Genomic DNA, 72,089 nt, shown 5'->3' on the forward strand with positions numbered 1-72,089 from the left:
ATAAATGATCCGGATCAACACATCACTGTAGAGAGAAATATTATTTTATACATCTAATAGCAACAAATCCGAACCATTGAATCAAGGTATGGATGGTCTAGATTTTATACGGTACTTATTGTACAGTTGTAGTAGTAACATCATTTGATCTCATTCCCGTTGCATATCATTTGTTGGGTCAGTGGTACGATAGATGTCACAACAATTACTCCTAGAGTGTTGGTGCGGCCCTTGTCATCTGCTCATGGACTCCCAGTGCCTCCATTTCCTAATTAATGGAACCACATATTGCACGCAATAATGAATTCTCATCACTATTCATATTGTTGCTTGACTGCTGCCCCCTGCACTCATGGGCAATTGAGCATGCTTCTATTAATATGTAGTGTAGGTGCTTTTGCATTTATGTGCTGCACTGCAACAGCTCACAGCATACTGAATAATACACTCCTTTTTAAGTAACCATGACCACTGTCAACCACACTACATCCCTCTAAAGATTCATGTAAATTTTTGGAGCCATTGAGGATTATATTATTCATACATAACCATACCGTCCAACACAAAGACGCAATTAATTACCAGTAGGATTTGCTACAATAGTCTAGGTTTGAAAAGCCAACCCCTACAAGATTAATAGGCAGTCCAAAAAGTTATCATCATCGTCAATCCTCACCTCAAGTATTCACTTCTACCATCCTCATCTCTAAGGTCCGACGATTAATATCCATCTACGGCAAACCAGAGGTCCAGGTCATCTCCAATCCCCTTTCCCCATCTCGTTGGCTACTAGCTGATGACCATTTTGCACTCATCCCTCACCAAAGGAAGTATTATAAATACCATCGTGTAAAAAAACTCCCACCATGAACTATTTATCAATATAATATATAATATTTATGTGATAATTTAATTTTATAAAAACTCCCACCAAAGTTTCTCGTTTTATGTGTAAAAACATCCGGTTATTAGCACAGTCACATCTTATAGTCCATCTCCGGGTGATATAGTATTAAGATTATTTAGTATAGAAATATTTTTTAATTTTACAAATAGAATATTATATTTTGCAAAAAAAAGGGTTTATCCTTAATTAAGATTTCCCTTTTGGCAGTATTGCTAAATGACGGTGGAGAGTATTCTTATAGAATTTCAATTAAGAAAGTTTTCCATAAAAAGATAAACCCTTTTCATATAATATTATAGACTTTCTATAAAAATGAAGATATACATTTTCTAATAATTTAGTTCATATAATTAAGCACTATCCGTATTTGCAAATATTTAATCCGGAGGCAGGTTGAGGCTAGCTAGACTGCTAGAGTCCATGACAGAGTTTGGACACTGGATCGTGGGAGCAGCAGCCTGGACGCGACATATCACACGAGCAGAAGTTTTACGCTGGAGTCTAGTCGGGCAAATCGAGCAGCAGCTTGTCGGTAGATCAGACGACAGCTTCTAGGTACAAGTTGTTTTTTTATTTCTTTTCACTTCTAAGGCCTTATTTAATTTTCAAAATTTTTGAAAAAAACATCACATCAAATTTTTGGACATCTAAATAAAACATTAAACGTACATAAACCAAAAAACTAATTGCACAGTTATGAAAAAAATCTTGAGACGAATCTTTTGAGCCTAATTAGCCCATGATTAGCCATAAGTGCTACAGTAACCAGCTTATACTAATGACGGATTAATTAGGCTCAAAAGATTTGTCTCGTGGTTTCTAGGCTAGCCGTGAAATTCGTTTTTTCGTTCGTGTCTGAAAACCCCTTCTGACATCCAGTCAAACATTTGACGTGACACTTCTCCCGAAACTTTTCTCAATCTAAACACCACCTAAGTAAAAATAGGCATTTCATTAGTCAACAGTACCATTACTTATATGAAAATAATTTTAGTGAGTGTGACTTATTTTACTATCAGTTGTTTCCTGATTTAAGATAATTCATTTAACCAGGATAAATAGATTATTGAATGGTATGACATCTTATGCACGATATGTCTACACAAATCTTGATTACAATGAGCTGTTTAATGAAACACCTCAAAGCCAATTCAGTCAAGGATAATTTAGTAGATACCTCTCCATCACTCTCTCCGCACAACCAGCTCCCAATCTTACCCCACAACAAGCTTCTTGCTCAAACCCTGGCTCTAAGTTATACTCCGTACTAACTAGAAATAGGTTGTCTTTTCTATATAAAAATAATTTTGACAAATAATATATTAAAATAATATACCATCAGTCATATTCTAACACCGTAGTATGGCCTTCCATATAAACCTTGCAATTTGGTAACCAAAAAGGAGATAGAGGTTGTTTTGTTTCATTACAGTAGCATCTAAAGCCTTATTTCTCCATGCATTGGACTAGCCAGCCATCAGATTCAGTGAGGTATTCCTAGTAAAACACTCGCGATTCTGGACTAGCCAGACATCAGAAGGTGGTTTGTAAATCCAAGTGTAATTAACGAGATCCATCGCAATACAAATCCTTCTCCCTTTCACAGTTCGAGGAGTTCTACGGAAGTCACAAGGCAATCAGGAACTACCAGCAGAGATGCAGCATGGACCAGTTGAAGGATTTACAATCTGCATGTTTGTCTCCATTGCTATTAGCCTGTTATGGAGAGTTTAGGCATCAAAACTGGCTAAACTCCTTCGCTGTACACTCTGAATTTATCCGGACAGTACAGGCACCTGACGAAACTGAGGAACAGAACAGAATAGCAGATGGAGAGAGGCTTTGCTGCAAGCCTGCAACCCAGGACTCCGAACCCAGGTTGTTAACTGAACTGAATTGTGTGCGAGGGCTTCTTCGGATCACAGGAATTTTATGTAAGATCATACCCATGATCTATATTTTGTGATGAACAATTGGCTTGTAAATTGATAGATTTAGTTGATAAACAGTTATTGTGTTGGTGTGAGTGTGTGTGACTAATGCGGGTCAGGTTGCGATATCTATGCCCAGAAACGGTTTGTTTGTCTCTGTGTGTGCAGGTGACTTAAGGTCAACTGTGGTCAATGGCTGGTAAGGACCATGACTAGGTTCAGGGAAGAACTGAGGTCTGGATGGTCGGGATGCGGACCATGACTAAGTTCAGGGAGGAACCGAGGTCTGGATGGTCGGAATGCCATGTGACATGGTTGGAGTAGAGTCGTGATTCTCGGAGGTCAATACCGGTCACCGGCGGTGGGATCGTGACTAAGCTCAGGGAGGAGCTGAGGTCCGGACGATCAAGGATGCCGGGTGACAGTGTTGAATACGAGATGGCACATGGTGGAGGAACACTGTGTGGGATAGAGTCGTAACGGGCTTCACATGTTGCATGTGTAAGCATCGGAAAAATCGCGAATTAAATCGGATCAAGATCGGATGAGAAAAAGCGAAAAGGAGTTGGTCGGGTTACTGTAGCCGTGCGGGTTACTGTACCGAACCCGGATTACTGTAGCAGAGTCGGACTACTGTAGCGACCGCGTACTGTTCATGTTCGGGCACTGTAGCGCGTGGGTACTGTAGCACCGAGGTTTGGTTTGGATTCTAATTAGAGATAATTTTGGAGATGAGTCCTACTAGGATAAGGAGTCTGATTCCTAGTCAGAGATAGATTTTGTTGATATAAATAGGTACCGAGGGGTATGTCCTCGGTACGCTTTTTGAAGATTTAGAATTAGAAAATTAGAGTTGAATAGTTGTTGATTCTAGATCAACAATTTTGAGAGGAGTGCTGTTGTTGCACTTTGAAAATACTAGTTGAAGCAATAAAGTTGAGAGCATTCAATCTACAGATTCTGCTTTCATCTAACGGTATTTCTCTGGATCTCGCCGATCTGATTGACGGCACAGGAGCAACGCGATCAAGTTAATTTCAGGAGCGGCGTAACCAGATTGGCGGCATAGGACGGTGTTACCAGAGGTAATCGCAGGAGCGGCTAACCAGAGGTAATCTTTTATTCCGCGAAAGATTTTTGGGTTTTGGTTTTCTCTACCATTCACCCCCCTCTGGTAGGTCTGTTTAACTCTGTTTTGATCCTACATTTTACAGGAATTTCAGAGCAAACAGTTTAATTCTTCTAAAATTCCTCCAAACTTCCTCCAAACCGAAGAGGGCCTAAAAACGCGACAACCCGAGAACGCAGCCAAACACCAAACTGGCAACTAAGGCGTAACGAAAAAAATAAACAGAAAACTATCTACCATTACGGTTGTGTTATTTTTGTCAGATTATTGCGCATGCTTGCTAAACTACTAAACAGTGTATTTTTTGCAAAAAGTTTCTATATAGAAATTTATCGTTTCAAATTGCTACATTAGATTTTTCAACTTTATAGTATTTAACTCTATCATTTATACCATTAAATAACTATTAAAAATCATCTCATTTTTCATCTTTTATCTGCGGAAAGAACACAACCGTGCACGTCTACCACTTAGACTTTGCTGTGAATACAGCATGCAAAATAGAGAATAAAAAAATAGTACATCCCTTTCCTAATGGCCACTACTTCATCTCACATGTAAATTTAGCTATTGTGATCATGCCCCTTCTCTCAGCTGCTTATATTTTGAGAAACATCAGCCTCAGTGTTGTCTCGGATGCTCAATTACATTGCATGTACATGTCTGGATGTCCTGATATCTCATTGGAGTTGGGCTTTTACTTTCCTTTCATCCAGTCCTTTTCATTGAGTTGTTCATAATTGATTTGGTTATTTGGGACACTTCCGCACACGGTCATCGGTCGACGAAACCGATTTAGTAGATGTGTTAAAATATGAAATTTATCAAGGAGGTCGAAACTGTAACAATATTAAACGAAATGGTATTGCGTCGCATAATCTTGTTGAACAAGATCTTGATGTCTTTTACCTCATGATTTGCAAATGCATCTCTCATGTACCACGCAGGCAGCTACTAGCCAATAGCCATACCTCTGTGTTTTAGCATGATAATATGCAGAAACAAGAGAATAAACAGCCTGTGCAATATGCATTTTAGACATGGGAGGCGCATGTTTATACTCCCTTCACTCCTTTAATCCCTTGTGATTCTGAAACTAGAAGCATCAGCTAGAACAATACGTGGTCACGGCTTCCATCATTGATTATGGCACATATCTGGTTGAACTAGTGACTTATGCTGTAGGAAGTACAAAAAATCCATTCACATAAAAGTGGTTGACAATTCCCTCTACCTCCCTTTCCCAGCTGCTCTCTGATTTCGTTTGATGAACTGTGAGTTTGATCATTATTTAGCTTGGTTTTTCCGCTAAAATTCTTAAGAACACGATGCACAATGACTTTGGTTATAGGCTCTCCAGTAGAGTGGACAGGGACATGCCTTTATTCAGGAAGAGGTGGGTAGAAAAAACGAAACAGAAAAACCAAACCAAACTAACTGTAATCAAAACCAAACTAACCAAAACCGAACTAACCGAAACCAAATTAAACGAAGACGAATTGATCAAACCTGGCTCTTTTCCAAACTAATTTCAATCTTAACTATCTGTTAACTGAACTAACCGAGTGACACCCCTATATTTAGGTGCTTTGTCCAATAAGACCACCGACTATTTGCGAATGGTAGGTTGCTTGCAGACAATCAGTATCACTAGCATCAATACATGCACTACAGTGAGTATACCTAAGTACTGAAATGCAAGAATTCCATAGAAATGCATAGCAAGAAAGGGTTTGATTTACATTAAGATATAGCCATATAGGAAAATTATGGTCTAATTTTCTAGATTTATACAAACTGACATACTCAAGGTTGATAAAAAAATGTAGTCTATTTAATTCGTAAGAGATTTTGAGAAAAATAGCACATATTTATTAGTGTATTCTGGCGATTGGTAAATGAGACTAGGAGAGCTTATACAACACCATGATGAAGATAGTTTGTTTAAGACCGTACGGGTTGGATGTCAAGGATGGAGAGGTACAAGGAGACAATCAGCATCGGGTTGCGTACCCACGCAGGCGGACGAGAGATGCATGTCACCTCTTACAACTTTGTTAATTATAAATTACCATTCAAGTCCTAGCCCCTATGCAACCTCCATTAAGCCTTACCAAAATGAAAGGCAGCATGTGTCACGTTGTTGGATAAAAGTCAAGCCCCCTTCTTTCTTCTGTTGTTGGTAATAAAATCTAGGAAATCCAATATATATGCTCTCTCAAGAAAATTACAAACATCCCCCCTTCGCTTCCAAATGTCTAGATCTATTACACAATATCCTTTTGTAATTTAACTTGCTTTGATTTGAGCATCTTTCTGTATGCTATACATGATGTGACTCGTTTCTTGTTTGTTGTGGTCTCGAACCTCACATTAGGCAGGCCCAATGACATAGCCATAACACTTGTGCTGTTTATGCCCAACACGCCATCAACTAATAATTGTGATGGGTCTCTATTCTTGGACATCGTGATCTCAGAAGATGAACAATTGTGCAAGTCCAATGGGGTTTGGTGAGGTATGGTTTCTTCCATAGATCAATGCCTAAAAACAATTCAGGATGAACATGGGCCTGGGGCCACTGGTGTGGTGGGATAGGGGCAAATTAATTAGGTATTGCGTTCCAACCAAGCCAAATGATGCGAGATTAGATCCACGGTATTTGATAGGTTTGATTTTGCGATGTGAAGACATTCACAGCTTGTGGCTTCCGATCAACCGGTCGTCACCTCACAACCACTGCACATATTCGTCTAGTCGATCTCTATCAATCACACTCTCATGTAATGGACCTCATCATTAAAGTTTTGCTCATGAAGGAAGATGAATTAATTCACATGAACAAGTAACATGCAATATGAATTGCTGATGAATGATTAAGCTTGCGAGCACCCTAACAGATTATGGATGCCCCCATGTTTTGATGGTTCCTTATTACTCACAAGGAATTCTGAGATAAGCCTAAATCCGGTGGAAAGGTGGTCTCATTAGATTTTCCATACGTAGGTACAACATCAAAAACAAAGTTTGTATGCAGCCTTAGTGACCGATTTAGTAGGAGATGCTCATGGCTCTCAAGGTGGACCTGAACTTGAGGATTTCTTATTTAGTAGGAGATAACTTGAGCCTCCACCATGACTTGCATACCTGTGTTGGAGGATTTCTTATTTAACAGGGCATCATGACATGCTCCCTTTCTATGTTCGGCAGAGGGAGTGCGAGGGAAGCCACGGGCTACAGACTTTGTTGTGTAGTTATGAGGGTGAAAGAGGATGGGAGGAGAGTGAGGAGAAGAATGCATGGAAGGAATCCCAAAGCAAGACAACTATACATGTTTGGGCCATGCAGAGGCACAATACGCTACTCCTGTGGTGTTTGTATGACTATTGGTGCAATACTAGTGTCTCCTTCTCTCGGGCATGACCCTTTTTTGGTTTGGGTGCCTACAAGGTGTTCTCCTTTTATAGTTTTCATGGAGTACCAGAGTGCCTGGTCGGAGGGGAAAACTATAATAGTTCTAATTAATGTGAGCAGATAATCTTCTTGATGGGATTGATAGGACTAGACAAGGGTGTCCAATTCACCGCATGGTAAAAAGTGTGTCAGGCATGATGAGATTGAACATGGATGACATGTTGTCTTCATGCATGGCATGGGAAATAGGTGTGTCAAACACCATATATGCCTGACATATTAAATGTGCGTCATGAATGTAGTAGGTGCAACATTAATTTCGATAGGTGGAGGATGTTAGGGTATTAGAGATCCATCAAAAATTTCTCACCTATTGGGACCTAGGAGCCATCTCACGCTACCTGCATTGGGCTATGGCATGCTCGACCCCTCCAAGGTAGAACGACCTCCCAACTGTGCTGGCAGGCGTCGGCCATCAAGTTGCCATTTAGGGGGCTGGGTGCCCAACCCCCTGGGGATTGTGTACTCATCCACATAGGATTGTGGTTCTGTAAGACCTTCCGAGAGGACCATCCCCTTCTAGGACCCATGGTCCCCGAAAGAGGGGTTAGGTGGCCGACCCCTCTAAGGGAGGAGAGTATCGGTCACCATGCACCACGCCCCACGTGTATGTTCTTCCCATAACACAAAAAACACGTACCAGTCCTATCCTCTACCTATCGTCCCTCCATGTACTTCATGGTCTTCTCATGATTTCTAATCATAATCAAATCATTAGGTAGAATATCAAAATCACTTAAAAAATTACCTTAGAACGAGCTCACCTATAAATTCTAGTAATGAGACCTTGTATCACAACTTATGGTACATGAGAGTTGTGTATATCCAAAGGAGTTATGTCCTCATCATCCTTGTCCTCTTGAATTGGATTCATCATCGACACACTCTCATTATCGTCACCCAGATAAGATTTCAAATTAGCTACATTGAAAACATCACTAACACTATAAGCTTTTGGCAACTCAATCTTGTATGCATTCTAAAAGGTCCCATAGCTTGAGACATCAATTTTGATGTGCACAAATCTAGGTAACATACTTTTGTCAAAACTAACCAACCAACATCTTCTAGTTGAAAATTGAGTTTATTCTTGCCTTGACTGCCTACAATTCTATACTTTTCATTTTACACTTAATGCTTAATTTAGTGGTTTCGTATAACTTAAGTAGAAATTCAGCATGTGTTTTAGCGTCAAAATTAACTTTTTCAAAAGATGTGAAAGACAGTAAATTAATAGGAGCACGGAATTTAAAACCATATATCACCTTGAATGGACTCATCTTCACAGCGGAATGTAGCGAACAGTTGTAAGCAAATGCCACATGAGGTAGATACTATTTTGGCATCTTCAAATTACTCTTGAAAGCCGACGTCGGCATGGTAAACAGTGTGCGCTTCCCCTCTGTTTGTCCATCAGTTTGGGATGTCATGTTGTAGAAAAGAGCAGCTTCACCCCCAATTTTCTCCACAAAATCATCCAAAAATGACTCAAAGATTTGTATCATGATCTGAAAGTTTATGTTTGCACTCCATGTAGATGAATAATTTCCCCAAAAACTAGGTCAACAACTATTGTGGCATCCCTACTCTTATGACAGGGAATACAATTTGTCATCTTTGAAAATCTATCCACAACAACAAAAAGTGTTATCCCTCCCACTCTTTGTCGTAGGCATTACTAAAACAATCTCCATAGTCATATAAAGACCATGTGGATTTAGAGGGGACTTAGCTTTGTTGCAAGTATTGCATCATGCAACATATCACTCTACATCACAACACATCTTCTGTTTTTCTTCAAATGTCTTATCAAACCACCTCCATGTGCCTCCAGCAAAAACAAAGGACAAACAGAGTTTGAGAGAACACATAGCTTATTAGCACAGCATTTATATTCCAACACATATTTATTCTAGGCACATCCCTCTCAACATTGTTAACAAGATTATTTAAAGTCCAACTCAGTAGCATATAATTCCTAATCAACAATAACATTGTATTCACCTTTTTTATGCTTAATGTTATAAGAAAAAGATTTAATAAATTCTTCCCATTTAGCATGGTGTTTATTCAGCTTGGCTCCTAGTATGCTTCAAATACTCATGATCAGAATGAATGATAAACTGTTTCGGCCAAAAAATAATGTTGTCAAGTCTTTAATGTTTGAACCAAGGCATATAGTTCTTTATTATAAGTAGAACATTTTTCAAACTAGGTCCTAACAACTTCTCACTAAGATATGTGGCCGGTTTACTTTCTTGCATGAGAACACTTCCAATTCCAATTCCGCTTGTATCATACTCAAGTTCAACAACCTTACTAATAAAATCTAGGAGTTAGAGTAGTGGTGCATGTGTCAACTTCTCTTTATAAAATTAAAGGCATCTTCTTGTGCTTGTCCCAATAGAAAGGAACACCTTTCTTCATCAACTCATTCATTGGCTGGCAATGACGCTGGAATTCATCCAAAATGCCGATAGAATCCAACCAGAGCCCAAAAAAAGCTTATACCTGCATAACCAACTTAGGAGTCGGCCAACTCTTGATCCTTTTAATATTAGTCTCATCAACTTCAATCCCTTATGAAGTAACAATTATAACCAAGAATAACAACTCATTTTGTGCAAAATATGCACTTCGCGAGGTTACCAAACAAACATGCATCTCTTAGAGCATAAAAAATAACATGTAAATGTTCCTTATGCTTATCAATAGACTTATTATTAATAAGTATATTATTAAAGTAAATCACCACAAATCTTCCCATAAAATACAATTAAACTTCATTCATAAGTCATACAAATATATCAGGTGCATTACTTGAACCAAAAGACACTATGAACCACACTCATACAAGCCAACTTTAGTTTTAAATATTCTCTTCCACTAATCACCCAATTCCATTCTAATTTAGTAGAGTACACACAAGAATCACTTATTTCATCAAGCACACAAGAGTCACTTAATTCATCAAGCATACAAGAGTCACTTAATTCATCAAGCATATCAAATAGTAATATTATTAATGGCTATAAAATCAACACACATACGCCATCGTCCATCTTTCTTAGGTACCTAGAATCCAGCCCAACTAGGCCATGTAGCCAGCCGGCCAAGGAGGTAGAGAGGAGAAAATCAGGGAACAAGAGAGAAGGCGGGGGCAGCTCACCGGTGGCAATGAATGACGTCGTCTAGGCAGTGCCTGAGGAGAGAGAGGGAGGTAGCGGCGGGGTGAGGAGGGAAAGGGGATGTGAGCCCCTTTTTATAGGTCGAGGCATGGGCGACGCGTGCGCATGGCATAGCTTGGTCGAAGGTGACAGTGATGCTAGTGGAACACGGCGCGGCGTGGCAGCACATCGCGAGATGCAACTGTGACATCGACTGGCGCACGGTGCACGGGGTGTGAGGCATGCACACGGGGCTCAGGGAGTGACGGCAACGCATGGCTTGGCCAGGGCACGGCGACGGTGAAGGGATGCGTGGCGTAGGGAGAATGGGCACGACAAGTAGCATGGGGGAGGGCAGCAACGACATTGTGCGGTGACGCGAATCGCGCTGGTGCACGGCGTGAAGGGAGAGTGCAAGGCTCGTGGCGAGCGTGGGTGCGGTGCGGTAGGTGCACATGGGCGGTGCGGGTGGCATGACACATCGGGAGCTAACCGAGTCTCAGCCAGAGGGAGAGAGGGAGAGAGAGAGAAATCAAGTTTCACAAGAAATGTTAGCAGCGTTTTAATTAATGATTTCAAAAGTGTTGAGACAATTTATATTACAAAATTTTGGTAATGTTCATGATGTTACAATTTGGGAGATATGAAAGGTGATCATGGTTACATTCTTAGCAAAATTGAAAAGGAATTTTTGGGAAGTGTTGTGTATTTTAAATTAAAAAATGTTTAAATGTTACCACTGACATACCATAAGATTTACCCGTTAGAGATAACTCATTACCAATGATGAGTTCTATTTATAGCCCATCAAAGAGGATTGATTTGTGACGGACGGCAACTAATGACCTGTCACAAATGAGTCATTTGTAATGGGTAAACACCCTATTTCTTATCAGTTATCACTTATATGTCATCAGCCCTACACCTGTTACAGATGTGAGTTAATTATGCTCTGTCACACTTAAGGAGTTTTATGGTAGTGACATCTTTGGCAGGTGCATATATAGAAATAAGTGATAATAAGCTGGTTGTGTACATGTCATGTAGAGATTTGTATGTAACTTTACATATAATTTTTTTGTGCACATGTACATCTTGAGTTTTGGTACGCATCAATTAAGTTTACCTTATGTTAACTAGCGACTTTATGGCTGCAACCAACCAACATAGCATTACTACTCGCTGTGCAAACGAACCCAATCTGGTTGGTTGCTTTGGTGACAAATATATAGGAGTAGCAGTCATTTTCTTGTGCATCCATCCATGATGAACCGTATAACCAAAACCATATCTTTGTTCCAAGAATGGTAGCAGAAACAAGAAACAATACAAAATATGTTCCAATAGTTTCAACAGGAATAGAAAAACAATAGTATAAGAGTCAAATATTAGTTTGTCTCAGAGACTCTAAGCGTGGTCGTGGGGAACAGGCCGGCATGCGGTTTCATTCACAGCATGAGCTAGGAGCGGGAAACATCGAGAATTTCTATTCTACCTTCCATTCCGTTCGATCGTTACATCCAAAAATACACGAGTGGCGCTATCATGCATGAGCCAATAGGGAGTTTCCACAATCAACGTAGGCAGAATCAACTCTCAGAACGGTGATCATTGAGGGACAACGAGTATTAATTGGATCATGTAAGCCTACATGGCAGATGCATCTCGATCGATGTTTGATAATGTTAAACGGCCTACGGTTATTTCTTTATCACCTTATAATAAAAATATATTTTTTTACTCCAACTCAATCAGCCTCTTTTATTGGTCTTAGTAAAAGAATAGAGGAAATCTATCGAAAGTTTCTTTTGTCAAACAATATTTTGGAGCTAGCTGATGAGTCCAACTTTATGTAAATTATATCTTTATCTAACTCACTATGAAAATATTGCTAGGTTTGAGTATATTCTCATACGGCTACTTAGTACTATCCACGGAAAAGTACTATATATCCAAACTGCTGGATTTAATTGGTCGGGGCCAATTTAATCTATTAAATTTCAAAAGACTCACATAAGTTCTAAATAATAATAGCACAAAACCAGTAATAAAGGAACCGATTAAAAGGGGTTTAATTTGAGTGCACCTGTTGACCGGTCGAAGTAGTTGGCGGAATGCCACACGCACACGCTCACATGTATCATCATTTTAAAGTTTTCTCGCGGCGTTTTTAGTCGTGAGATGTTTGACACTAATTTGAAGTGTTAAACATAGACTAATAAAAAAACTAATTTCATAAATGAAAGCTAAGCCACGAGACGAATTTTGAGCCTAACTAATCCATAATTAGCAAATATTTACTATAGCATCACATAGACTAATTATGGATTAATTAGACTCATTAGATTTGTCTCGCGAATTATTCCAAGGTTATAGATGAGTTTTATTAATAGTCTATGTTTACTATTTATAATATTAAGTGTCTAAACATCCGATGTGACTGCCCCTTTATGATCTTGTCGGAATACTGTATATAACGATTTTCTTAAATAGTTAGTGCTAAACAAATTCCATCGAGTCACTTGTAGCATTTTATCTTTCCCGATGACACACCAGACTGCTCGGCAGTGCAAGGGATGCACCCTCGGGGCGGCCGAAGGCAAACTGACCTGCTCTGGTCTTCCCTCGCCCATTACAAGAACACTGCATGTGCCATCTCTGTCATGCATCATCCTCCGTGCTGCACATGTGGCACTACAGGAGTTCTGAGTTCCTGTGTCAAAATATTGTGACGAAGCTTTGTTTTCCCACTCTTTACCACGTCTGTAGTGACCAAAAATGGTTTTGCCACTATAATACCGAGCATTAGTGAGAAAATATTGACTTGACACAAGATATAATTATCAAATCATCAGAGGTTCAGAAGCATTCAACCCTCTCGGGCCGCAGCTTTGTTGATCTTATATTAGCGATAATAACCATCGCCGTGGGTTACAAGGATTTGCGTTGGTGGCTGGATAGATATGGTCCTATTCTGTTACAACAAACTTTATCTAGCGTTAACTACTCATATCTATCCAGCTAACCAAGCCGTGTATACACACGCAAGTGTATTACATGTTTAACACCTTCCCTCAATCATAACTTTCCTAAGTTAAGATTGTACTTAAAATTTTCTAACTGTCGAACTGGCAAAGCCTTTGTAAAGCCATCTGCAACTTGATCTCCTGTAGGCACAAACTCAATCTCCAATAATTTCCTTGAAACTCTTTCTCGAACAAAATGATAATCAACCTCTATGTGTTTAGTTCTAGCATGAAAAACCGGATTAGCCGAAAGATACTTGGCTCCTAAGTTATCACACCATAATTTTGCCATGGAAGGACTCTCGATTTGTAATTCTGTCAATAAAGTTTGCACCCACATAATCTCTGCTGTAGCATTGGCCAAAGCTTTATATTCTGATTCTGTACTAGATCTAGAAACAGTAGCTTGTTTTCGTGCACTCCATGACACAAGGTTATCTCCTAAAAATACTGCAAAACCTCCTGTAGATCTCCTGTCATCTAAGGAACTAGCCCAGTCTGCATCTGAATAACCACTTACCAACATAGACTTAGACTTACTCAATTTAAGTCCAAGTCTAGTACATTGTTTCAGATATCTTAAAATTCTCTTAACAGCTGCCCAATGATGTGTGGTTGGAGCATGTAAAAATTGACAGACCTTATTCACAGGAAAAGCAATATCAGGCCTAGTCAATGTTAAATACTGTAAAGCACCAACTACACTCCTATAATGTGTGGCATCATTTTGTCCTAATGGATCTCTATAGATAATTTCTCACTTGTAGACAGAGGTGTACTAACTGGTTTGCAATCAAACATATTTACCCTTCTCAACAAATCATTGACATATTTATCTTGAGTGAGAATTATACCACTAGGCACTTTGGTTACCTCAATACCAAGAAAGTAATGAAGATCTCCAAGGTCCTTCAGAGCAAACTCCTTTTGCAGGTCTTTAAGTAAGGCTGGAATAGCTTCATGTCTAGAACTGGTGACAATAATGTCATCAACATAAATGAGTACAAATATAATCAAATCTCCTTTGTTATAAAAGAACAACAAAGTATCAGCCTTGGACCCTTGGAATCCTAAAGCATATAGCTTTTTGCTAAGCCTAGAATACCAAGCTCTAGGTGCCTGTTTCAAACCATATAGTGCTTTATCAAGCTTACACACATACCCTGGCAAAGAACTGTTTTCATAACCTGGAGGTTGTTTCATATAAACTTCTTCTTCAAGAACTCCATGAAGAAAAGCATTCTGAACATCTAGCTGTCTCATACACCATCCTTTAGAAACAGCAACAGAAAGAATGATCCTGATTGTAGCAGCTTTAACAACAGGACTAAAAGTATCTTCATAATCTATGCCATATCTTTGCTTAAATCCTTTTGCAACTAGACGAGCTTTATATCTGTCTAGGCTCCCATCTTGTTTCCTTTTAATTTTATATACCCACTTACAGTCTATAACATTTCTACCCTTCTGAGGTTGAACTAAATGCCAAGTCTTATTATTTTGTAACGCCATAAACTCTACATCCATAGCCTTTTTCCAATTATTATCTTTTAAAGCATCATCTAAATTTTCAGGCTCTCCCGTAACAGTAAGAAAGGTAGTTTTATATTTAACCGTACCATCCGTATAGATTTTCTCCTTACGGATACCACTCTGTAACCGCGTGGCCGGTCTAGATGTTACCTGTTGCTGCTGCTGTGTCGCTGCCTCCCCTGCATCAGTAGCATCAGGAGACGTGGATGGCACCGCTGTGTCAATGGATGCATCAGGAGACGTGGCTGAAGACTGCATGCTCACGGGTGAGTGCGCCGGTGAGAAATCGACACGCACACGATCAGAAGAGAGCTGACACTGGAGAGTGGGAGAGCGTCCTTGCAACGGCGACGTGGCAGCCATGGGAGAGACATCTGTCGCTGCGTCAGGAGAGGCTGGAGGGGATCACGTGTGGCATCTGCTGGTGTAGTTGCAGCAGCTGTGTCATCATTTAGTGCCGCTGATTTTTCCTGTGAAGGCAGCATATCTCCAGAAAATTGATTAGCAGAATTAATAGGAACATTAGCCACAGTGGTACTCATTTGTTGCACCCCAGGAATTATAGGAATATCAAGATGGGATGGCAAGGATAAAATGTCAGAACGCAATTTTGCTCCGGCATTGGGATGGAGGGAAGCAAAGGGAAAAATATTCTCATCAAAAATTACATCACGAGAGATGTAAATGCGACCAGTGGAGGGGTCTAGACATTTGAACCCTTTATGTAAAGGGCTGTATCCTAGAAAAATGCATTGTTTCGAGCGAAACTGTAATTTGCGAGCATTATACGGTCTGAGATGAGGCCAACATGCACACCCAAAGACACGAAGAAGCTTATAGTCAGTTGTTTGTTTAAACAAACGTTCCAAAGGTGTTGCAAATTGCAAGAGTCTGCTAGGAGTACGATTAATGAGGTAAACGGCGGAAATAAAAGCCTCATCCCAATATTTTAATGGCATAGACGAATGGGCAAGGAGAGCAAGTCCCACTTCTACAATATGTCTATGTTTTCTTTCAGCTGAGCCATTTTGCTGGTGAGTATGGGGACAAGACACATGATGGGTAATACCTATTTTTGTAAAGAAGGAATTAAGTTTTTCATATTCTCCTCCCCAGTCAGATTGCATTGCTATGATTTTTCTGTTAAACAATCGTTCAACAAGAGCTTGAAACTCATGAAACCTTTGGATAACTTCATATCTAGATTTAATTAAATAAATCCAAATAAACTTGCTAAAATCATCAATGAAACTCACATAATAATGTTTTTCCCCAACAGAAGTGGGAGCAGGACCCCAGACATCAGAATAAATAAGTTCTGAAGGATGACTAGATATACTAGACGATATAGAATAAGGTAACTGGTGACTCTTTGCCTTTTGACAGGCATCACACACGGACTGTTTATTAGACTCAACTAAACATGGGAGATTATTCTTACTAATAACCTTCTCTACAATAGGAGAGGAGGGATGACCGAGACGACTGTGCCACCGTTCAAAGGATGGCTTGGAGACTCCATAAACTTCTTTGGTTGAGTGTGCATGAGGCGGTGTAGATGGAAGAGCGTAGAGACGACCACGGCAGGGCCCCCTAAGCAGAAGTTTCTTCGTGGCCAGATCCTTAAGATTGAAATATTTAGAATACAGTTCCATAAAGGCAGAGTTATCAGAAACAAGACGTTGAGCAGAAACTAAATTTTTGTTAGCCTTAAGAACGTGCAAAATATTACGTAAATGAATGTCACGACTGGGGGTTTTAACAATAGAGTGACCAATATGGCTAATTTCCATACCTGCACCACTAGCAGTGTGCACTTGATCATTTCCTTTGTAGCGATCACGAACGGTGAGCTTCTCCAACTCTCCAGTTACGTGATCAGTCACCCCGGTATCCACATACCAGTTGGAATCAGTACCGTAGGAGGTAGCAGAACCTGCATATCTCTCATCTGGAACAAAGTCCTCATCATAGCGATACCAACAGTTGATTACCGTATGTCCTCGCTTGTAACATAGCTGACACTTGGGCCTGGTGTCAACGCCTCCTTGACGACCTCCATTGAAGCCGCCATGCCCGCGGCCACCCTTGCCGCGATTGGCGCCGTTGTTGCCTCCATTGTTGCCGCGTCCACGATTGTTACCCCCGCGTCCGCGTTGGCCTCCATTGCCATTGCTGGTGCCGCGCCCTCGGTTCGCCAGATTTGCTGACGAGTCGCCGTTCTGACGGAGATTGTTGCGCTGCTCAAAACTGAGCAGTTGAGAGAAAGCCTCCCCAAAAGACATCGGCTCAGATTTGCCAACGATGGAAGAGATCACTGGCTCATATGTATCGTCGAGGCCAGCAATGATGTAGGAGATGAGATCTTCGTCGTCGACGACCTTGCCGGCCGCCGTCATGTCATCACCGAGCGCCCTCATCTTGGCGACATATTCGGTGATAGACAGATCGCCCTTTTTCGTGGTGGAGAGAGCAATCCGGGTGTTGATGAAGCGTGCCCTTGTCATGGAGGTATACATCTCCTCCAGCATGCTCCATGCAGCAGCTGCAGTGCTGCACGTGGCCACTTGCGCCGGAACATCCCTGGACAGGGTGCTCAGCAGGAGCCCTAGGATCTGCTGATCCGTAGCCAACCATTCATCATACGCGGGATTTGCCGCCCTGGTGGCCTTGTCGCCTTCTTTCTCTCCTGGCACAGAGATGGTGATGGCCGGAGCCGCCGTCGTGCCGGTGAGATGTCCTTCAAGTCGAGCTCCTCGCACCGATGCAAGAACTTGTGCTTTCCATAGCGCATAATTGTTCTTGGCTAATTTCTCTGAGATTGTGTTTCCTCCGAAAGGATTGATGGCTGTCATCTTGGACGAACTAGCCATAGATTGGATCGGGATTGTTTAGTGGAAAGGCTCTGATACCATATCAAATCATCAGAGGTTCAGAAGCGTTCAACCCTCTCGGGCCGCACCTTTGTTGATCTTATATTAGCGATAATAACCATCGCCTTGGGTTACAAGGATTTGCGTTGGTGGCTGGATAGATATGGTCCTATTCTGTTACAACAAACTTTATCTAGCGTTAACTACTCATATCTATCCAGCTAACCAAGCCGTGTATACACACGCAAGCGTATTACATGTTTAACAATAATATTGGTGACGATTCTTTTATGTCAAAACAATATTTTGTCACAACCGCTATCCTATTCTATTAGTAGGAGAACACCATGTCGCCATAAAAGGTCTTGTTAGTGTCACATGTATTGTGACGTGCTACCAGAGTGCCACTATTTAGTTTATAATTAGTGATCATTCACTGCATCATCACATTTGCCCCTAGTTGTGATGCATTTCTATTAATGAGTAGCTACGCCGTACATACCATTTTCTATATTTAGTGACGAGATATAAAGTTATCGCTGATATTGCAAATTTGTAACGAACTTATGCGCCTCGGTAAATCATTTTAATAGTGGCAAAATATGTCATCAGCGTAAACCACAATTATGATGAACTAGTAAGATATTATCTATTGTAGAGTACTGACATTTTTTCCGTCCTAAAAATTAATAGTAGTAACATAATATGTTGTCACCATATCAATTTTTTTCTACAAATGAAGAAAAGTGCAAAATCAAAATTTCTTCTCTACATATTTTCCATACTTGATGGTTTTTAGATCTATTATATTTAAACAACACACCAACATGTAGAAAATAAAATAAACATGTTCATTATCCTCTCAAGAACAAATATATATGTTCGGCCAATAAAATTGTAAAAAATCAGGAGACATGCTAGCTTTCATCTATGTCATCCCCATTTGGCGATTCATTCCCATCATCATCTGAAGTACTATACTCACCTCCATCACTATCAATCTTAGACTCTCTTCATCACTATCATCATCTACTGGAATTATTGGATCTGCCTCTACTTGTTCATCTGGAGCTGTGGGATTGTTCAGTGTCATGATAACCTCACCTTGTATTACATTCATATTCGGTGCACCTGTCATCTCATTTTCCTGACATGCTTCAGCACTAGTGTTACTTGATTCAGTTAAACCAATTTCTTCTTTAGGTAGGTCATACAGATCACAAGGTTTAGTCTTTACCACCACACACCATCTGATGGAAATAATGCGCTGTTAAAGGTTAATTATTTCATCAATTTCAAATCCTAATGCTATGGTTGTGCTGGATGGTTGTATATATACATGAATATGCAACAGGCTGCTTGGATACATGCAGAAACAATGACTTGTGCTGATTTCTTGGCGAGTCAGGCTCGGTTTTCTTGTTGATACGAGAACGTGCGCGTGCGGCTGTTGCGGCAGCAGCGTATCTCGTGCAATTGATCCGGCCTAGAAGCAATGGAATAACAGATGAGAGGAAATACTACCGTTTTATGATAAGCTCTATATATATGAGTCAAGGAGACGTCCTTGTAGATACACAGAACAATAGTCTCTGCTTCTCACTGCTTTCTCCATTATTATCGTGGTGCGTCGCCGTACGATCCGAACCGGCTGTGGTGCTCGTCGTGCAATGAGCATCCTGGTGAGCAGTGTCTCCGAGCCTTCGTCGTGCTGAATCCTTCAATCCATCTCACTGAATTCAGTTGTTGTCCAGAATTGTTACGTACCTTTGTGTATGGTACTGTTCCTTTTATATTAAAATATTGTGGCTAGATTACCAACTGAATAGTCTAATGACATGCATGCTGGTTTGCTTAATTATGTTTCTTTCACTAGCTAGCATGATAGGCGGTATGAATATATACTGCAACGGTTTATGCAGTTTGGATTTGTTAAGTCTATTAGCTAATCTTGCAGTAGAATTAATTATTGTTAATTCTGTTATACAAATGATTATGTTTGGAATTAAATTAGTGGCTAAGTATGTCTTAATTCCAACACCATCTAGGATCTATTGTATCTTTGACATAATATACTTGCTCTACTTGAGATGCCAGAACATATGGTTCATCAACAAGCAATTTTCTAGTGGTATTTATCATGGTAAACCCGTGCCTATCTTTTTTAATTCCCCGCGCAGTATGCACATCCCACCAATCGCACTTGAATAACACAACATGATACTTACCATACGATAGCCTTACTATATCTGTTAGCACACCAAAGTAATCTTTGTCTCCAATCTCGTCTTCACCGTTTACACATACACCACTATTTTGTGTTTGAAGTAACATGTCTCTCTCTTTGATGTTAAATTTCCATCCATTTATCATATAACTCGAGTAATGTACCACTCGAGAATCAGGGCCGCTTGCTAGATCAAATATCTCTTCCGTGACAGAAGGATCTCCCTTGGAATACAGTTCACTATCTAAAATAGAATGAATAGTTTTAGAAATATATACATTGAATTCATTTAATAAAAAAAATATATTATAATACTTACATATTTCTTGAACCACTCGAAGAAATCTTTATCATATTTCTTATTTCCACTAGTTGTGAACTATATATTTTCACATTCATGGTAAATCCTATACATATAGCATAAAAATGTTAATAGTTGCATTTTCAGCCTTTTAATATCAATAAATATTTATGTCCATATTTCAAATAAAGTATAACATTATATCACATACCTTTCATATTCTGAAATCCCTTCACAGTTCTTGAGTACATATATGCCAGCCTTTTCTAACTCACTTGGTTCCATTTCACAATATTTGTTTCCAAGAAGTGGCCTGCCAACTGTAGCAAATATTTGTAGCTGTGCACTGTTACTAACACTGTCATCAGTGTCATTACGGTTTGGCCTGTTAATTCTTGTTTCAAATCCTTGCAAGTACAATGAGCAGAAAGTAACACATTCTTGCATAATATAAGCTTCAGCAATTGATCCTTCGGGGCAAGCTTTATTTTTAACAAATGATTTTAACCTTCATCGAAAGCGTTCTATGGGATACATCCATCGATATTGCACCGGTCCACCGGGCCATAGCTTCCTTAGCTAAATGGACCGGAAGATGCATCATTGTATCAAATAGGGAAGGAGAAAATATCTTCTCAAATTTACAAAGAGTAACCGCAATAAAAGAATCAAGGTTTTTAAGTAGTTGCATGTCTAACTTCTTCGAGCAAAGTTCTCTAAAAAAAGTTGCAGAGCTCAATTATTGCCTCACAAACTTGTACTGGCAACACACCACGTATTGACAATGGAAGGAACCTATGTAAAAACACATGGCAATCATGGCATTTCATCCCTGATATTTTAGATTTATCTGTATCTACATGATAAGATACCTTTGCAGAATAACCATCTGGGACCTTGATCTGTGTAAGAAATTCACAAAATGCTTTTTTTTTATGTGAAGACATTGTGTAGCAAGCAGGGTGGAGTATATATTTACCATCACCGGCTACAGTTGCATGAAGTTCAGGACGTATTCCCATTAGTTCCATGTCAAAGCGAGGTTTGACTGTATCTTTCGTCTTGCCATCGAGATTTAGCAAAGTACCAACAATACTCTCACAAATGTTCTTCTCAATGTGCATGATATCCAAGTTATGTCTTATAGTCAGTGTATTCCAGTAAGGGAGTTGGAAAAAAAATGCTCTTCTTCTTCCAAGTACCATATAATGTACTGGAGCGTTTTCTTTTCTTCCCAGATTTCCTAAATTTCACCTAAAATAAACATATGGCAACAATATTAAGGCAATAAATCCAAATCCATTAAAGAGTAGTCATAGTGAGATGTTAAATTATTCCATAATAAGAAGTAGTAGTTATCTACCTGCTCAAACTTCCCGTACAGAGAAATAATGTCATCTCCTGACAGTGGTGTTGGAGCACTTCGTTTTTCCTTTTGGCCATCAAAACAAGCAGCATTGTTCCTCCAGGCATGTCGTGTTGGCAAAAAAGCGACGATGTCCCATATAACAATATTTGTGGCCATTGATAAGTCGGTGGTAGCAGGTTTCAGTGTGGCAGGAAGGACAAGCATATTTACCTTTTGTGCTCATGCCTGATAAGTTACCAAATGCTGGAAAATCATTGATTGTCCAAAGCAAAGCAGCATGTAACCTAAAAATGTGCTTTGTAGAAGCATCGTATGCTTCCACACCTTCCCACAAATTCAGCAACTCGTCAATTAATGGTTGCAAGTACACGTCAATGTCATTACCTGGTGCTTTTGGCCCAGGAATTATCATAGACATCACAATATATGGATCTTTCATGCACATCCAAGGTGGCAAGTTATATATAACAAGAACAACAGGCCATATACTATATGATGAACTCATATTTCCAAACGGGTTAAAACCATCACTAGCTAGACCAAGTCGGATGTTCCGTGCATCCAATGCAAATGAAGGAAAATTCCTATCAAACTGCTTCCATTCTTCAGAATTAGCAGGATGTCTCATATATCCATCATCTACTATATTGTCCTTGTGCCAGCGCATATGCGTTGCAAGTTTTGTAGACAGGTACATCCGTTTCAACCTCGGTATCAATGGGAAGTACCGCAAATTTTTTTTGTGGGACTTTTTTCACTCTTCTCCTTCTTGATTTAGAGACATTATCATCTTTCCATCTTGAAATATACATGAATTAGCCTTTTCATAAACCCCTCTATATAGGATGCAATCGTTCAAACAAGCATCAATCTTTGTGTAATCCAAACCAAGATCTGTTATAGTCTTCTTTGCATCACTATATGATTTAGGCACTTTATTACTAGCAGGCAATGCCTTGCATAACATGGAAAACAAAGCTTCCATTGCATTTGCACTAATATCATAAAGACACTTGATATTTAACATTTGGACAATGAATGCTAGTGTCGAAAAGGTACTGCACCCAGGATATAAGTCTTTCTCAGCATCTTCTAGAAGTCTGTAGAATTTGTTGGTTTCTTCATTAGTCACCGTAGAACTGTCTTTGCCCTCATCCAAACCTGGTGCTGAACTACCTAATGATCCCATATTCATGGCCATAGTTTCTCCTAAATCATTCATCATCTGATGCATACCATGGTCACCCTGATTTTCCTCCATATCACTACTACCACTATCTTCTGAATTAGGGACATCCTCTCCATGGTAGACCCATAATTTGTAGTCTTTTTGCACTCCATTGATAAAGAGATGTTCCTTGATAGTGTTTTGAGCAAAAAAGTGATTATTTTTGCACTTTCTGCAAGGGCATCGGAGGAATTTGTCTGCACTATTATCTTTGAATGCAAACTGAATAAATTGCTCAACTCCTTTCTCATACTCAGGAAGGGTCCTATTAGATATTTCCATCCAACTATTGTCCATGGCCGTACAGTCTGACATTATCCTGGAAAGAAAATATTTTTTAGTTACTTATTATCATTTAGTTTTTGAATAGTAACCTAATGCAATTTTAAACCAAACGTTTAGCGCTACTGTTTGTTAAGGCATGCAATATTTCAGGTTCAGACTGCTAGCAAAGTTGAACTGAACGTATCTATAAGCATTGTTTCAATTTTGGTGCCATGTATATGAAAAATTAGGTGATTAGATTGATAGTAGAAAGGTTACCTGCCTATTAGCTATATACAACATAATATACACACGAGATTAGTGGTAAGATTACCAAATTCTATTGAGCTGAATTAGATCTACATCATTATTGACAATGATAGACACTGATGCCGTAGAAGTTAAGAGTATACATACATACCTGACAGGCGTGAATAAGTTTCTTCAGGATGCAAATATTTGATGCTGAAGATCAGAGCTGCGTCAGGGGAAATTCTCGGATAGCAGAAGCAGAACATTGGAGCCAGAAGAACGCCTCCCTGTCCACGTTTGATACCGATCAACCGGCTGGCTCTGATATATACGAGATAAGATCAATTTGCTGGAATATAAGAGTTAGAGATAGAGTAGGTTAAAAGGAAGAGGGGGCAAAGACACTTACGTATTTGTGGTGGACTGACGTAGGGGTAAAATATCTGTATGCCCAACAAACTAAATCTTTATCTTTAATCTTTTATAAAAAGGAATAACGTTTCTGATATTTTTTTCATCGGTCGTATATCTTTACGTTACTAAACAACGGAGTACAAGTTTGGTTTGCTGGCGCAGCGGAGAAGGCGCTCGTAGCGAACCACGGGCATTATGCTAGTATATGTAAAATCTTTATTTCATCAAATAAGATGTCAAATAAAAATCCAACATGACACCTTTCGAGGAAAAAAAATACTTGACTTCTAAGACATAATCATTTCTTTTTTGGGACCTTGAAAAGGGCTGGAACATGAGCTCTCAAAAAGAAAGCAAGAGTGTCTCTCATTTTCTCATCATGCCTTACATAACCCTTCGATCTTGCTTCCCTACTTGATGCACGATCCCTATCTCTTAGTATAGAGCTAAGAACATTGCCTTCAGTCTCCAGGTCTTCATCTTCCGGGTCTGAAACATATATCCCACGATAATATATTTCATCGACTAGTGCATCTGGATCAGCCACATCCTCCAGTGAGTCTAAGTCTATTTGGATGGGCTTGGTGGAGTCCTCTTTTTTCTCCTCAGGCTTGATGTAGTCTTGTGCAGTTTGATCTATGGTGTCCTCATCATTCTTATTCACGGAGGGAATTACAACTTGCCCTGAAAAAAGAAAAAAAAACATTCCAAACATAAGAGATCAAGGGCATCTTACATCCTCAGTTCAACTCGAATGAAATTGTTGCTGTTTTCAAAACCAATAGACAACCTTCGGGTGTTGGGGACGTGCTGCTATGGATCGAATCTAGCAAGCCCTTCTCTTTAGAATGATGAACAACGAGAGAAAGGGGGCACGGCGAGGACTGATCAGAGGATATTTGTTTTACCATCTGATAGATGCAATGGGGGTTCGGCGAGCAACTGCGCTTGCGAGGCGGAAGAGGAATGAGAGGAAATTGATTGTAGTGTGGGCCCTACACTAGGTATTTATAACCTTTTGAGGAATATTTAGTTGAGGTTAGCGCCAAATGAAATTGGGTTCCCGCGTGTTCTGATATCTTTGCCAAAAACATAGATAACGCGCTGACCTGCTGAAGCATTAAACAAGAGGCCCGGCTCGAGGGCAGCCATGGCGACGGACGGCGGCGGCGGCTGTTCACGGGAGGGCCGGATCCGCCGCCCTACGGTGGAGCTCAGTGCTCTATGCTCAGCAGCGGCGGTCTCGGGTGGCGGCGGCGGCGGTCTCGGATGGTGGCGGCGGCGGTCTCAGGTGGCTAGCGACGACAACGGCGACGGTGACGACGGGAGCGGAAGCGGCGATGGCGCTAGGTTTTTTTTCTTTTTTTTATTTTATGAATTTTATATTTTTTTCGTAATTTTTTCTCTTTGCATACGGTCGGCATCGGATTTTCGCATGCAAGTGGTCTGGCCACATGCAAAAATTTGTATTTTCGTAGACGATTTGGTATGCAAAAATCGCTTGGGTTCGTTTGCAAAAATGGTTTCTCTAGTAGTGTGTTTTAGGTGATTCTCAGACCATTATCCCCATCGCTCTCCGCCTCTACCCGCACAGCTGTGGACGCAAGCCTTTGTCTGCCAAGCTCGACGAACGATGACGATGGCTGCGGCGCACGAGCGTGCGGAGGCGGTGGTTGAGCCGGGAGACGTCATCCGGAGCGACAGACAAAGCCGCAGCCGCGCTGGTCATGGCAGCCGAGGAGGCTTTTGGAGGCAGGGCTGTACCAGGACCGGGGGCAGTTGAGGAGAGGGTTGGGGATGCGCGTGCACGGTGGGGGCACTGCGGAGGCACTTGGTCACCGACTCTCGTACAAAAGGACGCGCTGCCACCGATGGTCCATTGAAACACTATTTGTATATAATATATATATACGGTGACGCTACACGACACGTCACACTGCACGCTATGAAGTAACGTAGCGCGTCACACAGCGATCAACCAACTAACCTCCACGTCAGTCTACCCTCTCCCACCACCACCCCCAACAAAAGCTAGTGGAGTTAAAAATAACTGATAGATGCAAGTGTTGAGTTAAAAATAACTTATATATGCAGTAGGGTGTCTACTACGATACAACGTGGAGTTAAAATTTAACTGATGACAACATGAAAGGTATACGTGCATTTACTAGTTGAGGAGTTAAAATTTAACTCATATGCCTAACATGTGTTGTGTTGTTTAATAAGTTAAACTTTAACCGAATAGTATAACAGTGTGATATGTGTGCTTGCTAGTAGGCGTGTCAGTTAAAAAATTACTTAATATGTGTGCAACGTGTTCTTGAGTTAAAAATTAACTCGTGTTCACTTGCTTGTATTCGTGTGATTCAATAAGTTAAAATTTGACTGAAATAAGTCAAAGCTTAACTCATTTTATTCGGGGGCACCCCGTGAGTAATTCAAAAGTTAAAATTTAACAGTAACGTGTAAAGATGGGGTGGTTGCTCTGTTGGTGGGTTGTGTAGGGTCTAGTTTGGTTGTGGTGTGTCACGCGTCGTTTATTATGTAGCACTCTAGTAGTTTTATATATATATATATATATATATATATATATATATATATATATATATATATATATATATATATATATATATATATATACGGTGAGTTGTAATTCACGGGCTCCTCCGTAAGTCTGGGGCTAAAAACATATCAAATCACATCTAAATTTCGATTTATATGGCTCACTAGATTCTTCATATCAAAATCTGATAGCACGCAAAAAAATTTTAATTTTGGAGTTTTTTAAGTATTTTTTTGAGATTTTTAAAAGTTACTGTACTATATTAATAAAATAATCAATGTGTTATGTATCACTATATTAATAAAATAATCAAATATGTTTGTACGTTCCAAAAGGATAATTATAAATAGTAAGTTATGGTTAATATACAGTTGATTTATGAAACATAGGTTGCAATGAAAATTTTGTAATTGAAAATAGTAAATTATACTCAATATATAGGTAAAATGAGAAATTAAATGTAATTGACTATCTTTGCTATGTACGGAGGTTTACAGTAATATAAAAAAACTAAATAACGAATTTTAACTTTATAAAGAATTGTTGTTTACTTGTTTTCACACTAATTCTCAATGGCAAATTTATCAATCCATATGTGAGTACGGAGAACGTGAACCTCGCCCGGGTCACAAGCTAGCTAACCGGCCACGGCCACCAGCTTGATGGGGACTTTTGTCAAGTTGGGTGGAGTACTCTATAAATCGTCTCATGTACCTTGGCTAATTGGCGGTTTGGGCGGCTCGCGCTGCTCGCCACATTTGGCGACTCTGGTTAATAGAAGGACGAAAACTATCTCCATATTTTAATAAATAAAGCTATTTATTTTTTGCTATATATTTGACCATTTGTCTTATTTAAAAGTCTTATAGAAATATTATTTATTTTGTTGTGATTGAATTTCTTAAAAAATATGTTTGAACAATGACTTATATTTTCGCATATTTTAATAAGCTTTTTGACAAAGACAAGTGGTCAAAAGTAAAAAAAATCAACGATGACTTCTATCAGATTAGTGATGAGTAACTTATAATGTGTGGGCTTAATTAGCACTTATCAATTATAGGGAAGAATTTATCAGCTGCTCTAGCTTCCTTTGCTACAAGTCATCATCCTCAAGGTTCAATTCGACAATATGACCCATCTGCTGCACTCTCGTGGAAAAACAACCTGGCCACTTGATTACCCGGAATCGAACGGTGTTACTTCCTAGTAAGTTATTAGCTGGTCAACAACATAATTAAAACGGCAAAACTCAACATCATTGTTTTTAAATTAAATAGCTCAATATATACGTACAGTTAGTTACTCTTCTCCTCTCTGCTTACTGGACTAATTAAATCTTGCAAAACACTCTGATGTCCCCTTACAAAACACTCTTAGAGCAAGTTTAATAGTATAGCCAACTACTAGCTCCAATTCATCTATAGTCGATCTAATAGCCAATTCATACAATAATTATCTACAAAACATCAATACATGGTCATACATATCATACATACATGTTGTCTTGGAGCCAGTATGCAGCTCGCTGGCTACAAATGAGTAGCCCACCTCTCTTCTCTCTTCCTCTTATCTCTTTAAAATATGTTTATAGCTGGCTTATAAACTGCTATTGTATCTGCTCTTATGTCCCCTTTCAGTTCCTGTAATAGGAAAGCCAATCAGTAACAAATAACAAAAGCAGAATGCCAAAAGAGAAAAACAGTTTTTACTCAAAAAATTCTTCTATCAATAAAACAGAGAAATTGTTTTAGTGAGGAGTGCTAGTATTTTGAAACATTTACCAATATTGTATTATGCCATTACTTTCGTAATTTATCAGCTTCAACAACTTGGAAGTCGGCAGATGCCAAGCGTACATTATTCCAGATCTTTTATTCTAACCTTTTTGTTCTTCATATCCAGTCATTGCCTCAATCGCACTAACATCAGCAAACTGCAAATGTAAGCAATTAGATCAAATATCGTGTAACAGTATCACACATGTAAATCAGTATGACGGGAGTGACATGGTCTCTAACCTTTAGTCTCTCTTTTGCAACCGTAAGTTGTTTCTGCAAAGTTTGAATATGTTCTTTCGGCGTGTTGCATGTTTCCTGTATATGTTTGACCGAGAAATTTATAGGAAAATCGTTCTAAAACTTATTTTTAAAGTTGATGATGGGTTTCTCCATCTATTTTGTAATATTTGTTTTTAGATAGTTAAGAACATGTATGCAGAAGTTTTAAGCAAAAATTTGAATCGTTCATAACTCGTTTTATTCGTAATAAGCATTAGGCAACGGTGCTGTCACACTATTTTATGGGCCTATTTAGGTAAGCTTTAGATTCTGAGAAGCTGCTGCTTGGTAGCCGTTCATTTTCGAGAATCTGTAGTTACAGATTCTCAGAACTGTAGACCGTTTAGGACAGCTTCTGGCAGAAACAGTTTTTGGGAAAAGCTGCTGCGGGAAGAAGCTCTTCCAAACAGGCCCTATATATGTGATAATTGTATATGCTGCTAGTAAAAAGAGCGATTCAAAGGACGAGTGAAATAATTAATGACAGCGATTATGCATGACGCAGAAAATTTTGTTGCAATCAAATATCCTTTCCATGATCCAGATCAACAAAATGCCTTCCAAAATTTGGTTGATCAAGATATTGGTCACTAATTCCTTCCAAAAGGTCACAAGCGAATAAAAAACTATCTTAATTAAATTTTACCAAGATGTGATCAATGGAAACAGATGATCTATCTCTTACCGAACAAGCAGGACGCAGAAACGATGGCTAAATGGAATCACTTATCACTTAATTAAAAGCAATTAGTAGCACTAGTGGCATGATTAAGCTAGCGTTAAACGTGATTATTAAGTACGTAATTAATTTAAGAAAGCGTGCATCACTTGCGTCTTCCTCCTACTGCTGCGGCTGCGGCTGGCCGGACCCGGACAGCCGGTCGTCGGCGTGGCGGCGCACGTTGGCCATGAGCTTCTCGAGCGCCCTGGCGAACTCCGGCAGCTCCGCCTCGCCGAGCGCCTCCACGTCGGCCTCCCACCAGAACTGCCTGTCCGCCTTCGCATCCGCGATCTTCTTCGCCACCTCGCGCAACCGCGACTTCTCCGCCGCGACCTGCGACTTGGTGTCCTCCGCCGCCCTTCTCAGCTCCTCGTGGCGGTCGTCGCCGTCGTTGGCGGCCCCGTGGACATGGGAGGAAGAAGCAACAGGCCGCGCGGCGGCGTCGGCGTCGACCCCGAGGACGGGCGCGTAGCAGCGGAGGACGGCGTCGACGGACGGGTCGCCGAAGCAGAACGCGTTGCGGGCCTCGGACAGGACGACGAGGGCGAGGCGCGCGCCGGTGAGGATGGAGAGCTCCGACGCCTTCTTGAACAGCCCGGACCGTCTCTTGGTGAAGGTGACCTGCCGCCGGCCCTTGGTCTCGATGTGGCGGATCTCGATGCGCTGCCGCCCCATGCTCGTCCTGACCCCGTGCGGACGCACCATCGTCGTCTTCTTCCTCGGTCGAACGGAGCAAAAGGAAAATGAGCAAATGCGGTGCGGCGGCGGGTGGCGGTGGCGGCGGCGGCAAGGCGAGCTTAAAAGGTGGAAGGCATTAGCCAAAACTGGCGGGACGCGACAAAGTGATTTTTGGAAGGAGATCAACGCTTGCCTTTTTCACACAAAAGGCAGCCGTTGCCTCCATCTAGATCGTCCATTGTGTAATCAACGGCACAACGAAAATTGTTTTTAAACTTAAAAAAATTTAGATTTTGAATTACGTTATATGTTAGAGCTATCCAATTGTTTTGTTCGTTTTGACATATACAAACATCAACAAATTTATTTATTATAAGAAGACGAAAAGTTATATAGGTTGCAAACATGTTTGTATAAAGTTAAATTTATCTTTACATATTTAAATTTTATCTTAATATTAAATGATTTAAATAAATTATTTAATTAAAATTATCCTTGCATGTGTGAATTAATATTAAATGATTTAAATAAATTATTTAATTAAAATTATCGTTGCATGTGTGAATTTGATCTTTTGGTGACTCTAAAATTGGTGTAGCAATTTATTGCTGCAATATTTTCTGAAATTAGTGTACAAACTCGGTCTTTCATGTATTACAATCAGGGCCAGAGCTACAGTGTGCCGGGGTCCCAGGTACCCGGTAAAAAAAATAGTTAGAGTTAATGCATTTTTACCATATATGCACCCATCTTAATCTAATCTCAGGTATCCGTAGCAGTCTAAATTTAGTTCAAAACACTAAAAGTAAGTAAGAGACACTCCCCTATATTTTGTTCTAGCCATACCCCTATTAGAATTACCGTCTAAACATAAAAACTTGTAATTGTAATATGCGTCGACCTGTAACTAGTTATGTAAAACTACAATAGTCACAATTAACGGATGGTTTGCTACTATTTATCAGAGTTTGTTTAAATAATCAAATTAAGAAATGCTTTTTATCCGAGTCCGTTCAAATAATCAAATTAAGAAATGCTTCGTAGACAAACCTAACTAGCTAGCAGGCGGTGTGTGATTGCCTTAATCAACGACCGGACCAAGCGCCATTACAAATTTACAAATGGCTAACTCTCAAGACTAAACGTGCCCTTTCAAGAAATTGAAGGAACCAACGCGCGGGCCCATCAGAGTTTGCAAATATCGTTTGGGTGCCGAAACCGCAAACCAGCGGTTTCACACTAATAGAGGATAATCACTGTTATTGCAATGGAACTGCAGCAGTTTTGACATATAAATCACACGGTTTGTACGATAATCGCTACGGCAAAAGGAATTTTGAGGCCCTGCGTTCCCAACAGCTAATCTAAATTTGATACTTAGATAGTTATCTAAAACAATTTCATCCTCTATATATTTATGTGCTCCAAAAGATCATTCATATTAGACTATCTATATTCTAATCTATTATATTTTATTGATACATGTAACTACCATACATTTGAGTTTTAAATGATGAAGAGAGAACATCTTTAGAGGACATCTAAAAATAGAGGATAGAATAGATATTCTGTTAGAGCACTATTTTTACCCTACATCCTCTATTTTTAGGATAAATGATGAGATAAAAAAGCTGTTGGGGATGCTCTTAGTTTCCAAAAATTTTACATCGAATTTTGGACACTTAAATGAAACATTAAACATAGATAAAAATAAAACTACTTCTACGTGAAAATCATGAGACAAATCTTTTGAGACTAATTAGTACATGATTAGCCATAAGTGCTATAATAACCAACATGTGCTAATGACAGATTAATTGGACTCAAAAGATTTGTCTCATGGTTTCCAAGCAAGCTATCAAATTCATTTTTTCATTCGTGTCTAAAAGCTCTTCCATTCGTGTCTAAAAGCCCTTCCACCATCCAGTCAAATATTCGACGTGACCTTTTGCTAAAAACTTTTTGGCAACTAAACAAGACCTGATAATTGGAAGTTTGATAACGATAACTATTTTGTTTGTGCAATATATCTCCGGTAAATTGAGGTTTCCACTTGTTTAAAATTGAAATGTTAGAAAGAAAAAGTCTAAAAAAAATATTGAGAAACTCTAGGAAATTTTTGCTGACTATCACAATTTTTCTACTAGTAAATAAGGTTTGTGGCATAAACATAAATCTGAAGAACCAAAGCATCTTATAATATAGAACAGAAATAATATTATATAGCTAGAAAGTAACATTACAGCGGATGAGAGGATAGGTATTCATAAATCCTTCTATAAACCTCTTGAAATTTATGCCACTCGCACACCCAGTGGCAACAAAGTTACCACAAACTCCTACCGCAAGAAGTGATAAAAAGTTAAAAGCCCCGTGTACCTCATGAATCAAAACCACTGGGTTATCTGTTACCCACTCCATCCAAAATATAAGAGCAACTATCCTAAAATATAAGAGCAACTAGGACTTAAATTTCATTCAACAATTCAACATCTTCACCTACCAACTCATCTTAACCATTCATTATTTAATTTTCTCACTTACTCTTCCATCTTCATCGGTCACAACACTACGTTCTCTCAACCTTAATCTCTTAAAAGAACTCCAAACATTCTGGTACGTGGCATCTTTTATAAATGTTGTATATACATATGATCTCTAATCTACACATCACGGTTAGCTTCACAGGGACGCGCAGGTTGAAGAAAGGTCCATGCCGTCCCAGCTACTCAACAAGTGACTCTTCGATTCATAGTATAATCTGTCAGCTGACTGTTAACTTGAGGGAAACTCCGATGGATCCAGGAACTGCAGTGCAGAAGAGTTTGCCTCATGAGCGGTCTATAACATGGTAAAAAAAACAGCATGCTTCTTGCAGTGGCAACAATGAAGTGCAACATTTGACGGACTCAAATTATCTTTATTTTGTAGTGATTGTTGCTCTTTACTCTTTAAGTCTTAACTGCCACACTGTGAACTAAACACATAATATATATATTTTTGAATGGAGACAAACTGATCATAATTAATCATTGCAGTGTGGGCAAAACAACTAGCAGACAATGCCATAATATGATTGCAATTCTGCCCGTCATTAGCCAAGTGGCACAAATTGTAATTCACAATACGCTGGACTCTAATACTGCAACTACCTTTGAATGCTAGGGGTAGCTATAATATGGGACGGACCTTTTGAAATTCTAATATATTTAAGAAATAATAATACATAAATTTTGGCACTGCAACCGAAAGCAAAAGGGTAAATTGAATCCTTGAAAAATCTGAGACAAATATCAGGAATGATGAAAGTTTTACCATCCAAACACCTTTGTAGACTTCTGAAAGAATAACCAGAGCCTCCACATTTGATTGGTACAAACTCCAAAGTATGTTCCGATCTGTGAATGGATGAATACATCATAGGCATCATGCAAATCGCTGCTACCACAAAAGCAGAATGCACTTCGAGCCTGTGACATAGATAGAACTTTTTTCCCAGAATCCCTCCGTGTAAGCAATTGTTCTGCAGCCAGAAAGTGGTGCTTCCTTGAGCTTAAATTTGACGTATATAGGAACCCCTATGATGCACAATTTTTTATGTGCAAGAAACGCTTTGATAAATCAGAAAACAGTAAAGTGGCTTACATAGAAAATGATTGTCCGGATGATGGTTCTAGCTAATTTTTGAGCCAGGGATCATATTTCACTCCATCAGTCTGTAATCTCAAAAGCACCTCAACAAGATTCTTGAACATTAATAACCCAAACTCATTCATCACAACTGAAATGTACCTAACTCCTGACTATGTCTTGTAAGCTTAATAGCTTTTCCACTGACCCACTGAAGGCGGTAAGAAAGGTCAAGGTTATGAAGCAAGAGCTTTAAGTTATCAGCCTCATTTAGTTCTCTTCTCTTGTTCTGAAAAGGCCAGGACCAAGTACACATAGTTCACATTAAACGAAGGAGAGACAGGAAGTTAATATGTAATGGTAAAGGGAAAAAAATATACTCAGTACTCAACACTTTACATCATCATCGCTCATTTAATCATTTCTTTGCAACAAAAGATGGCAAAGAGGAAGAATATACGTACATGTTATTGGCAGATTCTCTCAAGTTAATTCATTTTCCCAATTAAAACTGCTCATACCCAAATCACTAGTTAGATTTGTATCAAAATTCACTTCAACTAGTTTGGAAAAAATTCTAGTAACTCATAAACTAGAATTGTTAATGCAATATTTCCCAGGAACACAGATCTCTAACAAGAGGATGGCATTTAAATCACCCAGTCTACAACCATTTGGAAATTCTGGCTAAAAGCTCTACAACCATGCAGAACTCTGGCGAAAAACTCAAGATAGGAGTTGGGTGGTTTAAACAATGCTCTTGGGACAGAATGTTGCAAGCTTACGAGGGAATCGACTCCTTTGTTTCCATGCAGTTCCTTAGGCAGATAAATAATGGCAACAGGGGGAAGTGCCCATGTTATGGTTTTACATTTTATGGATTTAAGAAGGCATCCTGTTGTGACCTCGCGTCACAAACACAAAAGAACATATATGCAACTATGAAAAAGTCAGTCGCACATATACACAAGAAGTTCAAGTAGACAATGTTCGAAATGCCTCGGCACTGTATATCTCATTAACCTTGAGTTCTACAGGGTAGGGGTATGGGCTTTTATAGCCCCAAAAAACCCCTTGTACAATGACCCGAATACCCATGGGTAGTCACTAATAGAGCCTAAGGATACAAGGGTAAAATAAGTAGCTTCTTGGGGACTACCACACCAGCTGTCTTCAGCACTCGAGTGCACTTGAGAGCTGGTCCCCAAGCATCTTGACGAGAATATTCCTTGGAGTCGTGATGAGCAAGCTTCCGTATTCTGACCTGGTCCGGATCGTCGAGGGGGGTGCCGGTAGTGCCTAAGCGTCTTACTCAAATACCAAGACATCTTGGCCGAACATGCCACGGAGACATGATACTCGAATACCAAGGCATCTTGGCCAAACATGCCACGGAGACGTGATACTTAAATTCCAGGGCATCTTGGCCGAACATGCCACGGAGGTGTGATACTTGAATACCAAGGCATCTTGGCCGAACATATCATGGAGGCATGATACTCGAATACCAAGGCATCTTGGCCGAACATGCCTCAGAGGCTCGCTTTGGGGTGAATAGGATGGGAAGGAGGGGCCGGTACCAACACATCCAATTGTAAAAAAAATGTTCAGGAATATGATTACTGTTCACTGTACAAACAGATATACATGTATCTTTGGTATTATACTTCCTTTTCTATTGTTTACATAGCACAAATTTTGGTGCACTCACATTTTCCAATATAGCGTCTACAAGGTGATCACAACAATGCTGTTGGGACAGCAAGGTGATAAATAATGGCAGGGGGAAGTGCCCATGTTATGGTTTTTACACTTTGTGGATTTAAGAAGGCATACATTTCTACAAAACAAAAATTGTTCAGGAATATGATGACTGTTCACTGTAATAACAGATGTACATGTATCTTTGGTATTGTAACTTCCTTTTCTATTGTTTACATAACACATTTTTGCACAAATTTTGGCACACTCCAATTTTCCAATGTAGTGTCTGGAATTTTTTTGAAGTGAACATGTACAGACAAAAAGCATCCAGTTGTACCAAAAAAGAAACTAGTTAAGAAATATGAATATTATTCACTGTACAAAGAGGTGTACATGCTTTGGTATTGTAGCTTCTTTTTTCACTTTTTACAAAATACACATTCTTTTCACAAATTTTGGCATGTTCAAATTTTCTAACATATTATTTGACATTTCTTTGAAGTGCACAGTCTACAAACAGTCACAGGCATAGAGTAGTAGAATACACGGGTTCATAAATTATGAATTGATTTCCAACGTAAAGGCTTCAGCTTATTCTTCAAGTACTGAACAGTTCAAGAAAAAAACTTCCTCTAAAAACTAGTAGGCTAGTAACGTTTAACAGGATTACTTTCATTAATATACTGTAAATGAACTACGAACAGATATGTAGCCTAGTGGTTGCAGCACTATAATAAAGAACCTACCAACTCCTGGGTTCGACTCCCCTCAGGAGAAATTTTCAAAGTTGGTTTAAAGTACTGTGGTCAAAAAACGTGTTAAGAAACGACCTATGGTGGGTGATGGGGCAGAGGCCTCAAAGCACGGGTTATGGCCCAAACCATGGGGAGCGGATACGCGTGTCGTGGCCTTTCTTGTCCAGGCTTGGCTGAGGTTTATTCTTAGCTTGAAAAGCCATGGAGGGCAGTATTTACCCTGCGGGTCAATTTTTTTTTTCAATGTTCAAAATGAACTGAGTTCAAGTCTTCAGTTCAGTTTTGGAGGCCTGCCTTCTTTTATGAATGAACATAAAAACACCGGGTTCCTCCTATAGTTCTAAAAAAACTTTGAATAGTATTATAAAATAATCATACAATTGCTAATTATCAGGAAATTACTAAATGATACCCCTTTGCTGGTGAGAATGAAAATTACACAAGAAACAGGATAAACAGTATAACATTGTTTTTGACCTGGATTAACATTATAGTTTCAATCACTCAAAATATAAAGTGATGAGAAAATAATAGAAAATATACCTCTGAGCTTTGATGTTTGTCATGTCCTAAAATACTTGAAATTATACTTAGACGAGCTGAATTGGGTGAAAATCCTTCCCATGGAGGAACATAGATAAGCTTTGTGCATTGGATAGGAGTCAGACTCCTGCTGAGTCTCTCCCACCAGGCATTGCCTAGTGACCACCATCTAATCATCAATCCGTTCTCAGAGAAAGCGACAAGACCCTAGGAAAAGAGAAGCTATGCTGTCAAAATTTAAAAATATAAATTCTAGCATATACGATACATTCAGAATGTATAACATCAAAAAACAGCTGATTATGTCACTTAAAACTGTCTTTGGAATAAACGACACCATTTTTTATGCAAACAGCAAATAATAATCAAGATACATATTTCATGAAAAGAGGTACACATGCCAGAAAGTCATTTTCCAAAGAAATATGATTATTACAGAGAAATCAATAAGCAATACTCCTTACAGACAATTCAGGCTTTGCATGACTCAGATTTGGCATAATCACCTTAGGTGAAGCAAATTGGAACCAAATCCATATGGGGCTTGGGCTTCAATTAGGCTAGATTCAGATTCAGACAGAGGCAAAAAAAAAAAAGACATGGCACACACAGAAGAAACACATGGTGCAGAAAATTGATATTTGATCCACAAAAAGGACAGGAAGAGGCATTAAACAAACCTCAAGCAGAGCTACCATGCCAAACATATTGAAAGAAGTGATTTATGGAGGAAAAAGAAGTGAAGAACTCTATGACCTGCTTCTAACTGTGGTACCAGCAGAGTTGGTACATCTGATGGATTAATCTGAAGTGGTCAATGAAAAAGAATAACTGTTGTTTCAAGGTACCAGTTTATTAGATAGTCTATTGGTACCGATGTCATAAATGCTTCCTAGAATCTCCAATAATCCATTTTTACTATAATACATGTTCTATGTCACAGCATGAACACCACACTTGTATGATGAAAAGAATGGATATCAAGCAATTGGTGCATGAGCACAAAACCATTTAGTTTGGAATTCATAATCTAAAAGAATGTAATTGGAGTCTTTGTGAATAATAGAGAAAATCTAAAAAATGTCATTGACAAACGACTAAGTCTAAGAAATGCCATCGACGAATGCGAGTTGCTCGTTTTATCTTTCTGGATAATATTTTATGTACCACTGACAGAATTTTCTTTGTTTAATAGCAATGTAAAGAAATTTCAGAAGCACAACACATTTAGAATTTCTTCAGAATTTTAATGCTGGTTAATACCCAAACTTTTTTACACTAGTGAACTGTGTTTACCTTTTGCTGTAGATATTTTTCCTGAGAAGACTATTTATCATAAATAATAATATGTGCGATCAGGTTTAAATTGATGGATATTAAAAATATGATACTTCTTTATAACAGCCTGCCGCCCTCCAGAACCGTGTAGCCCAGCACAACCGACCGGGCGGGCCCACTTACACATACCACTCCGCTTACACTTTTGTCCTCGTTTCGTGTAAAAGGGCCAACCCAGGAGTGATATGGTTGGAGGGACGAGGCCTTCTAAGTTGGCTCCACTCTTGCTAAACTAGCATGGTGGTACTAAACATGCGCACACAGCCCACATGGGCCACACAGGTCATATTGGGCCAGGATGTCACATTCTTGAGGTCCAAATATATTTGTTTCTTACTCCCTCCATCAGATAATATAGTTTTGGCATTTGAATGTCCTAAAATACTACTTCGCCAAACAACCAATTACAACCATCGTCATTTAATTTCTTTACCTACCTCCTCATCTCAACAAATCACAACCATTTCTCAGTCCAAGCTTAATTTCCTCCAAAAATGGCAAAAGGCCTACTATTATGGGACAGAGGGAGTACTCTTTATGTTAGTATCTCTATTGTTACTCTCATTGGTGAGAGGATGACACTCAAACTTGGGACAATTTTCTGTTTACTTATCACCAAATGTCATACCATCCCGAGGGAAGGCTGGATACATAATTATAGCTGCATTCTAGCCTAAAAGGATGCTATCCTAGAGCATCCTAACAACCTGTCCTAGAGCATCCTAACCACTTGTCCTAGAGCATCCTAACAACCTGTCCTAGAGCATCCTAACCACTTGTCCTAGAGCATCCTAACAACCTGTCCTAGAGCATCCTAACAACCTGTCCTAGATACTGTCCTAGTAACTGAAAGCTGAAAAAAAACAAGGGTAGGACACCACAAGACCAAGACCAAACAGCTCAAGACTTATTCCTTCATTCTCCCCCTAAGTCTTGTGCGTCGTCTTGTGGGAAAGTGGAGCCATCCCGATCCGGAAGCAAAGTTCAAGGAACTTGATCCTCCCAAGGGGCTTGGTAAGCAGATCCGCAAGCTGGTCCTTGGTGTTGATGTAGCTGGCCTTGATGTTCCCTTCCTCCAAGCAGCCTCGAATGAAGTGGTACCTCACCCGGATGTGCTTGCTCCGTTCATGAAAAACAGGATTCCTTGCCAGGGCCAGAGCAGACTTGCTATCCACCCTAAGCTCCACCGCTCCAGTGTCTCGGCCGAGGAAATCACCGAGCAGTCGAGCAAGCCAGAGTGCCTGGGTCGAAGCAGTGGAGGCCGCTATGTACTCGGCCTCGCAGCTGGATAGGGCCACCACCTGCTGCTTGACCGACTGCCAGCTAACGAGGCACTTGCGGAGGAAGAAGAGAATCCCGCTCGTGCTCTTGCTAGTGTCGATATCGCCGGCGTGGTCGCTGTCGGTGTACCCAATGAACTGTGCCTTTCCAGGGCACCTCGGGTAGTAGAGGCCGTGGTCGAGAGTCCTCGCAACGTAGCGGATGATCCTCTTCATAGCCTGCTGGTGCTCCGTCGTCGGTCGCTGCATGAACCGACTAACGTAGCCGACGGAGAATGCCAAGTCCGACCGTGTGTGGGTGAGATAGCGAAGACTCCCCACGAGACGCCGGTACTGCGTAGCGTCCACCTCCTCCACCGTGCTGTCCCGGCTCAGCTTCAGCCTCTCCTCCATCGGGGTGAGGGCTAGGTTGCAATCGTTGAGCCCAGCTAGCTCACGCGCTTGGCGTAGGCAGTCTGGCGAAGTGTGATCCCGGAGTCATCTTGGTGCACCTCGATCCCCAGATAGAAGGAGAGGGGCCCCAAGTCACTCATCTGGAAAGTAGCCTTCATGTCTTCCTTGAACGCTGCCACCTCCGTATCCTTGGTGCCGGTGATCACCAAGTCATCAACATAAACACCCATCAGCAGGGTATTTCCTCCATTTCCCCGCCGGTAGATAGTAGCCTCGTGCGGGCTTGGCTCGAAGCCCATCCTCTTGAGCGTGGAATCCAACTTGGCATTCCACGCCCTCGGTGCCTGCCGCAGGCCGTACAAAGCCTTGTGCAGACGTAGCACCTTGCCCTCCTTGCCGGGGATCGCAAAACCCGGCGGCTGGTGCACGTAAACCTCCTTCAAGTCGCCGTTGAGGAACGCCGACTTGACGTCCATGTGATGGATGCGCCAGCCTTCCTGAGCTGCCAGCGCAAGGAGTCGCACGGATTCCATCCGTGCCACTGGGGCGAAGGCATCGTCGAAGTCGATCCCCTCCTGCTGCACGAAACCACGTGCCACCAAGCGAGCCTTGTGCTTGACGATGACTCCAGCTTCATCCTTCTTCAGCTTGAACACCCACTTAAGAGAGATCGCACGATGACCATGAGGGAGGTCAGCAAGCTCCCAGGTGCGGTTCTCCTTAACCGCGTCCAATTCCGCCTTCATCGCGGCGCGCCATGCCGCGTGTCTCTCGACCTCTGCGAAGGACCGAGGCTCACCGTCGTCGCACGCAAGGTGCAACTGTTCCTCCAGGTCATGAGGCACCAGTCCCGGCACTAGCTGGTCGCCGAGGAGGTCCTCCATCGTACGGTACCGCAGGGGCTCTCCATCATGGTAGGCGTCGATGCGCTCCTCATCATGTGAGAGCGGAGTAGCGAACTGCACCGGGCTGCGCTCGACGTGAGCTGGTGTTGGTGTGGACGTGCCCTGAGGGGTGGCTGTTGGTGTCGGAGTGCGTGGGGTCGCCGACTGTGGTGGTGTCGGCGCGGAGCTTGGCGCAGCCAAAGTCATGGCTCGAGAGCGTGGCGCTGCCGAAGTGGCGGGTGCCGGAGTTGGTGGAGACTCGGAGACTGGGGTAGGCACGCTCGGTGAAGGGGAGCTGCCCACTCCCCCAGCTTCCCTGAAGTGGATGTACTCGACAGTGAAGTCGTCGTACGTCGGAGTAGAGCCGTTGTCCACCGTCTTGTCCCATGTCCATCCTCGCCCTTCGTCAAACACCACGTCGCGCGTCGTGCGCACACGCTGTGTCTCCGGGTCGAGGATGCGATAGGCCTTCAAGCCTTCCGTGTAGTCGATGGACACCCCTGGGATGCTCCTGTCGTCGAGCTTGCCGATGTAGCCAAGCTCCTTGGCGAACGCGAGGCAGCCAAAGACTCGCAGGTGGGAGACCGATGGCTTGCGCCCATGCCAAGCCTCGTACGGCGTCCTGCCATCGAGAGCCTTGGTAGGTGCGCGGTTGAGGATGTAGACGGCCGTCACCACCGCCTCCCCCCAGAAGAGAGCCGGCATTCCTCTCTGCTTGAGGAGGGCTCGAGCCATCCCCACAACCGTCTGGTTGCGCCGCTCAACGACGCCGTTCTGCTGCGGGCTGTACGGCGCGGAGTAGTGGCGGTGAATACCTTCATCGGCACAGTACGACGCGAATTCAGCCGCCGTGAATTCGCCGCCGTTGTCGGTGCGCAGGATGCGCAACTTGCGGCCGCACTCCGCCTCCGCAGCAGCCTGCGTGCGCCTAATAGCGTCCGCAGCCTCTCCCTTGCTACCGAGGACCGTCACCCACATGTAGCGGGAGAGGTCGTCGACGAGCAGCAAGAAGAAGCTTCGTCCTCCTGGTGTGGCCGGAGTCACCGGGCCACACAAATCCCCGTGCACGAGCTCGAGCCGCTCCTTGGCTCGGAAGCTCGTCTGATGGGGAAAGGGGAGCCGCCTCTGCTTCGTCAACACACAGACGTCGCAGAACTGCTCCACGTGGTCAAGGCATGGCATGCCTCACACCATCTCCTTGGTACTGAGCCGCTTCAGGGCCTCGAAGTGGAGATGGCCGAAGCGCTCGTGCTACTGCCACGCCTCGTCGTCCCGGCGGGCGACGAGGCACACGGGTTGTGCTACCTGCACGTTGAGGATGTAGAGTCGGTTGTTGCCTCTGGTTACCTTGACAAGGAGGCAACCACGGCGCTCCCCGATCTTGCGCCGATCCCAACTCCTCATGACTCCGTTCTTGATCACCACGCATGAGCCTTTCTCTTCTTCTAGCTGTCCAATACTGATGATGGAGTTTCGCAGCGCGGGGATGTAGTAGACTCCGGTGAGCAGCCTGTGCTCGCCGGACTTGGTGGTGAAGATGACGGAGCTGGTGCCCTTGATATCCACGCCAGAGGCATCCCCAAACTTGACGAAGCCTCGGACGTTGGGATCAAGCTCGGTGAAGAACTCCCGTCGACCGGTCATGTGATGGGTGGCCCCGGTGTCGAGGACCCATCCATCAGTCTTGTCGTTGTTGGAGTCGTCGCCAAGAAGGGCTCGTGCCTTCGGCTCTTCTAGGTGGAGGAAAGCCGATGCGGCCGGTGCCGCTGGAGATAGCTCGATGCTTGCGTGTGCCAGGAGCAGGGCTGGTTCTTCCTCCACTTGTGCGGCGTTGGCTTGGCCTTGTCGTGGTTGTCGGCAGTCCTTGGCCCAATGGCCAGACTTGCCACAGTTGCGGCAGGCGTCGTCTCGCGTCGGCCTGCGGTTGCCGGTGGTGCCGCCCTGGACGCCTCCGCGGGCTCCAGCCCGGATGCGTCCTCGCAACCTGACCTGGACGCCTCTGCGCCCCTTGTGCAGATTGCCACGCTTGCGGCCGCCTACCGAGGAGGACTCCCCCTTTTTTCCATCACCCTGGCAGGCCTCCCACTGCTCCCGAGTGAGATGGAGCTTTCCGCCAATGGTGATGGGCCCGGAGAGGGGCTGTGGCTCATCGCCGTCGACGACCTTGAGGCAACCAATCACCTCCTCGATCGTCATCGTGGAGAGGTCCAGCAGAGACTCGATGGAGCGGGCAATCTGCTTGTACTTCTCTGGGATGCAGCGGAAGAGCTTCTCGACAGCTCTCTCCTCGTTGTAGGTGTCGTCGCCGTACTGCACCATCTTCTGCAACAGAGTGTTGAGACGGAGGGCAAAATCATCGATGTCCTCACCTGGCTTGAAGGCCAGGTTCTCCCACTCCTTGCGGAGTGCTTGCAGCGTGCTCTTGCGGGCGCGATCGCTGCCGATGCGTGCCGCAGCGATGGCGTCCCAGGCCTCCTTGGCAGTCCGCTTTTGCGAAAGCGAAAACTGCATCTCGGATGGAACTGCAGCGATGACGGCATCTAGCGCCCGTCGGTCTTCATCGTAGTCGACGTCACCATACCGAACTGCCTCCCACATGTGCCGCACCTGGAGCCTCACCCTCATCACCGCGGCCCACTCGATGTAGTTGGTCTTGGTGAGGGTAGGCCACGCACCACCAGGACCAAAGTCCCTGACCACCGCTTGGATGCCGTGGTAGCCATGGCGCCGGTCAGGGGAGGGAGAGTTGCACTGCCTGTGAGGGCCACGCTCTCCGTAGATCCGGCCGCCATCACCGGGAGTGTAGCCGCCGCGGCGTGCGTTCTCTGGGTTGCCGCCGGCACGCCTGCGCCCGTCTGGGCTACCGTTGCCGCACGCGCCCTTGCTTGGGGCGCCGTCGGCGGGTGCGTGGTCCCCTGGACCACTGCCGCCATGGGGGTGGGCTGCTGCCCACTGTACTGTCCGCTCCCGCGCCCTTCCTCTCGCCAGCTCCTCAAGGTCCCTGTCGGCGGTGATGTCGCCGACGATAGAGCCGTTGATGCTGCTGCGCAAGGTCTCAACCTCAACCTCCGCCGCACGTGCTGCATCTTCCGCCTACTCTGCTTCCGCCTCCGCCCTGATCGCCGCCAACTCCGCTGCTGCCAGCCTTGCTGCCCTTGCTGCTGCTGCTGCGATCTGTGCCGCTGCTCGCCTGCGCTCTTGCGCTGCAGCGAGCTCGGTGTCCTGCTGACGCCGTGTGCTCGAGGCACCCGAACGCCGAGACTGTCCGTCGGACATGGCGCGCCTCCGGGGGGCTGCTACGTGGAGAAGGGAAGGGGAAAGGGGAAGGAGGAGCAGCCGGTGGTGCTGCTGCTGTTGGTGGTGGCTGAGTGCTCACTCGAGCTTGGGAAGGGGAGGAGCAAGAGATGTTCAACCTACAGAAAAGTGTGGCTCTGATACCAGATGTTAGTATCTCTATTGTTACTCTCATTGGTGAGAGGATGACACTCAAACTTAGGGCAATTTTCTGTTTACTTATCACCAAATGTCATATCATCCCGAGGGAAGGCTGGATACATATTTATAGCTGCATTCTAGCCTAAAAGGATGCTGTCCTAGAGCATCCTAACAACCTGTCCTAGAGCATCCTAACCACTTGTCCTAGAGCATCCTAACAACATGTCCTAGAGCATACTAACAACCTGTCCTAGATACTGTCCTAGTAACTGAAAGCTAAAAAAAAAAACAAGGGTAGGACACCACAAGACCAAGACCAAACAGCTCAAGACTTATTCCTTCACTTTATGGTCAGTACAAAACAAAACTAACAACAGATTATTGTTGCAATATGTCAATGAAAATGACAGGATTATGAGCAGATTTACACTTACTGCTTAGATTTCACCAATCTAGAGATTAAAAAAAGTAGTAGCACAAAAGTTTTAAGAGAGTTGACAACACATGTACCATCACGACATCAGTTTTGTGCTGTATGTGGGATATCAAATGTGGTTGCATCCAATCGAGATAGGTATCATGCAAGTGGAAAACTCAATAATAATTAAAAAGGCATTTTATAGACAAAGATGGTAAAATTAATATTCTTGACAACAAAAATGTGACTTGTCAAGCTGGATAGAATTGGGAGTTGCTCTAATATACTCTGGGAGAAACTTATGTTAGGAACAAGATGACATATATAAATTTGTGTATTTCATTTAGATCATTCTGATTTTAGTATCTTGGTAGAAATATCAAACCTCTCCATCTGGTGAAAAACTCAAAGCTGTTATCAGTACAGTTGCACTTGTATCTGATGAGCCTTCAATCAAACTTGGAAGACCTGGTGGTCCACTTGCATCAAGAATCCTTATTTTTGTGACACTGACATGAAAAAAAATAGGAAATAAGGAAATTGAAGATGAACAAAATAAATAGTAACTCTCTCAATTAAAACTTATGATCATAGATCAATAAATAGTAATAGAAATACTAAGATTAAAATCATGTATTTGGCTTTCAAAATAGTCAGTTCCAGGGAATTTGAACATACTACAGGAAAAAATTGCTTTAAGGAAGATCAATTATTTTATGCTCCTCAAAATATCATGAAAAGCATAAAAATATAAATTCCAGTGATATTATCAATGTGTATGTATGTTTTGGAGTCAATATGTCATCAGTGATGCAAATATGAAAGGCAATTGATGAAGACAGAAAAAGAAAGGGAAACTGTGGTGTACCAATGACTAGGCCAACTTGAAAATAATACAAAAATGATTAATAATCTAAAATAATAGGTCAGAACATTCTGATACTACCAACAAGTAAACAAAACGCATAGCAAGTGAACTGTTATACCAACAGAAAGAAATTGTATAATTTAACAAGTTCAACTAAACAAGCTACTGTAGCTTCAAAGCCTATGTACCTTTCGATGTCATAAACTTGAATTGTGGCATTATGAATCTCCCCAATAGCATCACCAACAGCTAATCTTGTCATTGATTCATTGAGAGCAACCATAGGAAATACCCGTGCAATTTCTCTCAGAGCCATCATTGAGTTAATAATGCAAGCTTTACGCATAATTAAATTGCTTGGATCCATAGTGTGTAGGACATAGCTGATTGCCTGCACAATTATTTAACAAGAACTATAAGGAAGAATTTTTGTTAAGTGTTAACATATTCAAAAGCAATTATATTAACAAAGGGTTAGGGTACACAAAGTTAATTGTCAAATCATGAAAATGAAGTGTCAAAAAAAATCTCAAAAATGTATTCACTTGATATCAACTTTATCATAACTTTTAATAGTAATCAGGAATGAACTAATGAAGAGTTAAAGCCTAACAGTTGCATAGCTCAATGGAGTTACCTCAGCTCTAAATGCAGGTTGCAATAGTTTACCATGCTTGTGGCCTTGTGGGTTATGAACATTAATAAGAATACACTAGACAATTGTTCTTCCTCTTAAAAGAACAGCAAATGCAGTTAAGACTGCACAGAACGATTTGTTGTCACCAACACCTCTGAGGTGTAGCAAAAGCATTTATATAGACATATTATAATGTAAATCACCAAACAAAGGTTATGACTTCGCAACAAACAGAAGGCTTGGAATGATGTTATTTCTACCACCCACCCTCTGTCCCAAAATGATGTTATTTCTACCACCCACCCTTTGTCCCAAAATGAAGCTATTTCTCCACCTACCTCATCATTTCATCCAATCACAACCATTCTTTATTTAATTCTCACCTACATTCTCTTAACCAATCACAACATTTCTCCAATCATTCCTACCTACATTCTTAATCCTCATGCCCAGTTATTTTGGCACGGACGGAGAATTAAAAATATCTATACTACTTTAAATGTCTCTAGTGGTGGTGACAGTAAATCTGCCACCCTATTATTTTCTACAGGTTTTTTTACAAATTGGCCCCTTTTATTTCTTAATATTATTGAATAGTTCATATTTGATTCAAACAAGTGATGTTACTATAGTTGATAAACAAATTCTATGACATTTTGTAATATGTTTTCCATTGAAAAGCATCGGTATTTTGCTAGTATTTATAAAAGGTTGGAAGCTGCAACACATGTTAGCTAAAAGAATCCTCTCAAATAAGAAAAGCAAACTGCATACCTTGTCGAGGTAAGGAGCTAAGGCCTTTGGAGATCCTCGAACAACTCGAATGAGAGTCTTAAGTGAAATTACATGAACAGGTGAATCAGATGAAGTAGCCCAGATTTGGCTTTGTATCACGCTAAAAAATCCAACTATGTCAGTCATAGCCAAGCTTGGCAAGAGGGTACCCACCAAAGCCTCCCGCATTGTAACAGCAACTGCAGTTTTATAGACAGCATTGTTGGAAGGTGCACTACTTAGACACTCAATTTGGAAAAGGACATCACTCAAAAAGTGGGTGATGTCAGTGCCCAAACATACTTTCCATGTGCTTTCCATTCCCTCTGCTAGAAGCTCAGCTGCTGTTGAACTGTAACGATCATTCATCGACATAACTAACTTGATTAGTTGATTAACAACCAAATGAGCGAGCTTAGATTTCACAATGCTTGGGTACCAAACAACCAAAGCAGCTGCTACAATGATATTTGATGCCACTGCATCCTGACTCGTTCCTCCAATCCAAGATAGCCACTCTTGATTTTCAAATGATTCCAACCATGAATTTATCTCAGAAGTATCATGATCTTCTTTCTGAACATCTTCACCATCTACTTTCAACTGTGTCAATACTTTGGTTTTCTGTACATGGAGGGGTTTGGGAATAGAGCGTGGAGCTGCACAGTGAAACAGGGAGCGTGCGGCCATACGCACATGTTCAGAAGGATGTTGCCAAAAGCTCACCAGAAGCTGTAATCCATAAGAATCACATTTAGTTGGGATAAATTTTATTTGTAGGCACAGAGCTGTGCTTTCATCTACTTTGCAATAAAATACAAATATGCAGTACAACAATAATGATTACAAATGAATTGACAGGAAGCCACAGGGTGTTAGTCAAGTGTAGGTTGAATGAAATAAGTTGGTCTTTTCAAACCCCTCTATAACAGAAGCAAGAGATGGAATATGATCACTACTATCATCAGCACAGTTTACTGATCGGTAATTTCCAATCAAATAAATGTTTTTGAATATGTTGACTTGATATATCGTGCGACACCATCAGTGGTCCATGCCAAGGTTTGTTATGCTAAATAAATCCATAGAACACAACAATTGAAAAAGTGCATGCCCATGAACATCACATGAGCTAAAGAAATATGTCAGTGTGAATAGGCATTCACTGGTAAGGTTTTGCCATCTGGCATTGAAAAAAAAGGATGAAAAATTCTATTCCTTATTTTCTAGCCATCGAGTTTGCCTCTGTTCCTTATATGTTAAAATACGCGGAACATAATGGCATATAGGACACAACTGAACTCAATGGCAACGTTAAACGCAATCAAACGCAGTAGCAAGTAATAGATTTTCTCATAAATGATTACCAGTCATAGATAATCTCAATTCTGTAATAAGGATAGGATCATCTATTTCAGTCCTGAAGTATCACTTCAGCAACCATAGCTCTAGAACAAACTACTGGACCAAGTTATGCATCAATTTCCGAGAAAAAAAATATGTTTTCACATCCTATATGGTAATTCAGTTGGAATAAACTATTCAGAAGCATCTACAATTTTTTTCATTGCATGCCTTAAAAAAATTAATCCAGTCCTACGCTTGCTCATTGCATAGTGCATCCTAGACCAATCCAACTATAACTATGCACTAGACGGTACAAAATCTGATGGTTTGGGACAAGTGTCCAGCGCTTACAGCCATTTGTTCTAATATATAAGACTAGAACCATCTCTCTCTCCCTAACAAACCATATATCCTCCAGAAAGGTAGCCCATAGCACAGAACAACGAGAAAAATGTATTCATGTCATCTATAGCACCACAAGATCCACACTACTCAAACCATTTCACAGTAAATGTCCTACCATGTGGACAAATCTAAGCACTAGTTAATGAATCTCCGATGATTAGATCATATATACCCCTTTAAATGGCATGGTACACTACACCTTATCAACCTAGTTTGCAGCACTGAATCAGGGTTCGACAGTTGAAATATTGTTTGCAGCAACAATTTCCAATAACAATAACAATAACCAATGTTTTCAAGTCGTCCGATTAGTCGCGATTAATCACGATTAGTCGTCCTTATCGGTGATCTGACCTCGATCAGGGACTCTGGCTCGATTAGCTCGACTAGAACCCTGGTCGTCCGACTAGTCGTCGACTGATCGTGATTAGTCGTCCGACTAGGGGGTGGACGACCAGGTCCGGGTTGCTTCCTGGACAGGCCTACTTTTGGCCATAGCCCATTAGGGTTAGCAATATATTGTCCATTGCCCAGGACATAACCCATCACATGCCTGCCACCTGTTCTCTTCTTATTTTCTCATGGCAGCTGCGCTTGATCATGATATAGTGTGTATATATATAACTATAGATCATGATAGTGTGTATATATATATATATAACTACATATAGGAATATATATTATATATTATGTATATGTCCTGAAATATACTAGAAAACTATATGGATGACCAGGATCGACCAGACTTGACTAGTCGATCTGGTCGACGACTAATCGCCTGGTCGGTTCCATGGCGACTAGAGTCGACTAGACGACTTGAAAACATTGACAATAACAATAACAATAACAATAATAATAGTAATAGTAATATAATATTATTATTATTAATATTATTATTATTATTATAAATGAAGGAGCCACAGTTAGGGTTCCATGTCTGGATGGCCGGATAGCATAAACTGATCAAACTAGTTGGTGTAGTTTGGTCCACAAGAATTAGGTACCACCAGCTCAATTAATGTTCAATATGAAACAAATGAAGCTAGGAAATCGCGCATAACTAAGGCATCTCAACTCTAAGCAGAATCACAGATTCACACCTACTGTCACTCAATTTTCTAGATGCAAATGCAATAACAGAAATATTGTTCTGTTTTCTTCACAAGGAAATGACCTTTATAGAAGTTCTGTTTTCAAATAAAAAATAGGACTTAAACATCAACGAGAAAAGAAGTACAGAATAGTAGAACCTGAAGGGATGGAGACTTTATATCTGGTACTTTCTCAGCAAAGTTCCTAGTATAAAATGCTGCCAAGGCACTGCAACAGAACAAACGGTGGATATTACTATATTAGAACGATAAAGAAAATGTATTTTCATGCTACCTTGAACAACAAAGGATGCATAGTGTCACAGTTGTGAGAAATAACTAAGCGTATGATGATGTCAGAAACTCAGAATTGATGCAAAAAACCCAGCTAGATGCTGACAATGCAAACACTGACTACCTTCTGTAAGTATGATAACTAGTATTCACAATTGTCAAATCATGCTACAGCATCTCATGAATTTTTCATATAACTAACACAATGCCCATATGTTATTATGGAATTAAAAAACACACACACACATTGCCACATTGCAAAGAAGAAATCTATTTTGAAATTTACAGCTTAATTTTATAATCAATTAGAGGTTTTATTCTCTTTTAATATTTTAGCTGTAAAAAATTGCATCATCAATCCATACTTTGGCTTGATACTTCTAGGGCCTGTCCGTGACTTCAACAGTTCTACTGTACATTTGGTTTGGAGGGGATGGACAGTGGTCACACATGTCAGAATTTTGTGGAGTTCACCACTCACCACCACTATTCCTTCTAAAGGGTTATAGATTAGTAACTTATGGGAACGGATTTTTACTTCTTGACAAACTGTGTAACTTGTGGCTGCAACAAAGTAGTTACTTGTAGCAGATTATATTTTTTAACGAAAATAAGAGCATCTTCATCCTCCCAGAATCCCTGTAGCAAATGTGCTTTTCTTTATGTTGTAACAGAAAATATCAAGGAATAATGACAATAGTGCACTTTTATATTTATGCAACAATTTCATTGAAAAAAGTGACATGAAAGGAAACAGTTTAAAAATGTAGGAAAACATGGATTTTTCATTAGCATAGCCATCAGGGTTCCCCTTACCGTTTTTCCCGCGAAAACCGCGGTGCCGCACTCCCACAGATCCCGCAAGGTAACCGCAAAAACCACAACGAATTTGAAAACAAAAAATTTGAATTCAAAACCGCACGGTAAACGTGGTTACGGCGCGGTTTTGCACTGTTACCGCGCGGTAACCGCGGTAAGTACGTGCTAAAATAGCGCATGAGAACGGCGGAAATCATGGTTTCCGCGCGGTTTTTGCAGCCGAAACCGCGGTTACCGCGAGAAAACCGCGGGTGTGATGTCAAATGCAAAAAACATTAAAAAATCTTAAAAAATACATGAAAAATAGGAAAATATTTTGTGACTATATTTGTGAGTTGTGACATAGGAAAAATAAGAAAATAGAACATGTTTTAGGGAAAACAAGAAAATTTTCATATGACCTTTTCTAAATTCTTGATATTGCAACATACAAATCACCCTTCACCAAATAATCCACACCAATAACAAGTAACAACTTCATTTTGATTGTTGCGTCACAACTATACCTACTACCAATTGTTACTAACGTGCACGTATAATTTTTCTCCATACATATTTTCCATATATTCATCATTGTATATTTGTATTTCAACATTATATACCCTAGTTTCTAGTGTAAATTAATAATGACTTAACAACAAAATATTCTTAACCATCTTCCTATGAAATATTATTTGCAATAGGCTATTTTTTAATTGTTTCCCGAAATTCTTGTTTATGATTTTTAATTACGTCGGAAATACATTTTTTTCATAAATTTCTTTGACAAAACTACACTATATATTAACATATACGACATATATTTTTTTTATTAAATTTCCTCAAATTTAAACTCGGTTACCGCGCTTTACCGAAACCATGCCTTCGCGGAGGGCACGGTTACCGCGGTAACCACGATTTCGGTAACCATAATAGCCATTGTTAACTAGATGAAGCATGGAACATGTGCAAAAGACAAGAAGGCTTCTAAAGTTTATTAGCCTCCGCGGAACATATGAATTCCTGGCTGGACTACAGTGTCGGACTTTCACTACAGAGAATATCTCTATTACTTAACAGGGGAGTCGTCCTCATCTTAACCTTCCCATCACGGGTGAAGTTTCCTTCCCCACGAAAACAATCCGCTCCCTGAGAAAATAATGGATCCAAGTAAAAAGTACCAAACTGTCATGAAAACTGGTAAATCCCGCAAAAATAAACCGCTCTCTTAAGAAAAACTTTGATTCAATTAAGAATCAAACTATTAAGAAGAAGTGGTGGATTCAAATGAAAACCAACTAACCAAGAAAAACAGAATAGGAAAAATTGAACCAGGTGGAACCATTGCCCTCTTGCAACGCACAGACATGTCATTAGTAGATGCAGAACTTCTTGAATACTTCACATGTTACTATGTGTAGGAAACTTTTGATTCATTGAACTATGTTTTCCATGTAATGTTTGAGCACATCATATAAAAGATGTCAATCTTGCACTGTGTGTGACATAAACCCAAACTGAAAGAAAAGGAACAGATTTCCCAGTACCTGCTAGCATTTGTACAAGATCGAGATAATGTTATCATGCGTTGTGCCAGAGAAACTATGGACAATGATCTCATAGCACAAAATTCAGGCGATGCCTTCCAAAGCTGAAATATAGAAAATAAACATGCTTAGACTTCAGGTGTGTTTACAAAAGGAGATGCCCAAAACAGTTTACCTCAAGAGTGGCTTCTTTTCCTGGGAACATTAATGTAAACGACCCTCTATCCCCCACCACACCTGTAGCTATATGGCAGCCTTCTGGCTTGCAAACTTGCATTTCATCTACAAGTAATTTATCTAGCTCATGATCAATACCCCATAAATGCAGAAAACAGAGGCTAAATCGAAGTAAACGCCCTTCCAATGATTCTCTAGAAGGGCTATCAATTACATGTATTCCAGAAGTATTGTCACAAGTTTCAGGCTGTATAGGATCTTTAACATTATCCCTGTAAAAATAATCTCTCAACTGCCTATCATTATTGTTGTTTGGCATGCCTTGTGTAGACATGATTGCCGTGAGATCAAATCTCAAGCTTGCAATGCCAGGATATGGGCAAGAGCACTTTATGGGATGTTTTCCTCTTTTGTTTATGCTCTGACCAGAGGCAATCTTTCCTGAACTATTTGCAGGATTATTTCTGTGGAATTCATGTACTTCATCTGTAGCTGACATCTTCCCCTTAACATCATATACCGCAGGGACACTTATAGTCACAGAATCTGTATTTGCACAGTGATTATTTGTTGATACAGATGATATGTTAAGACCCTTTTTATTTTCATGAGACTGAAGGAGGCTTGTGTCTTTGAAAATTGGAACAAGTAGTGAGGATGCCGAAGTTGTCCCTCCCAAGATGCTGCCTGTAACTGCATTCTTGAAGATGCCTCTGCAGAAGTGTTCAAATGTTGATTGGGACAATGTACCTGTAATAATTCTATCTCGAGAACCCGTTTTCAGATCCCAGATATACAGTAGACTCCCTGCATCATTACAGGAGTGGATATTCCGGCATAAACAAGCTATGTAACCTTTGACTCCATCCCATGCTACCATCGATGGGTAACCAAGATGGCCAGGAAACATCCTTTCAACTCTCATCGTTTGAAGAGAAACAAGAGCCACGAGGCCATCTTCTCCAACAGAAAGAAAGCAATCATCCCAAGGTTGATGAGTCAAAGCTGACGGTAGAATAATTTGTTTAACTGGGGAAACATGATGATGCATGACAGAAAGAACCGTGCCAGCATCCAGATCCCAAACACGAACTGTACAATCAAAACTCCCCGATATAAGCACTCGGTTAAAAGTTCTGGAATCAGAATGAGCGTGCATGTGATGTGCAGCCAAGCAAAGAATTGCTCCTGTGTGCCCCAAAAAGAATCTTTCTGTAATGTGTGGGTAAATCCCTCCACCGCCAAATTTTGCAGCTGGTAACAGGTTGAGAAATCGGATTACTTCAATATCACCATTATGGAAACCATAAACAACAGCATATGGAGCATAGGAATCCTCAGAAAGTACCATTGAAGAAGACACTGTCCCTCCATGCCTTCCCAATCCATTGCTGTCTGATGAGCTTATCATTGAATTTATGTCCAGTCGACTGTTCGACTGGCATGGCAAATGAGAGGGCTCTGACCTAAATTCTTCTCCCTGAAGACCACCTTCGCCGACAACTTTGCTCAAAGGTGGTTTATCTACATTATTTGCAATATTCAGTTCTAGTTGATCCACAGACCATATGGAGACAAATGGTTTCCACAACAATGATCCCGCAACCCTATATGAGCGAGATTCCACCCTAACAAGCTGGTTACCAGACTGACAAAATTGAACCAAGGAATTATCTCCTTGCTCCGACGCAATGCAAGGAATTTCACAGACAGCTTTAAACCCAAATGATCCAGTACCAATCACAAACCTGTACACTATGGCAAAACCATTTCTACTCCACAACACCAACCTCCTGACCGCAATGCCATCCTCGGAACCATGTGCTTCCCACTCCACACCATGGAGGAAAAACCCTCCAACAAGGCATCCCTTCACCCCTGTCTCCCCTTCCTTGCAAAGCAGATCACCCGGTAGAGACACCTCACCCAGCACGACGCCTTCGGAGACGCACTTCAACAAGCAGCTATTCTTCATCACCAACGCCACCACCTTCCCATCATCAGACAACGACACAGCCTCCACCTTTCCATCCACCGTCTCGGCAGACGCAATGCTAGACGCCGAGCTCACACTGAGTCGCCTCGGCGAGTCCCCCTCGAAGGCCACGCCCTCCGCCACGGGAACCACCTGCGTCCGCCCCTGCACATCAGCGAGCACAACGCTGACGGCATCCCCGACGCCGGCCGCGACCGCGATCGCCTTTGGCGGCGCGATGGAGAGGGCGCCGTGGAAGGAGGTCCGAAGCACGACGAGGGTGCGGGCGTCAACAACCACGACGGCGGACACGTGGCGCTGGCCGTCGTCCGGGGCGGCGCGGCAGAGGATCGCGACCCTGGCGGTGGACGAGCCGGGGGAGGGAGGGAGGGGCGCGACGAGGGAAGGGGACCCGGCCCAGGGCGGGAGCGAGCGGCGGCGGAGGCAGCGGAGGGAGGCGGAGGCGGAGGCGGAGAAGAGGGAGACGACGCCCGCGGCGCAGGAGGCGAGGAGGCAGGGAGGGGAGTGGGACGAGGGGAGGGGGCAGAGGGAGGTGATGGCCGCGGCGTGCGCGCAGAGGAGGGAGGAGGGGCGCGGGGATGGGGAGGAAAGGAGCGGCCAGTGGAGGATGGTGCCGTCGGCCGCGCCGGTGAAGAGCGCGGCGGGGGTGGCGGCGGCGGCGGTGATGTGGTGGGACGGCGGCGACGGCGACCAGAGCGCGGCCACCGAGTGGCACTTCATGGGCGGCGGAGATGGGAGATCTGGTCGGAGGCGAGAGGTGGGGGTGGGGCTGGACTCGCCGGTGCGGGTCGCCCGCTCATCTCTCTCATGACTCATGTGCCTTTCTTCTCTACTCTAGTTCTGCTGCCTGCTGGCCCGCCTCATTTTTTTTATACAATAAAAACTCGTTTGAGAAACTTATTTGGTTGGTGAAAATTGCTATGCGTGTGACTAGGGATGAAAACAGGACGGGAAAATCTCATCCCGACTGGCACCGTATATTGATTTTTCCGCCTGAATACCGTTTTGACAGGAAAAACAGGAAACCAGTAAAAAAAGGAAAAGCCGGCGAAAACGGTTGAGGTGCTTTCCCGACCGTTTCACGGTTCCTGTATTTTTCCAGGATAATTCCCGTGGACATTCTCGTTTTGAACTCTACCATGATCTTATATTCCTATGAGTATATGTTGATCAACTAATTTATACGATGTTGTATGTTCTCATCAATTGTTTTATGTATTATGCTAGTATCATATCCGCACTAATTTTGTTGCGTTGAATATTTGAAGTGGTTATATGGTTTGTTATTCCTGTTTTGAAATATCGATTCCCGATCGTTATCGCCATGTTCCTGACTGAAATGAATCATTTTTGAAATATCGTGTAACCGATTTTGTTTTCCTGACCGATGGTCCCGCTCCCGTCTCCGAGATAAAAATGCAGGAACGAATGTGGTTAGATAAGTTTTCCCGACCATTTTCATCCCTACGTGTGACCAAATTATATGACTTATGTACGACTAAATTGATTAACGGCTACAATGTCACTCCTTTGATTGATCGATGGTTGTATGCTTCTAGTCATACGTAAATCGTACAACTTGATCGTACATATAGCAGCATTGCTGGCAGATATTGTCTCCATCTTAAAGCACCTTGATGCTTCATGTATTCGACGCATACCAATAAAAGATAAAGACTAAAATAACTTCTATTTTATCAAACATCAGCATATCAACAAGAATGTGCTAGCTTATTAATGGCATATGCCCTAAAAAAATTTAAGGAGCTAATTTGGAGAAAACGTCATTAGGACCGGCTGATGTGGTGGTACATTTTTTTTTGAATATATTGTGGTGGTACGTTGAGCATGTCGATTAGACGATGCCTCGTCTGCCTACTCATATTTATGTGTTCATGTACAACTATGATAGGCCAAAAGCAAGACCATCTCACCAATATGCGGAGGTCCCTAAATTGTTCTATCTACCCATAATATCATGCCTAGTGGATAAACTTCGTGTTATGAAGTATCGACGATCACTCTACCTGTTCGTTTTATCCGTGCATCAACCTCCATAACCTTGACATGTGATGTGGATAGTCGTCAACTTATATATTCTCGTAGAGTAGGCACCCTTGAGGATCAATGCTAAATCTCTTGTTGCTGCCAAATCTAATCATCTTTAGTTCCAACAAGTTCAATGGTAAGTTTATGTTTTCCTTAGTGATGACTGAAATTTTCTTTTGTTTATAAAAGAAGAAGATTTGTTTTCTCAAATCTCGTCATGTATGTTAGAAATAGAAATTACTATAATGGTAGTACGTTAACTCTTTTAGCATCGATATTTTATATATTTTAATACATATTGACATCTTGTACGGAATAACATATATTGAAGCTATATAGCTGAGTGAAAGTGCGCGGACATACTTTTTTATTGAAAACTTTAGGACTCAATTTGTATTTCATCCTGGGGCCCCAAATTGAGTAAGAATATTTTATAATTGAGTGATGAATGAGTCATGAGAGAATGAGTAAGAATGGGTAGATGACTAACTTGGATATTAGAAAATGACCTAATATCAATTACATGGGTAGAAGTGAAACTTCGAACCCAGGCCGGCTAGCCCACCACCTCGTGGAGCTAGCCGGAAGACCTCTGAGCATTTCTCCACGGTAGGGTAGATGACATAATAGTGTCGTCGGTGATTTCTTTTCATTACCATATGATATTGTAAGCAGCAAATGTCACAAAATGAGTATTACATCAAACCTCAGCTAGTTAGACCAAGAATTACTCAAGATTACTGGATTAGATAGTACTCCATCTGTCCCACAATTTGGGTTTGACCAAATTGATGGGAAAAAACTATCATCATTTTCAATACAAAACAAATATACTGTAAAAATATATTTAATGATGAAATTAATAAATAGTTTAATGTTATACATGTTACTATGATTTTATCAAATTTGAAAGAATTTTACTTAGCTTAAGCCCAAAACGTCTAGTAATAATATGGAACTGCTGATGTAGCTGCAAAGTTGTTATGAATTCTAATGGGTTTGAAACAAAGATGGCATCACATAAACACTACAAGAAATATATGGTTTTTTGACGTATTTAGTATGACAACAGGATATAATGTCATTATATCATTCGTTTTATGACATTGTGTAATAGGTATTTCAATTTAATGACAATAAAAAATTATATGTCACAACAAATATCATATAGGTATTATAATGTCACCTGGTGATGATATTTTCTTATGTCATAAGGACTATTTTGTAATGTCATAATTATATGGCAAAGGTTGTGTGTCACAAAATACTTAATGAATTATTATTATTATTTCTGTCCATGTTGGCATCACTATTGCCACATCAGAAGTTGTTTTTCTTTTTTTTCTTTTATTTATTTCAGCCCAACTTCGTTAACACCTACAATGTTCAACCACATGAGAAGTCAGAAATGTAACTAGTCTTAAAAATAGACCAAACAAAATTTCTCACATCATACAAGTCATATAGTAATATACATCCATGCAGTAATACGATATTTTCTGGATCAATAAATTAAATGATAATTTAATTCTAGAATTTATACTAAAGGTTAAAAGAATTAACGAGTGAAGCAAATACAAAAAATATATTTTCCGAAAGTCAATTATGGTTGGATTTATTTTTTGTAAATAACCAGAAATTTATAAAATAATAATATAATATAATATTTATAAAATTTATATGTCACGACCCAGAAAATATTAAATAACAATTTATTTGTTTAATATTTTCTTTAGAATAAGTTTAAAATGCAAAAACAAGGATAGGTTAAAATTTATGGAAAACTATCAACATGAAAATAGTCAAGATAAAATTTTCTTAAATACTTTGTGTGCTCATCTATTTTCTAGATTTTTCTGGAAATTATTTGAGCACGTGAAGTATTCTTAATAAATAAAACATCATTCTAGTGTTTAAATTAAATGTAAAATATTTAAAAACTCTCCCATTTCTTTGTGTCATTTTCAGCCCAGCAACTCTCTCCCTCTCCCCTCCGTCGGCCTGGTCACTAGAGCCCAACTCCCCTCCCTTATCCTTGGTTTCAGCCCAAAACAAGTCCAATTCTCATCTCTCTCTTGTTTTCTTTTTTAGTTATTGTACCATTATATGAATAACACATAAAAATAATTATCTTATATATATATATATATTATTTTATTTTTTATATGTAATAGACTACGTACAAATTGTCTGTTATAAGTTTCGAGAATTTTAGAGTTGATTTACTATTTTCTATATATTAATTGAGTTTCTACCTGATTATGGAAATTAATTCAAAATTGAACTACAAGTGCATCTAATAAAATACCAAAAATTACATAAAAATAATATTTAGGCTCATATGTTCTATTATGGCCCATGTCCTTGAGATAGATGAAAAATTAAATTGTCTTGTAAGTACAATTCAATTTTTATCCCCAAATAAACACATAATAATTACAACAATATGTATATTTGGTCAGAAAATTATGCAAAATGATATGACACCATATTTTTGGTTCATAAGCTTGCCATAAAAAATTTAAATGGTTTTAATAAAGTGAAAGCATATATTATTCACAAATAGATACATTTATCTTTAGTTATAGGAAACTACATAAGAGATATATCAATTTGTGAATAATGTAGGATCGGATTCTATTAAAACCATTTTAGTTTTTTATGGCAAGCTTGTGGACCAAAAATATGGTGTAATGTTAGTTTGCATAACTTTCTGACCAAATATAGATATTTCTGTGGTAATTTAGGGACAGAAAATTGAATGGTCCTTATAAGATAATTTAATTTTCATCTATCTCTAGGATGTATGCTAGAATGGAACACATAAGCCTAAATATATTTTTTTGCAATTTTTTATCTTATAAGATGCATCAATTTTAAATTAATTTAGATAAACGCGTAGAAATTCATTTAATGTATAGAAATTCATTTGATGTATAGAAAATTGCAGAAAAATAATATTTATCATCATATGTACCATTATAGCCCATGTCCTGGAGAAAGATGGGAAATAAAATTATATTCTATCGAGAATTCAATTTTATATCCCCAAATTACCATATAATAATTACAATAATACATAAATTTGGTCTGAAAATTCTACAAATTGACATGACAACAAATTTTTTGTCCATAAGCTTTCCATAAAAAAATAGTTGGTTTTAATAAAGTGAGACCATGCATTGTTCCCAAATTGATACATTTTTTACTATAGTTTTTGTAACTCAAAATAAATGTATGTTTTGTGAACAATGCTACAAACTGATTTGTCGGATAAAGAAATGTCCCAAATAAAAGTTATAGGTCTTGATGAGTTATATAACTTTGATGTTGATGGTTTTTTCAGTTGAAATCATTTAGTACTTGAGAATGTTGGTTGAAGTTGTCAAAATTTGAAATTCAAATTCAAATTATTGAAACAAAGTCATATAGCAAAGGGACCAAAACAAAAGTTGTATATATTGATGATTTATACAACTTTTTAATTGATGACTTTTTCAGTTTAAATCATTTAGTATTTAAAAATATTTTTTAAACTTATCATAATTTGAAATTCAAATTTTATATAGTTCAGTCAAACATGGATGGAGAAATGACCAAAAAGAAAATCATAGATCTAAATGAGTTCTACAACTTTGTTTTATACAACCTTTTCATACAAGTTGATTTAATGTAATAAAAATTAATTCGAAATTTCTAATGAAATTTTCCCTCCTCGCCACTTCAAAATTTGTATTCTTTCTCCTTCCCTCTCCTCCCCTAATATTTTCCCCTTCTCCTCACTCGCTCTTCCTCACCCAGTAGGAGTGGGCGGCGTGCGCGAGGCAAGAGTGGGCAGCGTGAGCGGGGGCGGCCGCCGGCTGGTGTCACGCCCTGAGTTTTCCCCAGCCAAGAATTAATTAAATAATGTATTAAAAATAATTTGTTAATTAAAGTTCAGGAGAAACCCAGTGTATAAATTAATTTAATTTAATTGGAAGCTTTTCGGAATGTTCTAAAATGTCCCGAAAGCATTTTAAATGATTAACATGATTTATATTTGAATTGCAGTCAATAAAATTTGCTCAAATAAAATTAATAAAAATCAGTAAAATTGGAGACAATTTCCTTTTTTTCCTCCTTCATTTTTCCTTTCTTTTTTCCCTTCTTTCTTTCTCCCTTTTTTCCCTTTTCTTTTTCTCTTTTCCTTTTTCTTCTCCTCCCTGGTCACACCACCCTCCTCCCTGCTTTCCCTCCTGGCCGAACCCAACTCCCTCTCCCTCATGTGCACGATCTCTCCCACCTCCTCCCTACTCATGCCATCCCCCTCCTCCCTGCCAGCCGTGCAGCCCCACCTCTCTCCAAAATCAATTCCTAATTCTTGTCACATTGAAACTTTATCTATTTCTTTTTTTAGGGATGGATAACTAGATTCATCTCTAGCTCTCCCCTATAAATACCCCCTAGAGCCTCGCCTGTTTTCCCCGACTCCCTCTCCCGTGCACCTCCTGCCACCTCCTGTCCAGCAGCAGTGCAGCCGTCCACCGGATTCCTTCCCCTGATCTTCAGGTTCGCATGTATTTTATTCTTGCGAATCAATCTAAATTCATCTACCGTTTAATTGTTTAGGTTTTCTAGCCGAACAGCGAGGAACAACACCAATCCGTCGCTGATATCTCCACCAAATATCAGGTTCGTATACATTTTACTCATGCGAATCAATCTATTATTGATCTACCGTGTAATTGCTTAGACTTTCTAATCTAATTAGCTAGCGTGAGATTGATCTACAATATGAAATTCAATTTCATACACGTATATTGGTTTTACGTTAAAGTCGTTTAGTTTCTCTGTTAGCGAGTCGTTAAACCTCAATTTAACGGGTCATTCAATCATGTCATTGTTCCGCTAATAGTTCACGCTTTCGCGTTTCGGATCTAATTCGTCGTGCGAATCTCTAATTCGTGCACGTTTTGGATTTGTTTTGCGAATACGTGTTCTGTCCGCAATTTCCCGAGCCATGAACCAACCTGTGCTCGAAGTCTCCATCTCCTCCCTCAGCCCACTCCTCCTTTTCCCTCTCCTCCCAGCCAGCAGGCCACCGGCCCATCCGATCAGCCGCCCCCTCTCCCGCGCGCGCCTCCTCCCTCCCTCCTGGGCCACCGCTCGGCCCAGTACAGCCCGCCTGCGCGTGCCCGCACCAGGTCCGCGCCGCCTCCCTCCTCGCCGCGTCGGGGTCGAACCGGACTCCGCCGCCGCCGCAACGGCCGCGCAACGGCCGACGCCGAATCCGTCGTCGTGGCCGACCCGGTCAGCAACGGCTGTCCCGCCCTAGCTGGCGCCCCTCCCGTTTAAATCCTACCTCCCTTCACGTGCCACCGCCGGTTTCCCCCACCCGCACACGAGCACCACCGCCGCTGCCCTCGCCGCCGCTCCGCGTCACCGTCCGTCGTCGGACGCCGATCCCCGCCAAGCGCCACTCCTCTTTACACCGCTCACCGTGCGTCGTCATCATCTTCCCGACGTTGTCACCACCTCGGGAGGTCGCCGATCGCCGCCCGTGTGTCAGTCCTCCACCCTCCACTCTCCCCGGCCATCGCCGGCTGTTGCTCACGCCGCCGGCCTAGCGCCGTCTCCCTCGCGTCGTTGCGCCGCCGCCGCGCGCGCACACGCCATCGGTGCTCGCCTCTGCGTCGGTCGTCGTTCGCCAACCTCCGCCGAATCTGCCGCCGTTGGCCGGCATCGCCACCTCCCTGCGCCGACTGAGTCCGACTCTGCCGTGCCGCCACCGCTGCGCCCAAGTTCAGACACCGCCAACCGATCTCACATGCCGCCGTCGCTCTGGCTCATCGCCGAACGTCATCGCGTGTGCCACCGCCTTGCCAACGTGCCCCCGCCTCCGCACCGCCGGTGAGCATCCCCTTCTCCCCTCCCTCCTTCTTCTTCCCTTTCGACCGCCGTCGTCGGTCGGCAGGTCGTCTCCGTCGCCACCGCTGATCTACCTCGCCGCCGGCTGTCACCACCTATCCCCGTCCTCGCTGACTTGCCGCTCCATCCCCGTCACCGGTAAGCCGTCGTCGTCCTCCCTGTCCCTCTCTTTTCCTCTCCGCCCGTGGATGCCGAGCCGGAGCCGCCGCCGTGCCCTCACGCGCTCCGGCCATCGTCGTCGCCCCTCCGTCGGCCGTCACCCTCGCCTCGCTGTCTCCGACGCCAGAGCGCCGTCGCCCTCTCATCGCGCCGTCGTCATTGTCCTCCCCGAGCCACCGCCGTTCTCCCTTTGGTGCTGCCGCTCTCAGCGCCGTCGCTGGCTCTCACACCGTCGCCCACCAGGTCATCGCCGTCCACCGCCGCTCACTGGTTCGCGCCGCTCACCACCGCGACGCCGCCCTCTACCGCCTTCCATGCCAGACTCCACCACACGGCTGAAGCCGTCCTCCCCCTCCTCTCTATTCTGTGTGGTCGGCTAGTAGGGCCCACATGGCATCCGGATACCCTCCCCTCTCTCTCCCTTCCCAACGGGGTCCACCCGTCAGCCACCCCCTCCCTTCTCTCTCTCCTCTCCTCCCCGGGCCCACGTGTCATCCCCTCAATCTCTCCTCTCTCCCACTAACAAATGGGCCCCAGTCGTCAGCCTCCTCTCTCTCCTGATGCTGACGTCAGCTCCTCCAATAGTTGCGCAATAAATCAATAAGGTTTTCCTATTTAGTTTAAAAACATAGTTAAACTTCTAAAATTCACAGCTAATTCATTTAGTCTCCGTTTAGGTCCATTCAAGTTTCATTAAATCTAGAAAAGTACCAAGAATCCATTAAAATAGTTTCTTTCTCTGTTTCAGTAGTTTTATAGTTTGTTTTTCTTGTTTTACCTTGTTTGTTGTAGGTTCTGACCCCGTCGAAGCGCCGTTCGTTCTCGAAGTCGTCGCCGAAGTTTCTCGTGGGTTTAAGCAAGACAAGTGGCACCCTTCTTTGATCCCATGATTATAAAATCTCCGCTTTACATTCAAACATGCATTGTTTTAAGCAAATCTATTTATTGTATTTATTTATTGGGCATTTACCAATATATCTGTTGATTCCCACTCATTATTATTATCATCCCAAGGTTAATTTGACTATAATTAGGGTTAGTCAATGTTTAGCCATGCTTAGTTCAACTAGCTCACAAATTATATAATTATTGATTAGACTTTGATAAACCTTTAATGGTTGTGACCATGATTCATTTCCCGATGTAGATTTAATCCAACTAAAATATTGCTTATGGTGGGCTGTGGGTGCATGGTTTTGAGAGTCGTGCCCATAACAATTAATGACCGGTTCTCAGGAAACCCTGGAAGTCTTACACGTCCTAACCATAAGCCAGAGTGGGCAACGGTGAGACTTGTAGTCTAGCTTGTCCCTATTCGACATACCTAGGCAAGGGTGTGCGTGATAGAGTATGGATGGGAATCGTGGTGTAACGATGGTCCTATGCTGCTTCCGGATTCACCTAGGCACAAGAGGGGGCTGCCCGGCTTGCTGTAAAGGAGGGGACGAAACCTGAAGTGTGGTGTGATTGTCTAGGGAGAGTTAGGTGAAAGGTCTTATCATGATTTCCGTACTGAGGTATCGTGGTGATACGTTGGAGCATGGAAACATGCTTGGGAGTCATGTCTTGTGGGTAAAGTTGTACACCTCTGCAGAGTAAAACTATTCGAATAGCCGTGCCCGCGGTTATTGGACGGATTGACAGATTCACTGGGATTAGTTGAACCTTTAATAACTTGATTAATCTTGGAACTGGTTTGACCCTTCGCAATGTGGTGTAACGTTGGACAGAGGGTTGACCCTGTTGCAGTGTGGTGTAACGTTAGACAGTGGTTTGGGCCTATTGCAACGTGGTGTAACGTTGGACAGTGTATGATTATTTTAAATGTTACTTTACTTTTTATTCAATCTATCGTATTTACTGTTCTCCTAAATTACAACAGCTTTATGCAAGTTAACCTTAGCCTATCCTTGATAACTTATTGCATTCATTATTCTTTCTTTCTTGGGTGCTACTTCTTGAGTATGGTGGTTTTACCCAACCTTGCTTAATTTTCCCCTACCAGAGCAAGTGCCAGAGCCTGAGTCAGAAGTCAGAAGAAGGTTGTTCCCAAGGTTGAAGTGAGGTTAGTCCACCGTCAAGAATGCCTGTGATGTGGAGCCGTCATCGCCCGCTGAAGCTGAAAATTAGATGGTTTTAGCTTTGTTTTCTTTTTCCGCTGCATTTCGATACATAATCGCTTTTATTTGTTTTGAAGTCGTGGAACTGTGTATTAATTTGTCATAGTGTATACCCGGATGATTCCTAGACCAAGATTTTATACATGCTATTATTCAGAAATTGGTGTAAATTTTGGTGTGACAGCTGGAGCGGTGATCCGCCGGCGGGGGCGGCGGCGGCGCGGGGAGGGTGACCAGATCGGGCGGGCGGGCGGGCGGCGGCCTCAGGGCAGTTGAGCGACGGCCTCCTCCGTCGTCGCTCGCCGCCCCGGCTTTCTCCCTCCTCTCCGCTCGTAGCCTGGCCTCCATCTGCGCCGCCGTCGGGCTTGGAAGCGGCGGATCTGCCACCGGGCTCTTTGCTGTCCGCGCACGCGAAGCAGGCAAGCAGCGGCCGTGGCTGCATCGACGCGCATGCGCCCCGCCGCCCTATACCTGCCTCTGCACATGCCGGTCAGCAGTCGCCGCCTGCACCTGCGCCTAGCGCCTGCCCGGCCACGGCCACGTCTGCGCGCCTGCGCCTGGCCGCCCGTCGCCCTATGCCCCCGCCTCCGCACATGCCGGTCGCCGTCCGCCGACTGCGCCTGCGCCCGGCCCGGTCGTCACCCCGCCCAGGCCCGAAGCTTGCTCGCTGCTCGCCCAGCGATGGTGAGTGTTGTCTCACTCTCTTTGACTCTCTCTCTCTGTAATCTGATACTAGTACTCTGTACTCACTACTCTAGTTTGCTCATGTGCAAATATAAATTATTTGCTAAGTTACCACATCTGAAAATTTACTTGTTATTACAGAATTTGTAATGGGCTATTTAGCCTTTTTTATTTGGATAAAACATGCATAGGAAAGAAGATATTTTTATGGATGTTGTAAGATGTTAATTTTATATTTTTAACTAGTGTAAAATTTACAAAACGTGTTAGTTATTGATATTATACTTTTTTTATGTATAATCGATTAATCTGTCATTAGTAGTGAGAATTGTGGTGAGTTTTTGCAATCATGCAGTGCAAGAGGGAGAAGAACTAGACCACCAGCTAACTGAACTAGGAGTTACTGATACTGATATAGATAGGTTGTCTGCTTTCTTAAGCAAACAAAATCATATACTGTAAAAATATGTAAATATAATCTATACAGGACATATTCATACCAGTCACTTTACATGTATCGAACTATACTTCGTGTGAATCTATTACATTTAGCAAAACAACATTATTCTTCTCACGTTGCAGTTGCAGGATGCTTGTCTATGAGTCTAGCATGGTGCAATGAGTCCGCATGGTGTTCTTACATTTTCGGGTTGCTACTCTTGGAAGCAATCACCAGAAGAGATGAACTATTGTTTGAATTCTGTTATATTTTGATTGTATCTGTTATTAATTGAATCCGGAATAGTATATGTTATTAGGTTTGAATCTGAGAAGTATGAGAAATTGGATTGTGTTTGGTGGGCTCAAATTTAATGGGCGATAAAATAGGGCAATTCTGAAATAGGCCTATTTTAAAATGGGCTAGTTCTAAAAAGATATTGGGCCGTTCTAAAATGATATTGGGCCATTGTTAAATAATTAATGGATCAATGTAAAAAATTATTGGGCTCTCAAAAAATAATGTGTCATTAAAAAAAGTAATAGGCCATTTAATAATAATTGTTGATGTTAGCTGCCACATCATCAGCGACACGTAATAGGCCATTTATGACGTTATTTTTTCCCTGCCATGTCAGCTTTACATCCTATGTAACGTTTGTCCATGTGGGCAAGGTCTAAGATTTTATGACAACAAATCAATGTCATAAATCTATTGTCATACACTTGTGACATGAAACAATATAGATGTCACAAAACAAATTTGTGAAGGTGGTTTTTTGACGTCTGGATTTTCGTCAACTAAATATCACAAAGTTTATATTGTGACATAAATTTCATGTATTATGATATAAGTACGACGTCAAAAAACCACACATCTCTTGTAGTGAAAGCATAACACTTCCGGTATCATATTGTTGATTTGGCGGTACCTTCTCCGAGATTGTTATATTCCATTGCAATATATATCCATTACACATAAGAAGAAAAGTCTCAAGCGTTCCATTTCAACTTTGCCATCTATTTGGCCAAATACCAATCCCTAAATCCATATTTTCTAGAACTACAATCTAATCAAATTACCTAAAAAGGGATCAAAGCGGGCTCGAGTGATATAAAAATAAACTAGAGAGGTGTAGCACGATTCAAATCACTCCACAAGACCACAACAATGCTTGTAGAGTTAGATTTAAGAGCTTGAAGCCATGTTAAACAAACTCTCTCACCATTTCATATTATAAGTGGGCCTATGCAAGTTTGGCCCGACCTAATTGGCCTGACTCGACCCGATTTGATTCGAAAAAGCCTGAGCTCGGCCTAGCCCGACCAAGTACCAGGCCTAAGCCTACTTACTGAAGCCCAAAATTTATGAAATGCCCATGAAAAACCAAGAAAAACACGACCCGACCCAAGAAAGCGCATGGCTCGGGCATGGCCTAAGCTTTTGTTTTCTATGCAGCTTCGGGCTCAGGATAGGCTTAGGCCTGGGTTTTTTGTCTAGTCTTTTTGTAGGTTTGGTCCGTGTTTTGAACAATCCTAGTTATAAGTCAATTTAACTTTGTCCTAAGTCGAACATTTTTAAGTTTGATCAAGTTTATATAAAAATATACAAACGTCTACATCACAGTAAGTTTTATTAAATGCATCATTGAATATATTTTTATAGTATGCTTATTTGCGCTAGAAATGTTGTTATATATGTTTTACATGAACACCTAGTCCGACGAATCCAATGTGACTTATAATATGAAGCAAAGATAGTAATATATATCAGAGTTTTTAGAATTCGTTCAATATGAAAAATCATCTAAACTTAATCAGTTCAATTCTAGCTGGAGAAAAATCTTCTGATGATTTCTTCTGTCGGCAGTAGATAAGCACATATGAATCAGTACAATTTCAGCAATTTGAAAAAGGGGATAACGAAAAATCTGATTTTGGTCTTGGCATTCGATGCACGGTAATTAATGAAAAGAACATCATATGGTAATGAAAAGAAATCACCTGGAACAGACGACACCATTATATCATCTACCTAGCGTGTACTAAGTATTCTTACTCATTTTACCAATATGATCCACTGAATATTTTGGTCTGAGGATTCGATGCACACATGATCTTAATTAACTGATTCATGCACGCTGAATCCCTATTTTCTATAAACTTAATGTTCTCTTCCCTCGTAAAGCTACGTCATCTCAATCGTTTTTAGTTTTCGAATGATACATCAAGAGTGTAAATTAAGCCACATCATCTTAATTATTTTTAGCCTTACGATGATACATCGATGGTGTAAATTAAGCCACATCATCTCAATTATTTTTAGCCTTAGGATGATACATTAAGAGTATAAATTGCATCTCTTTATATCACCTCAATTGTTTTTAGCCTTTAGATGATTCATCAAGAGTATAAATTGCATATCTTTCCCCAAAAGACACACCGTACAACCCAACCATTTATAACCGATGGATAATTGATAAAGGCACAAAAATATATAAACACATGAAAAAAAATCATATAATAGGTAAGATTTTTTTTTAAATTCATATCTACTATGTTATCACATAGTTCTTCTACTTCAACGCGTGGGGTATCTAAGTAAGACTAATAGGTTTAGTGCTAGTACGTTGGATTAGGGTTTCACTTACCGTGGCTACCGCCTCGGCCGTGGCTTAGCGGTAGCGTGGTTACCGCACGGTAATCGTGGATGCTGTAAAAACCACGACGGATTTGAAAATCCAAAAATTTGAATTCAAATCTCTGTGGTAAACGTGGATACCGCACGTGCACGGGAACCGTGGCTAATGCTTGTCGGAACAACGCATGAAAACGGTGAAAACCGTGGTTTCCCGCGTGGTTTTCATAGCCGAAACTGTAGTTACCGCATGTAAATCGTGGGGAGAAGAAGATTTAAAAATAAGAAAATCTATGAGATGTCAAATAAAAAAAACTTTAAAAAATCTGAAAAAATACAAGAAAAATAGGAAAAGTATTTTGTGACTATATTTGTGACATTTAGGACATGTTATAGGAAAAACAACAATTTTGACATGACCTTTTCTAAATTCTTGACATTGCAACATACATACACCGTCATATTATTCTTTACCAAATAATTCACATCAATAATAAGTAACAATAACTTCATTTTGATTATTGCGTCACAACTATACCTACTGCCCTTTATTACGAACAAAACTATTATGTACTAACATGCACATATAGTTTTCCTCCACACATATTTTCTCTATATTTATAGTTGTATATTTGTATTTCAACATTACGTACCCTGGTATCTAGTGCAAATTAATAACGACTCAACAACAAAATATTCTTAATCATCTTCTTATGAAATATTATTGCAATAGGTTATATTTTAATTTTTTTCCCGAAATTCTCGGTTATGATTTTTAATTACGCCGGAAATACACTTTTTTATGAATTTCTTTGACAAAACTATACTATATATATATCAACCTATACCACATATATTTTTCCATTAAATTTTCTCAAAATTTTTAAATCTTCCTTGAATTTAAACTCAAAACTACGGGACATCCTGTGCCGTGCCCCCGCAGAGGCCCTAGTTACCGTGGTAACGGGAACCCCTCGCTAGATAGTCACTAATTAAGTACCATCCGCTACATGAATAACACTATCAAGATATTTACAAGTGCTGAGCTTTGCTATACACAATGATCGTTTATATATATTTATGTCAGATTAATTATATTTCGTGACATTATTATCTTAGGAAAAACTTAATCGTTGTCTCTTCGTTCGTCTACTATTTCAGCACGTGCTTCCAAGCTGCAAACTTTTTAGAGAAAAAGTTTATATATTAGTTGCATGCAACAAATATTATACAATTTGTTTCTTCAATTATCTGTACATGTCAAATAGACAATAACTATCTATAGTTTATTCTAGAATCCTTGTTAACTATAACGAGGACTAAGCCCACTCTCAATGCATGTTTCATGAATGTTTCGTGAGAGTATCACATTGAATAGGGATGAAGTTTCATGAGATGAGAGATGATTTTTATCCCCATGAAATTCCTAGTTTATAGTCTTGATAACTATACCATAAAATTATAAATTGAGACTGACCTAACAGGCCATAATCAGTAGTAAGCACGAATAATTGATTGCAACTAGCAGTGCTAATACGCCTTTAACAGCATGATTCAAACAAGCACTCGTAGCACCTAAAACGAATAATAATCCGAGATGTGCAGTTGCTGCCGCGGCGTGGTGGAGAGCTGCAGCTTGTTGATGCTCAGGCAGACGCTGTGCCTGAACCTCTCGAGCGCCTTGGCGAAGTCCGGCAGCTCCGCTTCGCCGAGCGCCTCGACGACGTCCGCCTCCCACCAAAACTGCCGGCCCGCCTTCGCCTTCGCCTTCGCCTTCGCGACCTTGTCCACCATGCTGCGAACCCGCGCCTCCTTCGCCGCCACCGCCACCTCCACCTTCACCTTGGTCTGCTCCGCCGCCCACCACAGCACCTCGCCGCAGCCTTCGAAGCCGCCGGCCGGGGCGGCGGAAGGATACCGGGCGCTGTTGTCGCCACCGCCATGACGAGGGAGCGGGGCGGAGGAAGAAGAAGACGAGGCGCCACCGCCGCCGCCGCCGGGGGCAGGGCGTGGCGGCGGAGGACAGCGGCGACGTCCGGCCCGCCGAAGGCGTGCACCTTGCCGGCCATGGAGACGGAGAGGACGGCGACGGACGCGCCGCAGAGCACGCGGAGCTCGGACGCCTTCTTGAACAGCCCGGCGCGGCGCTTGGAGAAGCTCACCTCGCGCCTGCTCTTGTCCTCGATGAAGCGGATCTCGATCTTCTGCTTCCCTCTGCTCGTCCCTCCTCGCGGCCGCCCCATCTCTCTCTCTCGCGTCCCGCCCTTCCTGCACGCCCCTCCGGTCGGAGTCGAGGAGGAACGGAGGAGCAGCACGAGCACGGCGTGCGTCGACGGCTCTGCGTTCTTCCCCCCTTCTATCCGAGATCGATTCAATCCAAATCGAACTCCGAATCCGCTCGTGTCGATCAGCTTCCTTCTATTGGTGGTCGTACGTCGTGCGTAGGACCAAAATACAGTACCATCTTTCTAGCGGAATTAAAAGAACCATCTAAGACGATCGATGGAGTTGTAGTTGTCATCTTGAGCCAAAAACGCAACCCAACAAATTCTATCAAGTTGTATCTCCAGAGTACATATAAAAATTTTCTCTTGCAAAATTATTCATCTAGAGTCTCAACCCTTCGTTTGTTTAAACATTAGAGAAACACCCAGAGATCTTCAGGTTAGCTTTACAAGATAGTGAGTTAGCCGGTCTGAGTTCCAAGCTTTATTTCATAATTTTATACCGATAAAAACCTCGTCCCAGAGTAGGGTAGTACTCTGGTTGTAGTTCTAGTAGAAGAAGGAGTAGAACTCACGACCCCAGTAATTCCTAACCGTAACGTGAGTAGAGGCTTTGTCCGGTTGGGGCTGTTGCCTCTTGCTTGTTGTTGTTGGGGGGCGGCGCGTGAGTGGAGGCGGCCGCCGGCGGGTGCGCTGGCGCGGCGGAGGCGGTCCGGAGCCCAGAGGAGCGGGGCGCCGCCGCGAGCCGCCGAGGTCCAAGGAGCGAGGAGCCGTCGACGGCGCGCGACGGCACAAAGCAGGCGAGGTCCCGTCGTCTCGAGGACCGAGGCCGGCGACACTGGCGAGGCGAACAGCGGAGGCGGAGCAGGTCGTCGGGTCGGGGACTCAAGGTGGGAGGCCGGCCGCCGACGAGGCGGCCACGCCACGCGAGCAACGGCCAGCAAGTAGCGGAGGCGGAGCAGGTCCAGGTCGGTCGTTGGCTCGACGCTCGTCGGGCGGCCGGGCTGGTCGAGGATGTCCAGGGTGATGGTTTGTACTAATGTCGCAAACTAATTGCAACGCAGAGACCTTGTGCATTTTTTTCTCGTGTCCAGAACCAATATCTCAGCATCATGTGTTTACTTTCAGGCGATGGACTCACTTTTACCAACCGAAGTGTGAACTAGCTTGAAGCTAGATGAAGAAATACATGCAGCTGTTGCTTATGATGTCACATGACAGTGGGAGTTAGACAAATGCTTATGAAGTCCCTTTCTGATTATCAACCGGTGCGCAGTTAATTAGCTTCAAAGTTTTAATCTTCCCTTGAGGTCCATACACTCAGATTTGCCCTTTATTTAGTTTCTCTTAGAAATTCGTTGCACAGAGTTACGTCTAAAATAGTTCCTCAACTTACTGGAGATGTTTGTGCCAATAGTGTGAGATGTTCGAACGTTTG

General features: G+C 41.7%; 4 protein-coding genes, 1 long non-coding RNA gene and 1 other non-coding gene across 6 annotated transcripts; all 6 read right to left on the reverse strand.

Annotated features, from left to right (window-relative positions):
- Positions 1–17,409: 17,409 nt before the first annotated feature.
- LOC121054829 lies at positions 17,410–17,548 on the reverse strand. The gene has a single exon (XR_005812113.1). It is a non-coding gene; the product is annotated as a small nucleolar RNA Z247 (small nucleolar RNA).
- Positions 17,549–20,125: 2,577 nt separating this feature from the next.
- LOC107304394 lies at positions 20,126–22,330 on the reverse strand. The gene is made up of 4 exons (XR_005812064.1): positions 21,932–22,330; positions 20,780–21,822; positions 20,587–20,674; positions 20,126–20,511 (listed from the first exon to the last, which is right to left on the reverse strand). It is a non-coding gene; the product is annotated as an uncharacterized LOC107304394 (long non-coding RNA).
- Positions 22,331–22,890: 560 nt separating this feature from the next.
- LOC102708252 (agamous-like MADS-box protein AGL62) lies at positions 22,891–30,166 on the reverse strand. Its single transcript, XM_006656062.3, has 2 exons — positions 29,588–30,166; positions 22,891–23,362 (listed from the first exon to the last, which is right to left on the reverse strand). The coding sequence occupies exons 1-2, from the start codon at positions 30,142–30,144 to the stop codon at positions 23,323–23,325; spliced, it is 597 nt and encodes a 198-aa protein (XP_006656125.1). The 5' UTR covers positions 30,145–30,166; the 3' UTR covers positions 22,891–23,322.
- On the reverse strand, positions 24,298–25,044 carry LOC107304395. The gene is made up of 2 exons (XM_015838331.1): positions 24,886–25,044; positions 24,298–24,779 (listed from the first exon to the last, which is right to left on the reverse strand). The coding sequence occupies exons 1-2, from the start codon at positions 25,004–25,006 to the stop codon at positions 24,394–24,396; spliced, it is 507 nt and encodes a 168-aa protein (XP_015693817.1). The 5' UTR covers positions 25,007–25,044; the 3' UTR covers positions 24,298–24,393.
- A 2,164-nt stretch (positions 30,167–32,330) lies between the features above and the next one.
- Positions 32,331–55,256, reverse strand: LOC102707970. Its single transcript, XM_040524751.1, has 10 exons — positions 52,434–55,256; positions 52,259–52,362; positions 49,779–49,848; positions 46,777–47,508; positions 45,554–45,756; positions 44,883–45,006; positions 36,750–36,956; positions 33,763–34,036; positions 33,433–33,640; positions 32,331–32,925 (listed from the first exon to the last, which is right to left on the reverse strand). Exons 1-8 carry the CDS (start codon positions 55,245–55,247, stop codon positions 33,893–33,895), a joined length of 4,398 nt encoding a protein of 1,465 aa, XP_040380685.1. The 5' UTR covers positions 55,248–55,256; the 3' UTR covers positions 32,331–32,925; positions 33,433–33,640; positions 33,763–33,892.
- A 14,593-nt stretch (positions 55,257–69,849) lies between these two features.
- On the reverse strand, positions 69,850–70,831 carry LOC107304354 (agamous-like MADS-box protein AGL62). Its single transcript, XM_040525331.1, has one exon. It carries the CDS (start codon positions 70,667–70,669, stop codon positions 70,265–70,267), a length of 405 nt encoding a protein of 134 aa, XP_040381265.1. The 5' UTR covers positions 70,670–70,831; the 3' UTR covers positions 69,850–70,264.
- Between the last annotated feature and the right edge of the window lie 1,258 nt (positions 70,832–72,089).

This window comes from Oryza brachyantha, chromosome 6, assembly GCF_000231095.2.
Source record: "Oryza brachyantha chromosome 6, ObraRS2, whole genome shotgun sequence".
NCBI classification, from domain to species: domain Eukaryota; kingdom Viridiplantae; phylum Streptophyta; class Magnoliopsida; order Poales; family Poaceae; genus Oryza; species Oryza brachyantha.

What these genes read in the sequence shown, in the direction of transcription:
- LOC107304395 (XM_015838331.1), bottom strand. Translation starts at nt 25,006, where the DNA reads ATGGTAAAACAAATATCCTCTGATCAGTCCTCGCCGTGCCCCCTTTCT. An exon ending in CACGTCCCCAACACCCGAAG is followed by an intron (nt 24,780 to 24,885) that starts GTTGTCTATTGG and finishes TTCTTTTTTCAG; the next exon opens with GGCAAGTTGTAATTCCCTCC.
- LOC102708252 (XM_006656062.3), bottom strand. Translation starts at nt 30,144, where the DNA reads ATGGTGCGTCCGCACGGGGTCAGGACGAGCATGGGGCGGCAGCGCATC. An exon ending in GCCGACGACCGGCTGTCCGG is followed by an intron (nt 23,363 to 29,587) that starts GTCCGGCCAGCC and finishes ATAATAGTGCAG; the next exon opens with ACAAATTCCTCCGATGCCCT.
- LOC107304354 (XM_040525331.1), bottom strand. Translation starts at nt 70,669, where the DNA reads ATGGGGCGGCCGCGAGGAGGGACGAGCAGAGGGAAGCAGAAGATCGAG.
- LOC102707970 (XM_040524751.1), bottom strand. Translation starts at nt 55,247, where the DNA reads ATGAGTCATGAGAGAGATGAGCGGGCGACCCGCACCGGCGAGTCCAGC. An exon ending in GAAAAGAAGCCACTCTTGAG is followed by an intron (nt 52,363 to 52,433) that starts GTAAACTGTTTT and finishes TCTATATTTCAG; the next exon opens with CTTTGGAAGGCATCGCCTGA. An exon ending in TCTTGTACAAATGCTAGCAG is followed by an intron (nt 49,849 to 52,258) that starts GTACTGGGAAAT and finishes GTTCTGTTGCAG; the next exon opens with TGCCTTGGCAGCATTTTATA.